The 72,089-nt window shown below is 36.4% G+C and overlaps 6 protein-coding genes across 7 annotated transcripts; 3 read left to right on the forward strand and 3 right to left on the reverse strand.

Moving 5' to 3' along the window:
• Window positions 1-813: 813 nt before the first annotated feature.
• LOC149923360 (uncharacterized) lies at window positions 814-3,047 on the reverse strand. 2 transcript variants are annotated; one of them, XM_090160522.1, is made up of 3 exons: window positions 2,917-3,047; window positions 2,669-2,847; window positions 814-2,576 (listed from the first exon to the last, which is right to left on the reverse strand). In XM_090160522.1, exon 3 carries the CDS (start codon window positions 2,028-2,030, stop codon window positions 1,410-1,412), a length of 621 nt encoding a protein of 206 aa, XP_090016648.1. In that variant the 5' UTR covers window positions 2,031-2,576; window positions 2,669-2,847; window positions 2,917-3,047; the 3' UTR covers window positions 814-1,409. The 2 variants fall into 2 exon arrangements, with proteins under 2 accessions (XP_090016648.1, XP_090016647.1); XM_090160521.1 differs by having other exon boundaries at window positions 814-2,838.
• Window positions 3,048-21,259: 18,212 nt separating this feature from the next.
• Window positions 21,260-24,013, forward strand: LOC149923361 (uncharacterized). Its single transcript, XM_090161595.1, has one exon. The coding sequence runs from the start codon at window positions 21,260-21,262 to the stop codon at window positions 23,783-23,785; it is 2,526 nt and encodes an 841-aa protein (XP_090017721.1). The 3' UTR covers window positions 23,786-24,013.
• Window positions 24,014-29,687: 5,674 nt separating this feature from the next.
• LOC149923362 (uncharacterized) lies at window positions 29,688-30,488 on the reverse strand. The gene has a single exon (XM_090161596.1). It carries the CDS (start codon window positions 30,486-30,488, stop codon window positions 29,688-29,690), a length of 801 nt encoding a protein of 266 aa, XP_090017722.1.
• A 9,404-nt stretch (window positions 30,489-39,892) lies between these two features.
• On the forward strand, window positions 39,893-41,212 carry LOC149923363 (uncharacterized). The gene is made up of 3 exons (XM_090161597.1): window positions 39,893-40,002; window positions 40,065-41,027; window positions 41,098-41,212. Exons 1-3 carry the CDS (start codon window positions 39,917-39,919, stop codon window positions 41,210-41,212), a joined length of 1,164 nt encoding a protein of 387 aa, XP_090017723.1. The 5' UTR covers window positions 39,893-39,916.
• Window positions 41,213-60,617: 19,405 nt separating this feature from the next.
• Window positions 60,618-63,031, reverse strand: LOC149923364 (zinc finger protein 862-like). Its single transcript, XM_090161598.1, has 3 exons — window positions 61,121-63,031; window positions 60,954-61,049; window positions 60,618-60,869 (listed from the first exon to the last, which is right to left on the reverse strand). The coding sequence occupies exons 1-3, from the start codon at window positions 63,029-63,031 to the stop codon at window positions 60,618-60,620; spliced, it is 2,259 nt and encodes a 752-aa protein (XP_090017724.1).
• A 3,679-nt stretch (window positions 63,032-66,710) lies between these two features.
• On the forward strand, window positions 66,711-67,478 carry LOC149923365 (uncharacterized protein F54H12.2-like). Its single transcript, XM_090161599.1, has one exon. The coding sequence runs from the start codon at window positions 66,711-66,713 to the stop codon at window positions 67,476-67,478; it is 768 nt and encodes a 255-aa protein (XP_090017725.1).
• The last annotated feature ends 4,611 nt before the right edge of the window (window positions 67,479-72,089 follow it).

The following is a 72,089-nucleotide window of genomic DNA, read 5'->3' on the forward strand; positions in this document are numbered from 1 at the left end:
CTGTCCGTCGCCATTCTATCCTCCCGACGTCAATAAAAGACTGGAACACTCTCCCGGACTTTCTCAAGTTTATCTCAAGCCCAAAACAGTTCCGGTAGGAGCTCTCTGTGTTCCTCGAGCTCTATATGTAACTGTATTAATTTATATATGTATGTATATTGTTTTAACCTTTCACTCTGTACATGCTTTGTTTCCGTTGTCTTGACGTTATAGGTCTCCGACCTTTTGTCAAGCTAATAAAGAACTAAAAAACTAACTAAAGAAATGGCACTAACAATTGCGAGTTACAATCCGGAACCACTCCTTCTGCAGGTTATCTCTCCACTTGTTAAAAGGGTTTTCCCTCGAGCTCTTCGGTTTCCCCTTAGAATAAAAACTTGCTTAGATTAAGGGTAATAGTAGTTGTAATAGTCGTGGGTTAGCTCGCGTGGCGTGAAGGGCTGGCTACCACCCTCCTACGCTGTAAACCCGGTCATTGGTTAGAAGTTCTTATACGTCTGACCGAAGCTCCCTACACCTACAAATACCATTAATCTCAGCAAGTTTTTAAGCGTAATAGAAACCGAAGAACTCGTAGGAAAACCCTTTTAACCGGTTTAAGTCGCCTAATGGTGACTGTAGCATTAGCCTGGCTGATAATTATTTAAAAAATATATTCTGCGCCGCCTTCTCAAGATCAAATGTCGTAGGTAATTTTCTACAGTACCAAGCTGATTTACAAATTTAAAATTGTATAATAAGAGCGACAAGATACATCATGTCTAAAAATTTAATAAAAATAATTTTTTTATTTAATTACCAAGTGAACAATGGCCCTGTTGTTGGAACAGATATAATTAACAGCGTAGTCGATCGTGCTCGGCGACTTCTATTTGGAAATCCCACGTTTAGCACGAGTTCTTAAAGCAATAACCTACTTTTAAGACATTGTACATCAGCTTCATTCATTTTGAAATTATTAAATGTAATAATGGCTTGAAAAGGACGATTTTAAATGGGTAATATTTTAATATTATAATTGTCATGACTTTTAATAAATTACAAAATTAATTAAACTGTTGTACACAGTCTTAAAGCAGGTTATGGACTAACGAACCCGTGCTGAATACGCCAGGCACGACCGACATGGCTTTATATTTGCTCCTGAATGTAGAGGTCACAGCCGAGCAAAATTGCGAGCTCCTTAAATGTGTCTGTTCCGGGTACAGACTTCTTACAAACTTGGAAATTAAACAAAATGGTATTACATTTTCTAGTAAATATTACGGCCAAGCTTTTTGAATAGTTTATTAGCAAGTGGTTTCTTCGTACCATATGTGGGTTCTGCGGAGGTTAGTTGAGGTTGAAGACTTCTGGAGATTTCAGAACACGTACAGGACGGGCTTTCATTTGTCGATTACTACCATTGCTTACAGATGTTTTGCTGTTGGAATTTTCCTTATTTTTTTCTTCAAATTGGATCTACCCCGGAACGTATTGGTTAGGGTGTTGGGTTCCGTGTGTTTTTCCGTGAGTGCAACGTCAGAGAAATGGCTAGTGGTGTCTTTGCGAAGTATAGAAAGAGATCGTGCCCGAAGTGACGGCTTATCTTGTAGGGTAGGTTGCAGTTGAACCTTTTCCCTTATAATGTGTTTTAACAGATGGTTCTCCCTTTTCAGCAAGTCAACATCGGATTGCATGGTTGCCATGGTTTTTAGAATGGCGCCCGTTGAGATCTTCATGGCTTCAAGAATTAAATCTTTTTCACTAGTAAGACTGTCAGTTTTTCTTAACTTCTTTAAAATATCTTCAAGGTTCGAAGGATTAAGAGATTCCGGTGATCCAGGCGGTAAAGGAACAAAATTTTGAGAAGCTGCATTTAGTTGTAAGTTCCCATTCGTCGGAGGTGCGAAACTACTTTGCCGGCAATTCCCACAAAAATAACTTTTGATACAATTTTTTACATTGGAACAGGAATTGCAATGCAAGTTTTTCTTTTTACCCGCAAAGGATTTCGAACATTTAGGGCATTTTATGGCTGAATCAGCCATTATTTCTTTAATTACTTGATCGGGGAAAGGAAAAGTAGTGTAGACTAAACTTTAGCTATTATTTTATAAAAACGTTCGTTCTACGAAACAATAAAACTAACAGTCTCTAGTAAGTAATATGATGAGCAGTAAAAATAAGTGCAAACTGATTAAACAATGAATTTGAGCAACAAAATCGGCAATATTTAACTACAAGTTTTTTTAAGTGTATTCAAACAAATAATTATACCTTAGAAATTCTTGGGGGGAAACAATAGAACAAATGACAATACGAAAAAAATACATAGAACAAATGCCAATACGAAAAATATACGAAGGAAATACGATTTGGCCAATATTATCACAGACAAAGAGAAATAAAACTAACCGTAAAAAACTATACAACATAAGAAAATGACAAATAAACTTGTGTTCAAAATAACTTAAAATTAAATGTAATTCAAAAAGAAAATTAATGGTGATTTAAAGTAAAAGTAAACTAACTCAATTTCAGTAAACCAAAAATACTAGTTTAGTCCATTAACACTAAGTTCTTCGTCAGGTGTCCTGTTACAAACAAGAAAATCAAAAAGAGCAGAGATGTGTCGCCTTTGTAGCAATAATAAGCTTCGCGAGATTATGAACCATATTGAAATTACCGCTGATGAACACTGCTAGAAGTGTTGCCCTAATGCTGTAACGCGGACCCGATATCAGTTGTAGAAAGTGTTATTACAATGGTATTGGTTTTACGATAGCTTCCCAAGAATAACAAAACAAGGAAACAGACGAACAGCCGTAACGCATTTACGCGTCGCGAAAATAACCACTACGATGCCTGCAAGAAAGACCACATTGATTAAACACAAAAATTTAAATATAAACCTATGTTGAGTAATTAACTTACGGAGATGCACGATTCCACACTATAATACCGGAAACTAGACGAAACCAAAAATCGCAGGAAAAAACTTAATGTGAACTATTGCTATTAACCTTGAGTAGCAGGAGCTCGTAACACGCGACACCGCACAGTAATAATCGACCGGAGTCAATCTGCCAGAATCTGGAATGTCTCGAAAAATATTTGAAACACATGCAGCAGGGTACGCGACGTATTAAAAAAACGAGAAACAACACTAATAAAACTCCACGTTCCAACTATAAGAAGCGGGAAAACGGTTAATCTGTAAACTATTTAATTATAATTTACTAAAAATAGACATCGCTTTCAAATTTACATCGTAATAATTAATTTAAACCTAACCCACGTTCCAACTTAAAGAAGCGGAAAATGGTTAACATGTAAACAATTTAATTATAATTTAATAACAATTGACACATGTCATCGCTTTCAAATTTACATAGTTTATACTATTCAAAGCGGCCGGTCGAATGGCGTTATAATTTCCGGGGTAGCCGTTATAAAAACGTTTATTTTACTATTTTCTGAAAAATGAGACGTCATAAAGGCCTATAGTATCGATGATTTTTTTAAGCGTATTAATACGATCTTCATAATTCATTAGAAAATATTTAAACCAATTAGTTTCTCTTTTATATCGATGAAATTTATAGTACAAAAACATATGAACGTTATATAGATTGTGCATTTATTTTCTCTCTCCCTCCTCCTGAGGTTTTATTTTTATATTTATACTTATTTTTACTGCTTTTTGTGTAATTTCTATTTTGTATTTTCTATTTTTCCCCTATGGAAGTGGGGCACAAATCGCTAGACGACTTAGCCCCAGAAACCCTGATTAATGTATCTACTTTATATATCCAGTAATAAATTGAATTGAATTGAATTGAATTTTTTCGTGTGCAAAAGATACTTATGGCACACGCCCCGTAAAGGCTTGGTTTTTTGTGGCCTGTAGGAATTTTGAGAAAAATATACGCAAAGATATAGGTTTTGCATTTTAATAAAATTTCCTACAGATATGTTATATTTGCTTTACCAAAAAGATATAACCTATCCCCCCCCCCTCCCACCAATTTTGATAGATGTCTTGAGATAGGCATATCGCCCCCTTTTGATGTCTTGAGAGGCATATCGCCTCTTGTTGCGCTTTTATCATAGATATTTTAATCATCATTGTGCAAATGCATCTTTAGCCCAAATTTAATCAAGTATAATTTTAAATTACTTTAATCTAAATTTAATTTTCTATTTTCTATTTATAATTTAGAGGTACTGCGACAAGTTTTAAAATCTCTAGGGCTATTTCCCGTTATCCATTTAGCATAAAGGCAGATCATTGGGCCACAATCGTATATATTGTTGTTAGGTGGGAAATTATCGGATGACGTGGTTACCCACGTTGGTTTTGGTTGATTAAACTTACTAGCTACGCGTTCAAAAAACCTAATGAGGTGATTTAATTGTGCAATCCTTTATAAGGACTTTGCTCTGTGGCATCGCTGTAATACGAATCGTAAACTGTTATTTTAAACTCTGACTTTTTGATCATTTTTACCGTAAACAGTGTAAAGTGATTTTTTAATTGTATCGGGATAAATGATAATGATCCGGTAGCAAATTCCATGTAGTTATTTAAATAAAAATCTAGTTCCCTTTCTTCAAACTCCTTTAAAGTCCCGATAAACCTAGCAACGCGATTGTAAAATGATGTGTAAATATATTGGTTATTTTTAAAATTTAATTCAAGAAGATAAAAATATTTGTCCACCATAGAGCAAGTAAAATGCCTTTTAGATTTAGAGATGATAGTCAATTCCCCTTTAGTTAATTTTAGTGGTTCTCGTTTATTTTTCGTGAAACTGGCTATATTGTACATGTGAGAGCGTAACTTTTCCAGTTCCTCCTCCCCGTTGTCCGAAACGTCATCTTCGATTCCAGAATTCACCTCTTCGAATTCGTTAGACGGAAATTCGGGTATGGAAATTAACTCCAGCAATTCGGAGGATGAAAATTCCGTTTCGAGGATTAACGATTCGGATTGTGAATCTAAATCTGGTATTTAAAAATCTGACAATTGGGGATGGATAATTGGTTGTTCAATATTCGAAATTAAGTCAGGTGTAAATAATGTTTTAGCTGAAATATGCCTGATTAATTTATTGGGAGTCGCTATTGTCTCGTCGTTTTTACCTCTCCGAGGGGACAAAGTCCCCTAGGAGGGGTTATACAACGACCGTGTCTGTCTGTGGGTCTGTGGGTGGGTCTGTCTGTCTGTCAGGACTGCGAACGCGTTCGCATTTTCGGTGCAAAGTGTAATCACTGCGTACGCAGTTTCTCAAAGGGTTGGCAAAACCACCGTGTGACGGTGAGCGTTAACGGATGCATTTGCGGTTTGGTTTGGATGGTGTTTTTTCGCTCACCGCCGTGACGGTTTGGTGTATTACGTTTTTGTAATGTTTATGCGTAGGTTGTGAGTGTTGAATTTGTGGTGTTTGTGTTCTGATGGTTGTGCATGTTGAGTCTGTTGTGTTTATATGGGCGTTTTCTCTCCAACTTCTTCTTAATGACTTTGGGACGGACCGAGTGCTGAGTGTAATGCTACCTCTCAACGTCCAATGGCAGGGTTTCCACCAGTTGTACACGGTATTCGTCTTAGTATCAATTTGCGATCGCATCGGGCGGGATTTGAACCCGAGACCTCCTGATTGACAGGCGGACGTTCTACCACAGAACCACCGACACTTGTTACGCCTTATTGAAAATTAGACCTTCAGCTTTATCGGAAGCGTATTTAATAGAGTAGGAAATTTTGGTTTCATTGAAATAGAATTGAAATTGAAATTATTGCATCGAAGAAATTCTAATTTAGCGTTTCTCTATTGATTAAAAACAAATGCGCCACCCAGGTTTCGAACCCAGACCATTCGGCTTGGCAGTCGAGCGCTCTACCACAGAACCACCGATAGCTGCTTAGATTCACTGAAATTAAGACAGGCATCGTAAGCATAATAGGTAATAAAGTCTTTTTTTATTAATGAATTTATGAAGGCCTAATCTGGTATTTTTTAAAGGTTAAATCTTGTTTTAGCGCAGTCAGCCGAGATTAGAGGGTTAAAGGGTAGACCCTGTGGGTGGTCCACTTTCTTAACGACCTATATATAGTTCTGTTAATTCAAAGGAGATAATTTAACGTTAATTGCTATAAGAGCTGGCGGTTAGTCAAGTGGCTCTCTGTGCTTTGTTGATGGTAAGGTTTTTGCTTCTTGTAAATACATTTGGTGTGGATATTTGGATATCTACGATTTCTAACGCAGTCAATGATTTCTTGGGTGTGCGAGTCATTATATGATATTGGAAATTGGACGGCATTGGTCTTTTTCATGTGGTATGCGTCACAACGTCAACAGGAAGTGAACAAGTCGTCCACTACCAGATATCTACGGTATCTTCATCAAGGGCGGGTGTTGAAATAAAATGAGCGTTAAAGATGCGGCAAGTATTTCGTAAGCGAGTAATTCAAAAAGCCTCTGTAGATATTTCTTTCATTAAAATTTGCTTCGTATTATATTTAACTGATAAACTTGTTCTGTAAAAGGGTTTAATTCAATTGTGCATTGTTATAGTACGTCTAACTTACTGTTGTAACTACTTAACTTATGATATTCTGAATAAATTAAAATTGGTCGTTTCGTCTCAATTATTTTAATTATAATTAAAATTTTATACCGGGCGGGATAGAAATGGGTTAATATTTTTAACAAATAACTCTAAATTGCGGAGATATATCTTTAAGGGTTATCTCGAGAAATTAATACCACTAGGGACAATTCTTCCGAGGAGAGGTATATTTTGGCTTGCCAACTTGTTTCTTTTACAACCGTTTTTTTTTCCACTACCTTTTTTGGAACACTTTTCCAAAATTTATCTTTATGGTTTACGGGGCTTATTTTGATATCCCCTTAATCTCTTAGCTGTTATACCCGATTCGTCCTTTTCCGGTTCTGGGGTATGTTTAAATGTCTTAACTAACTCGTGGTAAGGTTTCTTTCTGTTCTGGTTTGGAATAATAAGCTTGGAATTTTTAACGAATTCTAAAAACAAATCGTTGATAAACTTTTTAATACACTTAAAAGCGCGTCTACTCGAAATCGATTGTAGTTAAGTGCTTGTTCCTTTAAAACTTTATGGAAACCCTCTATGCGTGCTTGAGTGGTTGCTTCGTAGTCGATGTAATTAAATAAACCATTTTTAAAATTTTTTCTAGGATTGTACAATGACGGAACCTCTTCCTTAAAGTGTCTGCCCAAATCCCCCGTTAAGACCTTGGACCTTAAAACAAATGTAGGAAAATAATTTTTCCGCATGTCTTGGAAAAATCGTTTTCCGTAGCTAGGATTATCCACGCTATCACCTACTTGAAGATGGATTTGGATGTCAGCTTTCTCAATAATTTTGTCGCACATATGTTGAAAAATTTGGTTTTCTCCACCGGATAGCCAATAATCCTCTTCATTTTTCAGGTAACGAGGCATCGCGGTTTCACACGCTTCAATTTCGTTAACTTCAAATTATGTCGCTACTAAATCATCCTCTAATTGGTAATTATCTGTTAAAATGTCCGTTTGTGGAACCTGAGACCCGGTCTCGTTGCCTAACACGTTAACTAATAAGCAAATTTGTTCTAGATGATGCTCGTAAAACGCGTTTCTTTTTTCCGATAAAAATAATACAGCTAAATTAAATAATCTATCTTTAAATTGATACAAAGTAGCGCTATTCAGTAGCACGCTGAATGCGAAAAGTCCGAAGGAGCGTTTCTCCTTGTACAATTTTCCAGCTTTCACGCTGACTTCCTTCCTCATGTGGAAAGTACCACAATGGAAAATCGTTTTGTTCAGTTCGGCCCCGCTCGCTTCCCCCCTCAGTATCCTATTCGCCCGCGCCAAATATTCGTTAGGTCCTCGCTATTGAACTGCTTTAGCACGGAATAAATTAAAACTAAACTGCGATCGCGCGAAATAACAACCGGCGTTCTGACTTCCTTTGGGGCGCATTTCTGAGCCTTAATAAAGGCCGTGAGAAAGCTTGAAATTGTTATCTCCTGTTGATCGTTTGTCACGAGCTCAGTGAGAGGAAGTGGCGTTGAAGTTGTTTTACCAATTTTCGGATGCCTCATTACGATTGAGTAATACATAAAGGCTTTACCGTCAAGCTTTTGGGCTATAGAACCAGTCGCGTCGATAAAAAAATGTCTCTCCTACTATGTTCTCTAAAAACCCGAACCGAGGCTTCTTTCCATAAGTATATCGCGCAACAAGGTCTTGTTGTAACCGGTCGAATATATTGCGAAAGCTCCGAATCGTTGGCCATTTTGTTTAAGCTCAAAATTACGTCGTCGTCGAGCGGAAATTATCACGCGAAGCTTCGTACCTGGCCTGCTTTATTAACTTAGGGTAACTAGAGTGCGAATGTGGTTCTTGCACGATGGAGCGCCACCACATTTCAGCCGCGCAGTGCGAGATCATCTTGATGCAACATCTCCTTTAGGGTGGATAGGACGAGGAGGAACTATTTCGTGGCCGCCTCGATCCCCGATTTAAACGCTTGCGATTTTTTACTTTGGGGATATCTGAAGAACCTTGTTCATAAAACAAATGTCCGTGACATTAATGACCTTCGTCAACGCATTATTGATGGATGTGAGACTATTCGGAACAAGCCTGAAATCTTCGAAAAGATTCGTCAATCATTTGTACGGCGTTGTCATTTTTGTATAGCAGCCCAAGGTGGGCATTTTGAGCAGTTATTGTGATGTTTTACAATTTATTAAAAGACATAATAATTATTTGTAACTGGTTTTTGCGTATCACTTCCTAATAAGGTTTAGCTGGCGTTATTATTAATCTAAACGGATTACGGATTATTTACACTTTTAGGTTGGTGTATATGTAGAATAAACTTAAAATTTCCCCCATACCACCTACAACACGTACAAGCTTCAACAAGGCTGACTATCCTCGTAAAATTGACGTTTGTCAGTGCCCCAGAAAAACCAACCTCATCCCTCCGGCGTCCTATGGACAATACGCCGGGATATTGCATTTGTCCGTATGATGTCCCGAAAACCGGATGGAGATAGAGAAATTGACGTATTTCGGAGGTTAAAAGACGAGCAAATGTCTGATTTTCTCAGAGCAAAAGTACGTCCCGAGGACAAGTACTAAGACGTCCGTCGGGTTTTTGGTGAACATCCAGAAGATGAGTGTACGTTAAGCCTAAAGGCGTCCGAGAGTATTTAGTTAAATATCAGCTAAATCGGAACGTATCCAGGACGCTCATTTGATGTCTTGTATTTCTCTTAGCCGTCTATCTACAGACTCAAACGCCAGTCGATCTGACCCCAGTCTTTTAGGAATCTACTGCTGGTTGAATCTTTGAGCATGTAACCCATTTTTTAGAAGCCCGTCCGTGCAATAAGCGTTCCTGGACCAATGTGCCATATTAGCTACAGAACGAATTAGGCAATTTTAAAACCATTCCTTTAGAATTTTTATTTCTATCTTTAAATTTAATAATTAAAATCGTATCAATAAATTAAAATGGCTTCAAACTCATTTTACTTTTAATAGGACATTAATGAACTTTTGCCACTTGTTATTAAAGTTTATCGCTACAACGGATAAAAAACAATTGATAGTTTAATGAAAACAATTTGGTTCAAGGAAGGATATTGTTTGCCAGATTTAAGGCTGGGTCCGGTTTTTTGGTGTAGTTTTTTGGGAACCCATATCTCTAAAACGAAGCACTTTAGGACCCATGTTTGTTGGATATGTTTTACTCATAGAGACCCATTGAATGCATATAGAAAGTTTCGGTACAATTATCCGTAACACCCTGTATAATTTGTGTTAGTTATCATTTTAATAAATATATGTTAATTTTTTGAATGAAGTTGATCTAAGACAACCCTGGTCTTGTCCGTCTTAATTACGAAGTATAACGATATCGACCGATTTCATATAAAAATTTCTAAAATTTCTGAATTTTTTGGTTGAAAAAACGTAATAGGTAATTATAGACTAAGTTCCACCTGATTTCTTATTTAAAATCCGCGGGTTCGAACTATAGATCGCAAACCTGACGCCATCTATAGTTCAAACCAGGTACTTAGTTCAAAGTCTAAGAAGACCAATATCTCCTATCAACCCTCCCCTTTTTTTTCCTGTTAAGTTTCGAAGACAGTCTCGAGAGATGAACGGCCGGGCAGATTTAGTTGGAAGACGAAGTCGGAAATTATGGAGAGTTGAAGGTGATTTAAGTGAAGTGATCTTGTTCCGTGAAAACCTAGTGATTTGTGATTAATAAACTGAAATCAAAAGAGAAAAATTGGTGCAGTTCAACTAAACAGTAATGGAAATCTATATTTCATTGAACTTTGACTCTGTTCAATTTCACTCACTCTCTTAATTTCATGAGCACGGTTATCCTGAACAATATGAATTTCGATATTGACGGCGGACAAGTGAGTCTCGTTTAATTTATTTGCGCGGGAGCGGCGAATTTGAAAGAAATTGTAGATCCCACCTACAAAGTAGGCACGATTTTCCCTAAATTTTCACCCCAAAACTGAAACGTCGTTATACCGAGGCGCAGTCGGCAGGATAACCGATTTTAAGCTGTTGAATCACAGCGAGAGTGAAAAATTACAGTGTCAAGGTGTTAGAATTCTTAGTTCGTTTAGTACTCATAGTTAAGAGGTTAATGTTGCTTTTGCGTCGATGCTCACAGTATAAATGCCCTAGATGCACTTGAAAAATGACGCTAGTATTCAATGCGCAATGAACTTAAACAAATTGTGTAGACCCGCGATCTTTATTTACCCTCCCCTGAGCGTAACCAAGTCACTGTCGATTCCAGTGTGTTACGGACGTTCAGTACAAGGTTTTCTTTTGTGGTTAATATAATTAAAATCAACCAGTGCAAGTGTTTCTATGATTGAACTATAGTTAATCTAATAAGCATAGTCGAAAAAATAAATTTGATTAATCTAACAAATTGTGTAGCCCAGCGAGCTCTATTTACCCTACCCTGAAAACAGGGCTGCAATGTGTACTTAAATTTTTCATGTTTGTGTTATAGTACTATAATGTCAAGGGGTACATTCAAAAGTGTGCTTGTCCAGAGTGTCTGGGTCCGGCGCCTGTGCACATTTGGCCAAACCGTGCGACCCCATCTCCGCCTACGGGCAGGTTTGGACTGGTAACTGAGCTTCGGCTTGGGCTAACTCTGTAATAAAATAAATCCGATTAAATTTTTAACCTTGATAATTTCTGTACACTGTGAAGGAGTGAACTGCCCCTCCTTTTAACGGCACTAAATTGCGTGTCAAGCTCTTCATACCACGCGAACTAACCGTCAGCTCCCTACACCTCAGCAAGGGGAAACCGAAGATCTTGGGAGAAAGACTGATTAACCGGAAAGATTTTAATTAAAGACTAATGCAAACGTTGTTTTCGAGATATTTTTGAAATCTACATGTTTAAAAACATATATCGCGACACGTCATCATCGTTTTTACGTCAAAAAGGGGAATCAGCAAGCTGCCGCCATTTTAGGCACCATCTTTAATAAACCTTACCAATGTTTGTTTACAGTGTATTTTTGAATTCATCATGCTCAAAAACATATAGTTGCATATTTTGGCGGCGTTTCTGCGTAAAAGAGGGTCTTTATAGTTCCTATTTCAAATTTAGGTGCCATATTGGCCGCCATCTTAAATATCTCACTTCAGGTTAATTCAGATTTTTTAGATATATTGAAAAGTCCATCACAAAAGGGGGGGTGAAATAAAAAAAACCCTAACAGAAATTAAAAACAATATTGGAAAACAAAGGTAAACCATAAGTAATAAAAGTTAAAATTAGAAACAGAGGTGAAAGATCTTAAACTGGAACCCAATTCTATGGTAGGCTTTATAGATTAGCTAAGTTATATCTGGCCTCTCTAGCAAGCTCAGGGAGTGTAAAACCCTTTTTTCGTATCGCTGGATATTTAGAAAGAGGCAGAAGACAAAACAAATAATATTTTTTTTTGGTAACACAGATTTTAAGAACTAGGATACTAAAGTTCCTAAACATTGAATTCATAAAAAGGGATATTCATTTCATAAAAAGGGATATACATTTCATAAAAAGGGATATACATTTCATAAAAAGGGATATACATTTCATAAAAAGGGATATTCATTTCATAAAAAGGGATATTCATTTCATAAAAAGGGATATTCATTTCATAAAAATGGATATTCATTTCATAAAAATGGATATTCATTTCATAAAAATGGATATTCATTTCATAAAAAGGGATATTCATTTCATGAAAAGGGATATTCATTTCATAAATAATGATATTCATTTAATATCACTTTTTAAATTTATCTGAAATAGGCAGTAAAATCGTCAAGAAGCGTTTGTAACAAATGTGTGTATATTCAGTGACCACGTGACCTACGTCACTAATGCTTTATAGCATAGAGCAACCCGCACAAAATGACGTGTTCCATCTCTATCGTTCAGGGAAAGATTAGAATATGTGCCCTAGAGTTTGAGAGTTATTTTTTCCAGTGATTTTTATATTGCTAAGTTTATTTGATTATTCCGTGATCTGCAATTGTACCGTTACCCCGTTAAATATTTTATTTAATCTTTGGTCAGTGTATATTTTCCAAATGTCCCCGTTAACAAATCCATTTTTAAGCCTATTTCACATAATTCAATTAAAGGGACCACTTAATTGTATTCAAGTAATTGAAAACAAGAAAATAGTATAGTGTAAACGTAAAAATTGCAACGATGGTTTTCAATTTTTTCTGTTCAGACTATACAATTTACTTTGTTACAAAGTTATCAAACCGAGCATGACAAATGGGAGGCACACAGTAAAACTACAATGGAATTATGGGTAAATTTAAAATAATCTCGCTTTTAAAACCGCTTAAGACTGCGAAAGAACGTGCGTATTTTCAAATAATCATTTTATTGCGTAGTAAAATTACTTATTTGTCATAAAAAATAAAACTACCTGACTCAGCTAGTTTTAATAATAGAATACGTAAGAAATTGCCGATGGCCTAACCAAATACGATTTACTACATTTAGGACATTTTGGAAAAAAAGGGGGGTACGCGAAAAACAAAATTGCAATTTTAGATTAAGCGCATAAAGAAAACGACTTGCGAATAATGCCAGACTCTTTTTGGGGTCAAAAAGGGCAAAAAACGGGAGGTGGTAATTCTAGCTCTATTATTGGTCAACCCATGCAAGCTCTCCAAAGGTTTCAAGTTATGTTGTCTTTTTATTGGTAAGTTAAGAGAAAGTTTTTCAACTCATGGTAAAAGTATATAAACTTACTGAAAAACAAACCCACGTGTTTTTAACATTTTTTGGCGCGACTTTTGTGAAGTATGTCTGTCTGTTTTATTACTTATATTTAATATGAAGGAACTAAGAACTTACCACTATATATAATTAATTTAATAAAATTAGTAAATAATAATTTCTAACGCTAGAATATAAATGTTTCATACTTTTTTAAATAAATATGGAGGAAAAGAACTATTAATAGTTAATTCTTTAAAAAAACAATTTAGACCTTAATGTAATAATTTATAATGCTACAATATAAATGTTTTTTACCTTTTTAATTAAATATGGAAGAAAATAAGGAATTTAGTATAAAATGTAGGGAGTCTAATTGTACTGATTCCTTTAAAACCATAAATAAATTAAAAAAACATTTAACTAATGTTCATAAAATAATTTTTGAAGATAAGGAGCACTGTTTTATTAATTACGCAGGTAACTTAAAATACTTTTTTACAATTTAATTTAACAAACACTTAAAACCAACAAAACATAATTTCAGCATTTCTGTCATTTAAAGATGAGTTCGAGAAGAAATATAATATACAGTATTTGAAAAACAAAACTTGCAACAGGAAGACTGAAAAAGTTGAGTATTGGTATTGTAACAGAGCTGGACATTACAGGAAAACTACACTAGGGCAGCGACAATCAAAAGCTATGGGAACTTCTAAAATCAATGGGCAATGTGCTGCTACGCTAAAAGTGTATATTCCACTTGGAAATGGAAAAGTTATTATCTACTCTTGTAACACTCACTATGGTCATAATGTGGAACTATGTCATATTCGAATACCGAAATCAGATAGGCAAATGATTGCAGCTAAGCTGACTCAAGGTGTGAGAAAGAAAAGAGTACTGGATGACTTATATGAGAGTAATGTAGACCATTTGCAAAGGAAGCATCTTACAGTTACCAAAGATTTAAATAATATTGGAAAACCATTTGGTTTGAATACCACAGAACGCCACGCGGAAGACCATCTAAGCGTTGATGCGTATGTTTGCGAGAAAGTTGCCAGTAATAATAAAACCATACTACTTTACAAAAAGCAACATGAGGACAGAAATCAAATTCCTGAAAATACACATTATGTAGATTTTAAACCACAAGATTTTGCATTGGGAATAATGTCCCCATTTCAACGAAACATGCTAAAACAATTTGGAGAAAAAATTATTTGTTTTGACGCTACTCATGGTACAAATGCCTACAGTTTCAAATTGATAACTGTTTTGAAGAAGGAATACCAGTTGGTTGGTTGATCTCAAATAGAGAAGACGGAGAAGTTTTGAGGATATTTTTTCAAGAAATTAAGAACGTAGTTGGTGATATAAAAGCGAAACTAATAATGTCAGACAAAGCCCCACAATATTATTCAAGCTGGTGCAATGTGTTTGGAGAAGAAAGTAAAATCTTACTATGTAAATGGCATGTTTACCACGATATACAAAAGAAGTTACCAATAATACCTAAAAAAGAAGTTTCTTCACAAGTGTTTAAGGGAATAACAGTGTTGATGGATGAAAGAATTCCTGAAAAGTTTGAATTAATGTTGGAAACCTTCGTCTCGGAAATGCAAGAAAATGAAAGCACTGTAGAATTTGGAAATTATTTTGTAAAAGAGTGGGCCACTTGTAAGAAGCAATGGGCTGCATGCTACAGAGAAGATAGTGAAATAAATACAAATATGCACTTGGAAGCATTTCACAAAGTTTTCAAACATCAGTATCTTGAGGGAAAACAAAATAAAAGAGTTGATAAATGTTTGGCAACCCTGTTTAATTACGATCATACCCAGACACACCATCGAGTTATCAAACTTTTAAAGGGAAAAATAACTTGGAAATCATCAAAAAACTTCAAACGACACAAACATGCCATTGAAATGCCTATTTCTTTAGTTGAAAAAATTTCTGAAGTTTCATGGCAAGTATGTAGTGAAGAATCTTTGAAAGACGCAGAAACTGATGCGTATCATAACATTAAGTATATTGTCACCAAGAAGACTAATATTTGTAACAATTGTCACGCATCATGTGCAATATGTAAAGTATGCATACATAAATTTTCATGCACATGCCTAGACCGCTTTATTAATTCCAACTTATGTAAACACATTCATCTAGTCAATATCGTTGAAAGTGAAAAAAATTCAGTGAAGCAAATTGAATCAAATAATAACCCAACTAACATGGCACAACTAACCAGTTCTATCGAATGCCAAGAAACTCATGAAACAGCTACAAATGTGACCAACCAAACTGATGTTACTTTCTTACAAAAAGTGTTATCTGATTGTAACAGAAAGCAATCTCTAGAGAATGAGAAATAATCTTTTATTTCAAAAGAGGAAACATTAATTGGCGCAATTAGGAAATGCCAAAATATAGATATTTTAAATACAGTTGAAAAACAAGTAACAGCATCTAAATCTTTACTGGATATACAAATTTCTAAATCAACTCGCATTGAGAGTATTAAAACCAAAATGGATGGGTTGGACATAAATACTGCGGCAACAAATAGTCAAAATAATCCTACAGACATGCATATTCCAACAATGAAGATTCCACACAACAATCTCGTTGAAAAGCAGAAGATATTTTTTTCTACTGTAAAGAAGCGAAGCACAACTAATATTCGTTACGCAAAACCAGACCTAGCCGAGAAAGCTTCAATGGAATTTTATTTAACTAAGAAACGTTCTAATGGAAACCATGAACATTCAACCACTCCTGAACATTCTTATTGTACAACTATACCTGAAGATAATAAACCTACCCTTGGAAAATCAACTTTCAGTAAACTATCTAAAAGGTCGGTGTTAGAGCGCAAAAAAATTGTGCAGTTTCTCAAATATTTTGTTGAAAAAAGCATAGTAGATAAAGCTATAGATGGATGAGGGAAAATAGAAGAATCAAACATTGAAATAATACCTGAAAATGTACAAGACGAAGTTATTAATATTAGTGCAAAGATTAGAGATGCTGCCATAAAGTATTTTACTTCGGAAGCCATGCTAATAATAAACCAAATTTTAAATATAAAAACTGATCTTTGGAAATGTTATTCCTGTCCAAAGATTTCGACAACTATGGACATGGTCGCTTGTGATAAATGTGAAAAGTGGCAACATTGGAAATGTGTTGAGTATACTGGAAAAGAAGATATTTACATATGTGAAAATTGTAGAATTACAGGAGTAGATTAAAACTACTACTGTATTTCTAGAATTTTCACTACTACTATAGTAGATTTGTATTTAATTTTTTAATATAAAAATATTAAGCCTTTGCCAAAACTCACGTAAACAATAAAATGTTTTCAATATTTTCAGGAGTTCAATTTTTTTTAAATATTTACTACATAAATTTAAATCCGAATAGATGCTAAATATTATTTTCCAAAAAAAATGCAGTTAATACTTTTCATTTACTTTATGTTTCCTTGTAACTATGAAATCACAAGACACTACAATATTTCTATTCATTCATGATTCACCATGAATTAAAAGACAACATAACTTGAAACCTTTGGATAGCTAGCGTGGTTTGACCAATATTAGAGCTAGAATTACCACCTCCCATTCTTTGCCATTTTTGACCCACAAAAAGAGTCTGGCATTTAGTCGCAAGTGGAAAACGCATCCAGTATGGGAAATCAAAGATAATATAACTACGTACCCTAGATTCGAAATCACGGCGTTTCTCGATAGTTCGTTTTCTCGTGAGGCTTTTACTGTGTTCGCGCCGAAAGTCGGAAAAATCGGGCTCCATAGCAGGGTGAGAAATAAGGAATTTCAATAGATAACCCAAGATTATATTACTCACCTTTAGTTTTCTTTTGTTTAGAAACATTTTTAGAGCTACAGGCATGATCCATTTTTGTTTTAAAACAATATAACGCCAAAATATCTGGTATCTTGAAAACCGCAAGTCAAAAACCACGGCGCAATTTTCACTAAACCTTTACGTTTTAACTAGATGTCGGTAGCCCTGCCAGCTCCATGGAGGCAGTTTTTTTTTCGACTTCCGCCGGGAACTCAGTAAGAGCCTGCGTTTACGTGCAAGGAGCTTGATTTCGAAACTAGGGTACGGAGTTATATTATCTTTGGGGAAATATAGGAGACTGAAAACATTGGTTCATTAACTTCTGCAATTACTTGTATAAAATTAAGTGGCCAAATTAGATGTATAGTGGTAAAGGGACTTGAGAGTTTAGTCATTAAAAGTATCGATAATTTTATATCGCCCCCCCCCCGCGATGCATAGAGATGTAATCCCAGTACAGTTAATTTGGCCACTTAATTGTACCCAACTAATTGTAAACAACAAATTTGTCCAATGTCAACAGTAAACTTTTAGGAATGATTAAAAATAATTCTGTTCACACTATACATTTTTCTTGCTTATAAGTAGTTTGATCATTAAATTACAATTAAGTGATCCAATTAATTATATAGCGTGAAAGGGTTTTAGTGTGCCCACTTATATATATTTTTTCAAACGTATTAATATTTTCTGATTGTTACAAAGTTGTTTCCATTCTGAATTGGAATATCTCACCTTTTCTCTTTCCCTGTATGTAACTCCCTCGGATTTAAGTTCCCTTACTTGAAGTACACGACTATCATTTATCGCCATCTTCCCTCACCTTGGTGAATTCATTTCTTTGAGACGGGTTAGGAGATATGACTCCTAACGCTGGTAAAAAATTTGAAACTGTTAAGATATTGAACAAAAATATGAAAATAAAAGCCCTTGCAAATTCCTCTTAAACAATAAAAAAACTGATATTATATCGTCCAAAACACAATTTATATTTACGTCGTGTTTCTTACTTTATTAAAACATCAGCAAATGATTTTCCCACGTTTTTAAACTATCAATGTCAGTAAGTTTTTCACGAGCGGCTAATTCTCCGACTAGTTGGAAGAGTTTGTTGGTGGTCCTTATTCTCGGACACCCCGAAAGGCGGCCATTATACCTCCATTTGTGTAATGCTTCTTGGACGGACCACGGTCGTGGACGGACAGTTGTCGGTCGATGTTGTTGTTAAATTATCTACTTATTTGGAAATGGATTATCATTCCCTGTGCTAAAGCTTGGAAGAATGAATACCTATTCTTTTACGTGGTGTTTATCTGACCCTAATTACATGTAAACCTCCTGTAAAAATAATTCGATTTTTCAATTTTTGATTTAAAAGTAAGTCGAAACAAAATGCATCAAGTTTAATTTCCTACATTCCAGCAGAGGTAATAGGAAATGTGAAAAAAAAAAATTGGCAAGTAGAAAAACCGAGAAAAACATATTGAGTTAAAAACGCGGGAAAAATTATTCGCTAATGTTTTCGTAAAGTAGGATACACGATGTGAATAACAAATTGTGTTTGAACGATATAATATCAGTTTATTATTGTTTAAGAGGTATTTGCAAGGATTTTTATTTTCAAATCTTGGCTCACTATCTAAACAGTTCCAATGTTTTACCAGCGTTAGGAGTCACATTTCCCAACCCTTCTCAAAGAAATGAATTCACCAAGGTGATTGAAAGTTGCGACTAATGCAAGTAGTGGCCTTCAAGTAAGGGGACTTAAATCCAAGGGAGGGTGTTACAGGGCAAGAGAAAAGGGGAGATATTCCAATTCAGAATGGAATTTTTTTTGTCTGTTTCAATCAGGAAATATTAATACGCTTGAAAAAAATATATACGAGGGCACTCTAAAGCCCTTTCACGCTATTCAATTAATTGGATCACCTAATTCTATCAAACTACTTATAAGCAAGAAAAATGAATATTGTGAACATAAATCGTTTTTGAATCATTATTACAATGTTTCTCTTCACACTGGACAATTTTGTTGTTTACAATTAGCAGGGTACAATTAAGTGGCAAAATTAGCTGTACGGGGAAGTTCCATTCGACCTATGCAATTAATTTGGCCACTTAATTATAAACAAGTATTGGTTATAAAGAAAAATTGTATAGTGTGAACAGAAAAAAAAATGTAACCATTGAGGCAATTTTTACGCTCACACTATACAATTTTCTTCTGTTCAATTAGTTGAATCAGAAGTAAATGAACCAAAGTCATCAAACCGAGCATGAAAAATGGGAGGCATTTTAATAATGGATTTCTCTTAATCGTTTAGCTTATGTCCAGTGCTATCGTGTCACACAGAAAACCTAATATGGAATTATGGGTAAATTTAAAATAATCTCGCTTTTTTAAACCGCTTAAGGCTGCGAAAGAACGTGCGAATTTTCAAATAATCATTTTGTTCCGTAGTAAAATCACTTAATTGTCATAAATAATTAAACATTACCTGACTCAGCTAGTTTTAATAATAGAAAACGTAAGAATTTGCGGATAGGCTAACCAAATACGATTTACTACATTTTGGAGTAAAGTGGGGTACGCGAAACACAACTTTGCAATTTTCTAACCTTTCCCTAAACCCAGGAAGGTTTTGGGGAATTGGGTACTCACCATTTTATTTCTTCAGTTTTCCTGGTTTGTTTTGTTACTTTTTGCTTCTCAGAGGGGTCACACGGGACGGTTTTTTTTTGTTTTCGCGGTGACAGTTCTTCTCGTTTTACAGCGCGTATGCCTGATTGACATTATGGATATTACTATCATTTTATATGATATTAATATCGCTTTTTATGAAATTAATATCGCTTTTACTAAAATAATATCAATGTTTATGAAATTAATATAACTTTTTGTGAAATTATTATCTTTATTTTATGAAATTAATCTTTTTTATTAAATTAATATAACTTTTAACTAAGAATTGGATCCAAGTTTGTTATGTTTTTATTTATATATAGGAAGAAGGATTATGTCGCGACAATCGTCGGGCACGTTGAACGCCTTACCTCTCGTCGCGTGCAGGGGCGAAACAAACATCCCTTGTGTTTAATTCCATCGCGTTGAGTGACGTAATAATTACCGAGCCAATGAAATACCAGGATTTTGGGGTTTATTTTTAAGCGGCGGAGCGTACTGGGGGGACCAACGGGTGGATTGAGAGAAACGTCAAAAACGTCTCGACATAGACATTCTCCCTAGGTAAAAATAAAACATTCTTGATTCAATGTTTGTTTTCATAAATATGAAATGCATTTTTTCATATAAACGAAAATTTAAAATATTTCGAAAATAACGATCTTCGAATCGTAAGTTTGTATAAAAAGACGACGACCTAGTTGAAGTATTTTTCGCTGGAACAAGTTACTACCCACTAAAATGGCAGCGTACGTGGGCAACTTGACGATTTCGATTAATATTTATTCATGAATACAATAAGCTCGGGTATATTCAAGTAATATTTATTTAAATAACCAAAAGTTGAATTAAATGTTTAAATAATCTTCTTTAACTAAAATAATTAATAATAATAATAATAATAATTTGAATAAATGGCAATTTTTCCAAATAAATGCTTAAATTAAATAAGTTCAAATGATATTCTTTTGAGCAACTTTTGTTAAATAAATCGGAAAATTTGTGACTAATGAAAAAACAAATCCGAGCAGTACATTTGACCCGCTAACGTAGGCACATCCCACACCAGCGCCTCTTCAATGGCTTAGAAAGACTGATGATCAGATAGGAGCAGACAGTTTAAGATTTGCTGATCCATTTAGTAACTCAAACTATTTTCTTTATTAGTGTTGATAAGCAAACACTATTTTAAAAGATTGCACAAAATATTTCGTCAGGATTAATTAGGATTTTTTTCTCTTTAATTTAGGAAAGCTTCATTGGATTTCTACATCAACTAATCCCGGATAGTAAAGATGGCCACATTTTCACGGCAAAGGAACTAAATCAAAGTTGACAATAATAAAAACACAAAGTTAGAGTGGGATCACGCTAAAAAAATAAAATGTCGAAACTTAGTACTCAAAAGAAAGCGCAGTCTAAAAAGAAGTGCTTCGAATGCGATCAGTGCAATTACACCTGTCTTTACAAAAGCAACCTATTGGTACACAAAAGAAAACACACGGGCGAAAAACCCTACAAATGCGATCTGTGTAGTTTCACATGTACCTTGAAAAGCTACCTTAAAGTTCACAATAGAAAACACACGGGCGAAAAACCCTACATTTGCGATCAATGTAGTTACTCGTGTGTCGAAAAAAGCACACTTAAAGTGCACAAAAGAAAACACACGGGCGAAAAACCCTACAAATGCGATCTGTGTTGTTTCACATGTACCTTGAAAAGCTACCTTAAAGTTCACAATAGAAAACACACGGGCGAAAAACCCTACATTTGCGATCAATGTAGTTACTCGTGTGTCGAAAAAAGCACACTTAGAGTGCACAAAAGAACACACACCGGCGAAAAACCCTACACATGCGATCAATGTAGTTACTCAAGTACCCAAAGTAGCAACCTTAAACAACACAAAAGAACACACGCTAAAAAAGGCACGTTAAAGAAGCGCTTCAAATGCGACCAGTGCAATCACACAACATATTACAAATGCAACTTAGCTATACACAAAAGAATACACACGGGCGACAAACCCTACACATGCGATCAATGTAGTTACTCGTGTGTCGAAAAAAGCACACTTAAAGTGCACAAAAGAAAACACACGGGCGAAAAACCCTACAAATGCGATCTGTGTTGTTTCACATGTACCTTGAAAAGCTACCTTAAAGTTCACAATAGAAAACACACGGGCGAAAAACCCTACATTTGCGATCAATGTAGTTACTCGTGTGTCGAAAAAAGCACACTTAGAGTGCACAAAAGAACACACACCGGCGAAAAACCCTACACATGCGATCAATGTAGTTACTCAAGTACCCAAAGTAGCAACCTTAAACAACACAAAAGAACACACGCTAAAAAAGGCACGTTAAAGAAGCGCTTCAAATGCGACCAGTGCAATCACACAACATATTACAAATGCAACTTAGCTATACACAAAAGAATACACACGGGCGACAAACCCTACACATGCGATCAATGTTGTTACTCGTGTTTAGAAAAATTCACCCTTAAAGTGCACCAAAGAACACACACGGGCGAAAAACCCTACAAATGTGATCAATGTAGTTACACATGTACCCTAAATTACCGCCTTAACGTACACAAAAGAACACACACGGGTGAAAAACCCTACAAATGTGATCAATGTAGATACTCATTTTCCCAAAAACAACAACTAAATAAACACAAAAGAACACACACGGTCGAAAAACCCTATATGTGCGATCTGTGCAATTACAAGTGTGCCCAAATAACCGATTTAAAAATACACAACACAAAACACACCGGCGAAGGACTGTACAAATGCGACGAGTGTAAGTTCACTTCCGTGCGTAAAAGTCATGTAATGATCCATAAAAGGAAACATTCGGGTGAGAAATCGTACAAATGTGACCAGTGTAACTACGCAAGCGCATTGAAAGAGACGCTGATCAATCACCGAAGAAGGCACACCGGAGAAAAACCCTACAAATGTGGTCAGTGCACCTACACATCTGCAATAAAATATCGACTAACTCTACACCAATTAAAACACACGGGCGAAAAACGTTACATATGTGATCAGTGTACCTACTCAACCGCTTTAAATAGCTCCTTGATACGCCACAAAAGAAAACATTCGGGCGAGAAACCCTTCAAATGTGATCGGTGTAGCTACGCATGTTCGGAGAAAATAGGACTTAAGGGTCACGTACGCACTCATACTGGTGAAAAACCGTTCAAATGCGATCAGTGTAGCTACGCAACTGCATTTAGAGCAGGCTTGAAAACACACAAACTAAAGCACAGCAGCGACGAATTTCGATCATGTTTCATAAAACAAGCGAAGCCTTACTCGTGTTCAAAGTGCGGCTTCCGTTGCAAACAGATGCCCCAATTAAAACGTCACGAAATATTTCGTCATTCCCAAGACAAGGCGCACAGGTGCCGTGATTGCGAGAAGACATTCACGACGAAACAACATCTAAGAGTACACCGTCGGATCTGTCCTCGTGGCTTACCAGGCTGTCGACCCGATCGCAATGCATTCACCAGCGTCACCCGAGGTGCTTCAGGTCAGACAGCGTCACAATTTACTCGCTGTCTCGATACGAGCGTCAAGTCTTGCTCGGTGCGACTACGCCGTCTGACGACTGCACGAATTAATGTTCTCACCATTAAAACCAACGCTTGCCTCGTCATTAAACGCGAACCAGACACGGAACTCATTGAGTACCAGGATATTCATGGCGAAACGAAGTTCAATACGGATTGCCCCCAATTCGACGTCACCCGCATCAAACAGGAACCGATGGACTTCATCAACCAACTGTCCATTCCGTCAGTCGTTAATCGGGAATATTTTGAAGGTCGCGATCTGGCACTTTCCCCGGGCACCGCTAACCTTGAATTTAGTCACGGATTGTGAAATAGACGAAATGAAAATAATAAAATCATCCTCGTAGTCTTCTCAGTAGCGTAGCAGTAATGGTGTACTACAACAGGGTCCAGAGCTAGCGTTGAGGTCAGGAACTGTTTTTATTTGTACTGAATTTGTGTTTTTATGATGGTTCTGGTATTCTTAGCATTTTTTAGTTTTCGTTTTCTTATTTCTTAGAATTAGAATTTCCGTAACAAATTCAACTTGTCCGCCATTTCCGCTAATGTATGAAAATTAAATCCTAATATCGTAACATTTACATTTTTTTCTTTTAATGCATATCTGACGCATCACCAAAGTCCTGAAACAATAAAAAAAATTAATTGCTTTTAATGAAGAAAGTCGTGTTGCATTTAGTGTTCTGTAATGTATATTCATCTTTTATTCATTGAGCTGAGCAAGCGAAGCTTTCTTGGATGCACGCCAATGTCATCTTAACGGTCGCGAATACCACTGGATCTATTGATTTGAAATTATACACGGTGATCACTGTTACCACGGGGGATGCTTATAAAAATAATTTTGGTAATTGGTGGTGTATGAGAAACGTTGGGCAATGAGCTCCTTCGGCTCAACTTAAATTCACAGTTCCGAATTTCATCAAGTAGGCTTACAAAATATCGTCAATCGAAACGCATTTTATTATATTTACATCATATATAATAATGTATTTATTTTGCCACATCAATAATACTTTTTGCTATTATAATAATTTATCCCTAGATCGGAAACGAGTATAAAATAAGACAGTGCTAAGTAGTAGAAGAACATGAAAAAGAAAGTGAACAGACTGCGCACTCTGTAACTACGTGCAAGCCTACCTTTTCCTTTTTGCAGTGTTTTTCCTTTAACGAGCTTAACGAAGTCATAGTACGCGATCTTTTGCGTCTAACTTAAAATAACATAATTGTTTGTTTCTTCGTGTTAGATTTAGTTTTTTGAAGTTCCTAGAGTTAAGTTACTACATTTCAAAAAGGAAATCAACGACAATAAAAAAAAATCGGCCAATAGAGGGCTTAGTGGTGATCTCATCGGCAAATTTTCAGTGTGTTCGTAAAAAAACAACATTATACACAAAAATTTGTTATTAGATAAAAACGTTATTCCCCGGGTATTGTAGATAAAGCGTATAACCAATTTGTAAACTCAAATGACGTGGCTAAACGAACCCCCCTGCCGGGAGTGTAGTGAGCTCGGGTGCCCCTCCCTATTCCTTTGTGTCCCCCCGTTGGTGCGGCCCTAACACTTATCTCATCCCTGATTAATCACATGGCGAGTGGCTGTTGCCTAAGGGCCGACACCGTGATGTGTTTCACAAAAAACGGACCACCATTATTAATAAATAAAGCTTAAACCTTTTTAAATCCTAGCACCACCTCTGGCGCCAGTTTTTAGCAAACAAATTTATTTCGTTTAGCCACCATAATGGTGTAACTTTACACTGCCTTTATCTAAATCGATAATTATAAAAAAAAATTAAAACCAGCTTTAAGAGATAAAAAAAACTTTTTGGATATGGACTGAAACCATAATCAATAGATGCAATTGAAAATTGCGTTGCCTTTCTTTCGATTTTCTGCACAATCGCTAGCTTAAATAATTGCCACTTGAAAATTTATTAGGGTTATGACTGTAGTACTCAAATTTGTAGAAATATCGGAATTTCGCCCCTTTGCCACGCCAAGGGGGCCGGTTCTCCTAGAAATGTCTCTGCGTTTCTATAAAATAGAGAGGTTAAGCAAACGCTCTAGAAGTTCCAACGCAACAAATGTGAAAAATTGGGTCGCTTTTCTTTCAAGTTTTTCTCAGCGGATACTGAACTATACGCTAAAAATAAACGTGATCGATGAACGACAAAAAGTTTCATGGGGTTCTAGAAGTTGCATTGGAACTTCTAGAGCGTTACCTTAATCTCTCTATTGAAGATGATTGCACGTTCACGGTTAAATGAAGTATTCCATTCATTTAAAATTATAAAGCATTCGTTTGAAATGATGTCGCGTTCCTTTAAAGTGATGTCGCGTTCCATTAAAGTGATGTCGCGTTCTTTTAAAGTGATGTGGGGTTTGTTTAAATGATATCTCGTTCGTTTAAAAACTCGTCGCGTTTTTTTTTAAATGGCGATGCATTCATTTAAAAAGCCGTCGGATTCCTTTAAAAAGACGTCGCATTCGTTTAAAATGATGAGGCATTCATTTAAAAAGACGTCGCATTCTTTAACAAGTTGGGCAAGCCAAATTATACTTTAAAATCCAATTAAAACTAGGCCTATTATGACTTCGAAAATGAGAGAAGGGAAGGGAAATGTGAATAGGTGAATCTTTCCCACAAAAACTCTCCAGGGACCATATTCTGTAACTTTTATAAATATTAAAAGTTAAAAATCCAACTGCGCATGTCGGGAAGAGGCTGACTAAAAATAAAATAAAATATCGATAGTATCGATTCGGAAAAACTATTGTTACAACTACAGAAGTACGATTTTTTTAAGAGTAACTTATTTTAAGTAAAACTAAATAAGCAATCTTGATATATAAGGCAGATGGAAGCTTTGAGCTTCTAAATTTATTGTTTTGGGTACGCGAGCTAGCTTGTATTTTGTAAAATAAGCTAAATTAATAAAATGTAGTTGTGACATCGAAACATCAGAACGTTGCGGTTGATTATAGCCAATGAGGTAGAGTAATTCGTCATTCGTTGGAGTCCAAAATACAGCTCACGAGTCACAACTTCTTTCGATCTTGTCATGTGCGTGATGAGGTTTAAAAATATTATTTTCTCCGTTTTTTTATAATTTTCAGATCATATCCAATTGTGCTTAGTTTTTAATCAAACCTTTGAACTTAAACACGCTCCAATTAAACGAAACAAGATTTAATCGTTTTACTGGAATTAATTGTATTATTCAATTCAGCCGTGTGTAGTTCGGGTTACGCGTTTAAAGATATAGGCAACAAATAGCTTAATCTATCTAATGTAACTTACGACTCTGTAATTTTGGCCAAAATATTGGGCTTTTGGAGCACTGTGGACCTTCATCTACAGCAGCTGTGGGAAAACCACGTGTTTTGAAATCGGTCCGTAAAGTTGGTTGTCTCCTCTTGAGTATTATACTAGAATCTAGGTACTTCTTAGGTTGATTCTCACTACTACAACAATAAACCTTGGATGGTCCGTCAAAAAGGCTGCCGGTTGGGATTTCTCAGGTATCGTCTAAATACTAGGAGCCGTTCGCGGAGAGTTGTGAATAGGAAGTGTCATACTTACATTTATGTTACTTGTGGCTGTAGTGTGAGATTGCGTAAAGAATATTTCATTGTGCTTGTCACTGTCATAAATATGTAGTCCAGTATATACTGAGAGCACAGTTTTAGAGCTAGTTCCAAAATTGCGATGCTTGCCGGATTGCTATTCATTAGTAGATACTCTAGAGGCTCTTACGGGCGGTTCGCCCTTCACACGTTCCAAAAGCGAACAAGTTCACTAGAATCTAGTTTTCGATCGTTACATTAAATGTTAACAGAATTGGCGTCATGATTCGATCTTAGATATACGGAAAATGTGTCAATATGGCGTGTCTAGGCGTTCCTCCAAAAGGGTTCCACCAAGAACGAATTCATGTTCTTAAGAAGGATGGAGAGTTCTGGAACGCGTTCCCTCGGTTTGTACCGAAGGTTCGTCTTGTTGATCATCTATAGACAGACAGTGGCTACGTTCAGTGAAGCTTAACGGTCTTACGTTTGCGTTAATTCCGTTGAGACTTTTGCTGAACGCTTTTTAAGGATTGTTGTAATTGCAGCTAGCCTTCCCGTGTTCTGTGACGTCACGATTCCGTTTAACAGCGAAGAAACCTGCTCTTTCAATCGTTGAGTTTGTTGAGCTAACGTTGCCAACGTGACGTCAAAACCGGAAAATACAAAAACCGTTTAGTTAAAAAAAGTTGTCAACGTTGAGACCATTGAGCTTCACTGAACGTAGCCTATATACATCCATAAGACGAAATTATAAATGACAGACGAATTTTCGTTACAAACGTGGTACCAGAGCCTAATGCTACACTCCCATATTCTTGGTAAACTGGATAATTCTTAGTACCATCAATTTCAAATCGAGCGTTAGAAGGACATTGCGATAAATATATCCGTGGATGTTGATTTTAATACTATGCCGGGAATGAGCTCTTGGTAACTAATTGTAGAAAATTTGGATTTGGGTTTACACCGATTTTCTCTGGTTTAATTTTTTGGTTCAGGGAGAGCTATATTTTACTTTATATCGCCGACTGAAAAATGATATAAGGTTTTTTTTATCGTTTTGTTTTGGGAGGCTTCTAATTGCGCCTATATGATTTTGTTCTGGACTGACGTTTATCTAAGTAAAATGACAAGTTTTGTTTTTAAAGTTTAGTTTTATTTTTAGGAATGGTGGTTTTTTCCATCCTTGTCGACTTCGAGGCTAGGTCGAGAGTGGCAATACATTTTTCAAATACAATGAAAGGAAGCTGGGTTGTGAAATCAACGGACTCGATGCGGGAATCTTGGACGCCTGGGGAAAACGGGGGAAATTGGCTCAAAGTGGCGAAATTTTAGCGCCAAATCGGCGCTGTCCATTTCCCCGGTTCCAAGAATCCCACGTCGACAACCGAGCCTACGCGTTACAATATAATAGACATTTTTAGAGGATTAATTTTACATTTGGAAAGTTTTTAAGATATTATTTTTGCAATTGGAATTTATACATGTTTGGATTTTATTTTAAATTATACAATTTTAGTTCTGCAATTACATTTTATTATTTTTATTTATTACGACATTTGATTTAAACATTTTAATTAAATTACGAGGCGGTTTTTTAACACTCCCCCCGGTGATAATGCTAATTATCACCAGAAGAAATGTTTTAATCAGTAATTTCTAAATTCGCTAAGTGATGCACAGAACGTTTAATGTCATATCCTTTAGAATTTTTTACAATGCAGGCACGGATTTTATTGCCTTCACCTAAAATTATTTATTTGACAATTCCTAACTTCCACATAGGACGTGGTATTTTATCGTCATAGACGATTACAACATCCAATACTTTAAACAATGTAGATTTTCTTTTATTCGGGTCAGCATGATGAGCTGATCTCAATTCCATCAAGTAATCATGCCGCCATTTTTTCCAAATTCGTTGCATAATTTGTTCGCGATGTTTTTGTCTAATTTTTAATTGATCTCTTTTAATTGTAAGATTTTCTTTAAATTGGAGAGGTGGCAACGAAGTTAATCTTCGGCCAATTACTAGATCAGCTGGACAGAGAGGTTATGGTTCATTTGGGTCATTATAAGTGTACGCAATGGGACGCGAATTTATAATAGCTTCCGTTTCGGAGAGTACAGTTTCCATCTCTGTATAGTTTAGCAAGGCGGTACCTAGCGTTTTCTTTAGGGATGTTTTTATTGAGCGAATTAAACGCTCCCAAAATCCCCCTATCCAAGCTGATCGTTCTATTATATAACTCCATTTTATACCGTGATTTCCAAAAAATTCTTTTATTTCCGCATCATTGAGTTTCTCCCATATTTTTTGTAATTCTTTATCAGCTTTCTTAAAAGTTAGGGCATTGTCTGAAAAAATTACACTGGGTAGACCCCTTCGGGAAATCACGCGTCTTAATGCTAATAAAAACTCTCGAGTGCTGAGTGATGGATGGAGTTCAATATGAACTGCTCGCGTAACGGCGCATGTGGCTAACAAGACGTACGCCTTTTGTTTATTGTTTTCAATTTTGATCATTGTAGGACCGAAAAAATCTACGCCTATAATGGAGAAAGCTGGATTTTCGCTGATACGTTCTTTGGGTAACGGAGCGGTAGGCACTTCGCCTAGTTTGGCTTTAAACCGTTTACATTTTGGGCAATCTTTTACAATTGTTCTGGCCAACTGCCTCCCGGCCGCCAACCAATTGGGCGATGGTGTCTCCGATTCCCCCGTGATTAACTTGAGTATGACTTCTTATCATTAATAATTTTGAAAATCGAAAAAGTTTGTTTAAAATGATGGGGTGCTTCTCGTTGTAAGTCGGGTCTTCGGATTCCCCTAAACGACCCCCCAAACAAATAATACCCCCCTCGTTTAGGATGGGGCTTAAAGAAGCGATGTTGGACGAAGGGTGCACTTTTTCACCCTTTTCGAGTGATTTTAATTCTGGGCGATATTCTTCGGCCTGAATGTCTTTTACGAATTTTAATTCCGCGTATTTCATTTCTCCCGCGGTTATAGGGCCTGTAGTTTTGCCTAATTTCCTAGCCGCTTTTACAAATCTTAACGCGTAAGCTGTTACGCGCAACATTTTATCTAGGGAGTTACTTCGATCTAAATCGACTATTTTATGCACCCATACTGTTTTGACAACGTTCACCGACATGACTAGTTTTCGCCTCTCCTCGGCTACTATTTTTAAATTGGGTTCTGGCATTGTTTTTGGCCAGTGCTCTTTTGTTTTTCCCAACCATGGTGGACCATTAAACCACAGTTTATTTTTTGGTAAGTTAGAGGCTTTAATTCCTCGGGTTGGTAAATCCGCGGGATTATCTACCCCTGGGCAGTGCGCCCACTCGCTGTTTCTAGTTAAAGTTTGAATCTCACTAGTTCGATTGTGTATGAAGGGTTTCCATATTTTTGGAGAGTCGGTTACCCACGACATATAGCTATTGTCGAGTCGGTCCAAAAATAAAATTTTGTTATTTCTTCCCCGAAAGTCCCCTTTACACTATTGGTCAATCTAGCGCCTAAAAGGCATCCCATTAATTCGAGCCTTGGGAGCGTAAGTACTTTTTCTTTTAGGGGAGCTACCCTCGATTTTGCCGTTATTAGGGAAACTCCAATTTGGTTTGTTTTTGTTACGTACCTTACATAAATAGCAGTGGCGTAAGCTTTTGCGCTAGCGTCGCAAAAACAATGCAATTCTATTTGGACTACATCTTGGTTTGCATCGTGAAAATAATGTCTGTTTATTTTAATTTCATGCAGTAGGTGTAACTCTGCGCACCAAGATTCGAATTGCGTACCGATTTCTTCCGATAATTCCGAATGCCAGTTTATTTTTTCTAGCTTCCATATCTCCTGAAAGAGGATTTTAGCGCGAATCGTGAATGGAGCTAATAAGCCTATCGGATCAAAGATTTGTGATACGAGGCTTAAAACTTGTCGTTTAGTTCGTTTAAGCGCACTTACGACCGCTATTAGTTTGCTTAGGTCAAAGGTAAAAATGTCTGAATTTGGATCCCAATTTAATCCTAATATTTTGGTTTGTTTTTCCTCTTCTGCTTTTTCGAATATTTCGATTTCCCCCGGAATGGAATGATTGTTCCAGAGTTCCCTAAGTTTTGGAGAATTTGTTGCCCACTTACGTAATTTCATCCCCGCTCCATTTAAGACTCGAGCTGACCCAACCGAGATACGTCTTTTCCCCCCGATAAAAAATCGTCAACGTAAAGGTATTTAATTAAATATAAGATTAATAATTTATAAATATTTAATTAAATATAAGATTAATATAATTTAAAAATATTTAATTAAATATAAAATTAATATAATTTATAAATATGTAATTACATATAAGAATAATATAATTTATAAATATTTAATTACATATAAGATTAATATAATTTATAAATATTTAATTAAATATAAGATTAATATAATTTATAAATATTTAATTAAAAATAAGATGAATATAATTTATAAATATTTAATTAAATATAGACTAATATAATTTATAAATATTTAATTAAATATAAGATTAATATAATTTATAAATATTTAATTAAATATTGATTAATATAATTTATAAATATTTAATTAAATATAGACTAATATAATTTATAAATATTTAAATAAATGTAAGATTAATATAATTTATAAAAAATTAATTAAATATAGATTAATAAAATTTATAAATATTTAATTAAATATCAGATTAATATAATAAAAACACCGTAGCGTCGGTGGCTCAGTGGCTAGAGTAAATCTCTTGCACGCAGCAGACTTGGGTTCGATTCCCGGCCGACGCCAATAAATCGTTAATCGCAAATTGCTACTAAGACGAATACCATGGGCAAATTACTACAGGACTCGCAATTTCATACTAAGCTCCTATAGAGTATTTCTCTTCGAACTTTCGCGCTACCGTGCGTAATTCGCGAGAGTTAAAAATCTGGTACGAAATGGCGAGTATCTCCATAGCCTGATTTACGAGTTAATAAATATTTTTTTAACTATGGCCCCGAAAAAATGTTATTTGAAGATAATGATTTTGAAGAATAATGCCCATTTTCATGGAAAATTTAGCTTTACCAGTAATTAATGAAGTTAATATAACGTCTTGAGCTGTACTCTTTCTATTGAATATCCATTCGATATTATGTAAGCCTTTTAGAAGATTCATTACGAGGGCTATTTTGTGCCTCCTAGTTTAATTTTTCAACCGTTTCGCAAAGATTAGATTGAAATATATTCTCATGAATATCTGATATTCAAACATTCTTACCATATTAGTTAATAAAATAGATTAGTATAACTTAACATGAAAATTCGGCGTTAATTTTACCTTTCAATAATCTAATCTCCAACTCCATGGACGCTGCCATCTGGTCCCAAATTTTTAATTTCAAAGAACTTCACTAGATGGCGCTGCCCATCACGTAAAATTTCAAAGCGACATTTGGAAGTTTTATAGGCTTACATTACGAGTCCTGTAGTAGTTTGCCCATGCGAATACCGTGAACAGTTGGTGGAAAGGACGTTGAGAAGTTGCATAACAGTCAGGACTCGGTCCGTCCCAAAAATCAATAAGAAGTAGAAGAGATGACACCCGTATAACACAACAAATACAAACACAAACACAGCAGACTCAACAAACTCAACGCCCACAACCCTCATAACATAAACTCAACATTCACACCATTCACATTAACATTACAATAACGAAATACCCAATCAAACTGAATTAAAACCGTCACGACGGTGAGCGTTAACGAAAAAACACCATCCAAACCAAACCCAACCGCAAATTAATCCGTTAATGCTCACCGTCGCACGGTGGTTTTGCCAACCCTTCGACAGTCCTAACCTTTTCACGGAAAATGCGAACGCGTTCGCAGGACAGACACACAGACACACAGACACGGTGATTGTATAACCCCTCCTAGGGGACTTTGTCCCCTCGGAGAGGTAAAAATTATTTAAAATTAATCACTTTATACAATAGCCGTCTCAATAAAAGCAGATTAGCGAGTCCCCAAGGAGTAATAGCACTGAGAGCGTAGAATGGAAAGCCAGGTTTTATTTACTCCTAGTCTCTTGGTTTTGAAGCGGTGCCGAAAATAAGACCACATTTTAGGCGGTAAAAGTTATATAAAAGTTTGAAAAATATAAAATTTTACCTTTATATCATATAAAATTTATTATTTACTTTGACCTGATTATTGTATCTACTTTATATATCCAGTAATAAATTGAATTGAATTGAATTGAACACGTGTGCAAAGGCTTGTCTCTTTTGTGAAAGCATGGTGAAAGTGAAAATCTATTTAACAAGTCGGATTAAATTTGGCTTAGTTGTTTGGTTACCGGTTGTATTGGCAACCCTGTAACCGCCCGACCGAAAATATTTCAGATCAGTGACAACGTCATGGGAGAAGCGAAAGGAGAGCGGCGTTTATTGAGACGACTATTGACCACAAATAACCGTAAATTTGGTGGATAGCGGTTTGATAATGACGAACCCTAGGAGAACGTTTTAGATAACCGTTAAAAATATGCGGGGATAATTGTTTTCTTTTGAGGGTCCTTACCCCCTGATTAGCGGTAGAAGTTGAGGCTTGCAGTTGGGGATTAGCCACATTGTCTGGAGGGTCTTCTAACACTATCGGATTATGGTAGACCTTAAGTTTCGTTACATGATATCAACCAATGATGCTGAGGTCATCGGGGTTTTATATTTCAAATGTTAAGTCGTTTAGTCTCTGCCGTATCCTAAAGGGTACGTCGAATTTTGGTGCTAATTTGTGATAAATATGAGCGGACGCTTTGGATTGTATGTTAGTTCGTACCCAAACAAATTGACCGATCATGAAGTAGAGTTCCCTTCTATGTTAACATAATAATGCTTGTTTTTTTCGTTTGCTAAACGAATGTTAGTCCTTACTCTTTCATAGTCTTTTTGTAACTGGTCGACGAACTCATTGCTGGGTTCTGATAGCGTTAGGGTAGCCTCTTCATAAGGCATATCGGCCGATAATCTAAGTTATCACCCATAATTTAAATAATAGGGGGAGTAGCCGGTGCGGTCACTCGGTGCGGTGTTTAAAGTTAATCTTATGAGGTGGAGGTTCATATCCCATTTCCTATGATCTAACTCAAAATATATTCCTAAAAGTCGGGCAATGTTCTGGATAAATCGTTCTGTTAAGTTTGTTAGCAGGTATACGTTACCATCTCCTGAAGGAGGGAATGGACCCATTAAATCGATACCAACGAGTTCCCAAGGTCCTCGGACTTTAGCTGGCATCATGTATCCTGGTGGTTTCCGTCTTTCAGTCTTTGTACGCTGACAGACGTTGCACCCTTTAACGTACTTGGAAATGTGTTTCCGCATTCCTTTCCAAAAATAACGCGAGTTGATGTGTTGGGGAATTGGGTACTCACCATTTTATTTCTTCGATGATAAAATACGCGAAAAAGTAGATTAGTTCTGAATTAAAAGGGATAATATAGCTAAACCCTAAACAAATTTGAAAAAATTAAAAAACTTGAAGAAATTAAAAAAACTTACTAATAACTCGTACCGATAGGTCTTCGAGCAAACAAAAAACGCGAATCTCGGATCAAATAGATAAAATAGCCAGAAATTCCAACGGTAGACCGGTTTCGTTCTATTTGGAACTCATCAGTACCGTGCGGGAAATCTGGCTGGCGACTGTTATATCGAAAAGAGAAACTAAGCCTAAACATTAAATATTTCAAAACGCGTTGCATAGCAACGGAAAGCCGAAAAGGGGGAGTGTGGTATTCTCCACCACACTCCCCCTTTTCGTACTGGGGGGACCAACGGGTGGATTGAGAGAAACGTCAAAAATGTCTCGACATAGACCCTCTCCCTAGGTAAAAATAAAAACATTCTTGATTCAACAACTGAAGGCTCAAATTAGCTTTAGCAACACTTTATTCAATACATTTATTCCAATATGTTTAATTTTTTTATTCAATTGTAAATTAAAGGAATGTCCGATAGTAAATTTATCTTGAATCTTGATCTCTTTAGGGACACCATAGCCGTGATAGTTTCCGCTTGTAAATTTCTTCTTTTCGGTGTAATTAAATCTATACCAGCAGAAAAAACTGGTATAGCGAGATAGTCTCTGGCCATTTTTTCAACTGACGGGTAATTTATTTCGTTTGCCTAGAATTAATATAATATATAATTACAGATTTCTTTCTTAATTTCATGGCATTTAAGATTTGAAACGGAATGGCGTCACGATTCGGGATGATCAATTAGTTACCAAGAGCTCATTCCCGGCATAGTATTAAAATCAACATCCAAGGATATATTTATCGCAATGTCCTTCTAACACTCGATTTGAAATTGATGGTACTAAGAATTATACAGTTTGCCAAAAATATGGGAGTGTGGCATTGGGCTCTGATACAACGTTTGTAACGGAAATTCGTCTGCCATTTATAATTTCGTCTTATGGATATACCAAATACAGTATATAGGCTACGTTCAGTGAAGCTCAACGGTCTCAACGTTGACAACTTTTTTCACTGAACGGTTTTTGAAATTTCCCGTTTCGACTTCACGTTGGCAACGTTAGCTCAACAAACTCAACGATTGAAAAAGCAGGTTTCTTTGTTTTTAAACGGAATCGTGACGTCACGGCACACGGGAAGGCTAGCTGCGGACGGAACAGCAGACGATATTTTATAAAAATTACAACAATCCTTAAAAGCGTTCAGAAAAAGTTTCAACGGAATTAACGCAAACGTAAGACCGTTAAGCTTCACTGAACGTAGCCACTGTCTGTCTATAGACGAACAACAAGACAAACCTTCGCTACAAACCGAGGGAACGCGCTCCAGAACTCTCCATCCTTCTTATGTACCTGAATTCGTTCTTGGTGGAACCCTTTTGGAGGAACGCCTAGCCACGCCATATTGACACAATTTCCGTATATCTAAGATCGAATCATGACGCCAATTCTGGTAACATTTAATGTAAGTTTTCGATCGAAAACTAGATTCCAGTGAACTTGTTCGCTTTTAGAACGTGTTAAGGGCGAACCGCCCGTAAGAGCCTCTAGAGTATCTACAAATGAATAGCAATCCGGCTAGCATCGCAATTTTGGAACTGGCTCTAAATCTGTGCTCTCAGTATATACTGGACTACATATTTATGACAATGACAAGCACAATGAAATATTCTTATCGCAATCTCACACTTATATAATCTCATATATGTACATAAATGTTAGTATGACACTTCCTATTGACAATTCTCCGCGAACGGCTCCTAGTATTTAGACGATACCTGAGAAATCCCAACCGGCAGCCTTTTTGACGGACCATCCCAGGTTTATTGAAAATTACAATTCTTTCAAAAGTGTAAATAACGCTCAATTTCGATAAATCAATCAACAAAAAGAGTAGGAAGTTAATAGTTGTCTAGTTTCATCTTTAGAAACTTCTGATTTCGTAATCACTCCATGACATACTATCTTTAACCGAAAATGTTTAGTGTCATAGTTATGTTTAAGTTACTTCTGCTAATATAAGTATACGTACCTTCCACCATTCTAATATTTTAGTTTTAGGTGGTTGTAAATCGTCTTTGAAGAACTTAAGAAGTTCAGAACCACGGGCTAGCTGATCGCTTTGTTTAAAAAGTGAGTATTCCATCAGTGTCTTCAACTACAGCAGTTGGTATTGGACTTGTTTCATAAAAACTATTGAAAACGTTCAACACCATGGATTTAATAGATTTCACGGTAGATTTTCCATAGTGCCTTTCCACAAAATCCATTTTCAAAGTTGGCTCCAGGGCTGCGTAGAGATATATAAGTATTTAGTTTTTCCGAGCGCTTTTTTGTGCAGGAGGAATTTTGGGTTGCTCTAAAGCGACTGTAGTGAGAACGAGAGTGAGAAGTACCTAGATTCGAGTTTAATACTTGAGAGAAAACAACCAACTTAACGGACCGAATTCAAAACACGTGCTTTTCCCACAGCTGCTTTAAGTTCAAAGGTTGGATTAAAATTTAAGCACAATTAGATATGATCTGAAAATTAAAAAAACGGATATAATATTTTTAAACCTCACCACGCACATGACAAGATCGAAAGAAGTTGCGACGTCTTTTTAAATGAATGCGACAATTTAAATGAAACGAATATCAAGTTTTAAATGAATGCCACATCATTTTAAACGAATGCGACGTCTTTTTAAAGGAATGAATCCGGTGCCTTTTTAAATGAATGTATCGCCATTTAAAAAAAAACGCGGCGACTTTTTAAACGAACGATATATCATTTAAACAAACCCCACATCACTTTAAAGGAACGCGACATCACTTTAAAGGAACGCGACATCATTTCAAACGAATGCTATATAATTTTAAATAAATGGAATACTTCATTTAACCGTGAACGTGCAATCATCTTCAATAGAGAGATTAAGGAAACGCTCTAGAAGTTCCAATGCAACTTCTAGAACCCCATGAAACTTTTTGTCGTTCATCGATCACGTTTTTTTTAGCGTATAGTTCAGTTTCCGCTGAGAAAAACTTGAAAGAAAAGCGACCCAAATTTTTCACATAGCTCTAGAAGTTGCGTTGGAACTTCTAGAGCGTTTGCTTAACCTCTCTATTTTATAGAAACGCAGAGACATTTCTAGGAGATCCGGCCCCCTTGGCGTGGCAAAGGGGCGAAATTCAGACATTTCTACAAATTTGAGTACTACAGTCATAACCCTAATAAATTTTCAAGTGGCAATTATTTAAGCTAGCGATTGTGCAGAAAATCGAAAGAAAGGCAACGCAAATTTTAATTGCATCTATTGATTATGGTTTCTGTCCATATCCAAAAACTTTTTTTCTCTCTTAAAGCTGGTTTTATTTTTTTTATAATTAGCGATTTAGTTAAAGGCAGTGTAAAGTTACACCATTATGGTGGCTAAACGAAATAAATTTGTTTGCCAAAAACTGGCACCAGAGGTGGTGCTAGGATTTAAAAAGGTTTAGGCTTTATTTATTAATAAGGGTGGTTCGTTTTTTTGAGAAACACATCACGGTGTCGGCCCTTAAAGCCTTAGAGAACAGCAACTCGCCATGTGATTAATCAGGGATGAGATAAGTGTTAGGGCCGCACCAACGGGGGGACACAAAAGAATAGGGAGGGGCACCCGAGTTCACCACACTCCCGGCCGGGGGGTTCGTTTAGCCACGTCATTTGAGTTTACAATTTTGTTATATGCTTTATCTACAATACCCGGGGAATAACTTTGGTCAATGGCTACTAGTTTTAAAAAAAAAAAAATTTGTGTATAATGTTGTTTTTCACGAGCACACTGAAAATTTGCCGATGAGATCACCACTAAGCCCTCTATTGGCCTTTTTTTATTGTCGTTGATTTCCTTTTTGAAATTTAGTAACTTAACTCTAGGAACTTCAATTAACTAAATCTAACACAAAGAAACAAACAATTATGTTATTTTAAGTTAGACGCAAAAGATAGCTACCTTGATCACATTGGTAAGGTCTTTCGCCCGTGTGTGATCTTTTGTGGACTTTAATGGTGCTTTTTTGGCTACATGAGTAGCTACATTGATCACATTTGTAAGGTCTTTCGCCCGTGTGTGATCTTTTGTGTACCAATAGGTTGCATTTTTAAAGACAGGTGTAATTGCACTGATCACATTCGAAGCACTTCTTTTTAGACTGCGCTTTCTTTTGAGTACTCAGTTTCGACATTTTATTTCTTAGCGTGATCCCACTCTGTAACTTTGTTTTTTTTATTGTCAATTTTGATTTAGTTAATTTGCCGTGAAAATGTGGCCATCTTTCCTATCCGGGATAAATTGCTGTAGAAACCCAATGAAGATTTCCTAAATTAAAGAGAAAAAATCCTAATTAATCCTGACGAAATATTTTGAACAATCAGAAGAATGTTGGCTGACGAAATATTTTGTGAAATCTTTTAAAAGAGTGTGTAAACCCGTTCTTCGTCTTTGCTTCAAGTCCCGCGAATATTAAAGTGTGGAAAATAAATAATAATTCGGACACAGCGCCGTTGTGCGGTGGAGAGGGGCCACATCTACCAAATTCGCCAGTACAAGTGGTACTTGTCAGCAACTGATTCACGCGAGGCAGATTTCGCCACCAGCTAGGTTTCTAGTTCCATGATGTTCTATAGATTTTTTTCTGTTCGACTAATATGTCGCCATATGAAGGGCAGAATTGAAAGTATTAACGACGTGCAAACTTTAAATAACACCGAATGTTTCTATCGGTTTCGAAATATCTTTTTTACGATAACGTTATTTTCAAAATATTTTATATTTTAGTTTATATAAAAAAATGCATTTGAAAAATATGAAAACAAACAATACACCAGTTCAGTAATATTTTCTGCGCATGCGCAGCGCGTGCCGGCGCCATGTAGCGAAAGAAAATCGAAGCTGCAACACGGGAACTAGCTATTTTTTTTCTTATTTGCTCGTGTATGTTTTCGGCGTGAGTTCAAAGTTAAAAGTTTTCCGCGTGGCCAAGGTGTTATAGTTTGCCGATTTAGTTTTTTAAGTTCCTAACTGCCCTAATTATGTCACATTGTGTGATTGATACTTTTAAATGGAGGACTTTAGACTTTAATTTTAAAAACAATAAATCGTGGGTGAAGAGCTTGGGTGGTTTTCCTGGAACGTCTGAAGAATCATTTGCGAAACTATTTGACGTCAATAGGAAAGCTAAAGGTTTAAGGTTCTTCAGTGAAGGATACGTTCAAAAATTATTTTATTATGACAAACCTTTTGAAGAATCAAACATTGTATGCGTGATTCGTGCAAACTAATTCCCTTCAATGAAAAAAGGGAACTACGGTATCGTCTTAGGATTGGCAAAACCAGGAGGTGAAGTACTATACAGCTACTGCCAATGCCCTGCAGGGTGAGTACAAACTAAAGTTTAAGAATTTCAGTTTGTGAAATTAATTTTAGTTATCTTTGCAGTATTACTGGAAAATGTCATCATGCAGCTGCCACCTTCTACGCATTATTAGAGTATAATGAGTTGAAAGAGTTACCGGAAGACGTTACTTGCACTGGACGGCTTTGCAAATGGATTAACCCCGGTGGAAATAGCGTGTCATATCCTAGATCAATAAAAGACTTGATAATAACAAAACGGGTACCAGGAAAACCAACGAAAGAAAAGAATAACTTGAAAATTCGATATGACCCTAGAGCATTAAGCCAACGATCTCTTGACGAGACCAAAAGAATTAAGTTGTTTGAAACTTTAGGAGTGCATAATGCAACTTGCGCGTATTATACAACATTTGAAAGTCCGCTTTTAAATCCCCCTTGTGATAATGATAAAGCTTCTATTAATAGTACTACGACTAGAGTATCCACCCTCACAAAGAAATTAACGCCTCCAACGACTGAAGTATCCACACCTACAAAGAAACCACCGCCTCCAAACGGCAGTATTTTGAATCCATCTAAATTTAAAAATATACCTAGAAATGAACTTGCCAGTAATCATAATGCGATTTCGTCATTGAGATCAACCTCATTTCGAGAAAGAGTTTATTTATTTGTTAGAGAAAACTATCCCTTACTTTCGAACGCTGAAATTCAAAATATTGAAGAAAACACCAAAGAGCAATCGTCAAATGAAGAGTGGATTAACGAAAGGGTCTTCAGGCTTACCTCTTCAAATTTTGGTGTAATTTTCAAATGTTCAACAGCTCCAGACAAGAAACTTCAAGCACTACTGTATAGTCACGAAGGACAAGGGAAAAAAAAATTTGACAACATTCCAGCCATACGTTACGGTAGACAAATGGAAACTGTGGCGTTATTAAAGTACGTTAACTTCAAAAGTGAAGAAGGAAACCCTGTTACGGTTGCAAAAAGTGGCCTGGTAGTGTACAAAACACTACCTTTTCTAGCCGCATCTCCCGATGGGTTGGTCCATGAAATTCTGACAAACCAAAAAGGTCTCCTGGAAATAAAAAATCCATTCTCTAAAAAAAAGAGACGATAGAGAAGTGTCTCAACTTCAAGGGTTTTTACTTGAAAAAAAGAAAATAATCAAATCAAACTTAAAGAAAGCCACAACTATTATTGTCAAGTTCAAGGCCAAATGCTAGTCACTGGTTGTATGTGGTGTGATTTTTTGTATATACGGGTAGCAAGAAAGACCAACAGATATGTATTAGAGTACTGAAAGATGATGTATTTTGTGACCGAATGGTCCAAAGTTTAGTTAATTTTTTCTTGTATGCATTTGTACCTGAGCGTATTTTGAAACGGATAAAAAACAACAAATCCCTGTACGGCACTGAAAGTTTTATTCCGTTTAAGAAATCTGGAAAGACCAACTACTTAAATGAATTTAACCAAATTTATGATTGTTGAATTAAGTATCCAAATGTCTATTTTAAATGCAATAAGATTTATTTTAAATGGCTGTAGATTTCGTCACCTTAAAACCAATACCATGTAACTTTGTGCATAAATCTTAAAAATATACGTGGTTTTGGTTTTAAAGCGACTATTTATTTTTAAAACCAAAACCACGTAACTTTAGATTTGTTTGAATGACATTGCAAAACGTTTAGTTTAGACTATAGCTTTAGTACAATATTTTAAAAATCTTCTTCAAGGAGAGATAGATCAGTCCCTCTAATTAACGCCGGAGAGAAATTTGTTAATAAAGCGCAAACCATTATGATTTTCTCAGCTTCGTCCAGGGTTGGCATAGTGGATACAAGTCCGGTTTAATCCACCCGGATAAATCTGGCTTAAACCACTTAAAAAAATCCACAGAAAAATCCGGATTTTACTAAAATTTCAAAAATACAAGAAATCGACCACTGAACCGAACTTTTATTTATTTTTCTGAACTCATATTCAAGAATCTGTTTCTTTTAACCAGATTTTCAGCTTTTTCGAACCCTAACCAGTTTCTTAAATTCGTCCACATTAGTCCATATGTAGAAAATAACATTTCAATTCCCGCTGAACTTGCAGGACAAGACATTAGTGATGAAACGAAGTTACAAAATTCCACCATTTCGTTTAATTTTCATTTGCCTCATTTACTAGCTTGTTTTTGATGTCACTGGCATAAAAATAAAATACTGGTAACTTAAATCTCTGAAAGAGAAGTAGTGAGCTATGTCTAATTTCCACTAAGTCTAAAACGAGCGCGAAAATTCCCGAAACGTTCTCTCAGCCGGTCTAGAGATAGGAACTATAAGAAGACGACGCTTCACTAGTTTTACGTGCTTAAAAGGGCTAGAAATAAGTTAAAAAACGCATATATAATTATTTTTTGAAAAATCCGGTTTAATCCTATAAAACCCGGATTTATCCAGCAAAAAACCATACCAGAGGATTTTTCTAGAAAAATCCGGTTTTTTGCCAACCCTGGCTTCGTCCCCCATAGATAATGGAATAGGGCTATCAAAAATGTGAAATGTTTTTATACGTCTAATGGCCCTTTCAACATGAACCCTAACTGATGCTATATTTTTGGTCTTAACAACATCTTCTGAAGGCATTTGGGGTACTTTGCTGGCACGAAACTGTGGTGGAATATTTAAAGTAACTCCTTCTGGAAGCAAAGATTCAATTTTGAATCCCTTATCCGCCTTAACATCGATACCACTTTCCAGCAGCTCTAGCACTTTACAGTCTTCAACAATGTATCTGTCCGATGTTGCACCTCCGTAAAGTTTCGAGACGAACGTTACCATTCCATTGGGAGAAACTCCTATCAAACATTTGAAGGTATTATAGTTTTTATAAGAGCTAAATGTTGCTCTTTGGGCTGATATTGATGAAGGTCGTTCAAGCCTGAACTCCGTCGCATCCAAAATCAGGCGCGTATTTGGGTAGCTATGAAATGACTGAGGACGAGTTTTATTTATAGCAGCTGTTGATGGGAAGGGGCATAGTAACTGTAGCTCGTAATAGAGCAAGTGAATTCACGTTGTTATGATTGTAGATATTGAAGCCTCGGACATCGAGTATACCCTAGAACGTTCTTTCAGGGGCATTCCTAGCCGCAACCGCAACAAAACTAAAATCCTCGTCCAAAGACAACTGCCTCTTCCAACCAGGTTTCTTCTTTTTACGATCATAATCTTCTTTTGTTTTGCTTCCATTCCAATACTGCATGTTGGCAGCTTTGTTTTCCAAATAATCCAATAAACCCTTGAATGTACCATAGTGTGGCAACCTGTGTAAAACATACCGTTCTCGTCATTTCCCATTATTATCGTAACATTCAAAAGGCGGCTCTTTGTTTTCTGAGCTTTATTCTTCCACATTTCAAGGCCTTCGGTAAGGGCATCAACCTTCGCATCACGCTGCTTAATTTGATTTTTCAGTGAAACTATCTGTCGTTCTAAATCAACCACTTTCAGTCGCAGAGTTGACTCTTCAGCCGAGGAAAAGCTTTGAACGTTGCTCTCAGTATTATTAGGACTCTTCACAGAAGTGTTTATAGTCGATATGTTTGGTACGTTAAATGTAAGAAATTCTGATATTGATTCCTAAAAGGAAAAGTAAAGTAAATATTTAAAACCATTGTGTCCACAAAAGTTTAACATACTCGTAAAATTAGAAATTATTACAATGACAAATACTTCATGGATAGTTTTATATAAAAATAAAATAATGCTAAAGCTTGCTTAAGATTATTTTTATTTGAAAATCATAACCATTAAATCTTAAAAGTAGATAAACGACAGGTTATATGAGGAGGGATCGGGTACGAAGCTGCGGAGAATACCAACAACTAAATCGTCCTAGTTCCTCGTTAAGCTACAGAAATTAACATACCTCTAAGATAGCCGCGCTGTTTAGAATGTTTGTTGTATCAGTCATTTCTGTACACTGAACAATGTCCAATAACTCCTCCTATTCATCCATAACGTCATCCTAAGTTACGTAAATAGTTATTGTTAAGTATTAATACATACATTTTTAATATGTTTACCAAAACGTGTTGATGATGTTGGTTTGAACTGACAGCATTCACATTTTCAAATCCTTCCAAATAGATTGGATGCTACAAAAAATTACAGTTTAAGCAGAGATCCTGGCAGTTATAGAGATGCGAAACTCCACCGAAAACTTGACAAAAAATGTAAGCATCAGCGCCGCCCTTCGGCCGGAAGGAAGCGCCCGTTTCAAGCCGAGAGACGCAAAAATTGTAAACAACGGTAAGAATCCTAGGATCTCTGCGATTACTCCCCACGTACAGGCGTCGCTGCGATCGGCAAAAATTTGAAAAAAAAAAACTGGTTTGCTTAGGGTATAGGGAGTTTCGCATCTCTATAACTGCCAGGATCTCTGGTTTAAGCTTTGTTTATGTGATATGTAAAAAATCTATCACTTACATTAGAATTCCAAGGAAACACACAAGGTACAGAGCCTGGTTTAAGCAGCTTTTTCTTCACTTTCATGAAAGGCCTATATTGGTTTACGTGGAAGTGTTCAGAACATACCGTTATATGTTTGGATATTTTGATATTTACATTGAACTTTCCCTTAACTTTCATTAACCAAATCTTACTTAACGAAAAGTCGTTTGGGAAGGAATGCCAAGGTATATCTTTATTTATTTTCGATCGATTTGTACAAGTTGGCACACGTATTATTAATTATTAATAAACACGAAAACAGTTTGTTTTGTTTTGCTAAGCCTAGTTTTTCTTTCGCGCTTCGCCTGCAATTGAAGCTTCCCGCAATACTCTTTACTGTATATGAGCTTCACATTATTTCCGCCGCGAGCGCTGCTTGTAAAGCCTAACTGGTGTATTGAATTAAGAATGTTTTTATTTTTACCTAGGGATAATGTCTATGTCGAGACGTTTTTTGCGTGTCTCTCAATCCACCCGTTGGTCCCCCAAGAACGCTCCGCCGCTTAAAAATAAACCCCAAAATCCTGCTATTTCATTGGCTCGGTAATTATTAAGTCACTCAAGGCGATGGAATTAAACACAAGTGATGTTTGTTTCGCCGCCTGCACGCGACGAGAGGTAAGGCGTTCAACGTGCCCGCCGATTGTCGCGACATGATCATTCTTCCTAAATATAAATAAATACATTCTCGATTAAATATATTACACGCGAAACGGTACCAACTTTCAGAAACGTATTTATATGACCAAATGCTTTAATAGTGATTAAAGCCATAATGTTGTTTCGTATTCCCTTCCAAGAGATGGCGCTTTGTTTTAAGGAGTGGCAATATTTGTTTCACCAAAATATTATAGTCTAAAATATTACAAACATTTTTCTTTATTTAGCTGATATGGTTAAATCTCTAACTGGTACGTAATCCAAAAGTGTAGCTATAAAAGTATTAAAATATTAAAAAACGCTTTAGATTCTGTGGATGGCCTTTTAAATGAACAATCTCATTTGGCCACTACACTCTCTCAAGTTTAGTGAAGAGTTAAGAATCATGTAAGTGAGAATAGTTTGGGAGCCGCAAATAAACATATTTTGCTGCTGCTGCAATCCAACCACAGTCAATGTCAATCGATTTCCCTTTTGAAAATGGCTTGATCCAATTTCTTCAGTTTTCCTGGAAAACTGAAGAAATAAAATGGTTAGTACCCAATTCCCCAACACCTTCCTTACTCCACTTTACTCCAAAATGTAGTAAATCGTATTTGATTAGGTCATCCGCAATTTCTTACGTATTCTATTATGAAAACTAGCTGAGTCAGGTAATGTTTTATTATTTATGACAATTAAGTGATTTTACTACGGAACAAAATGATTATTTAAAAATTCGCACGTTCTTTCGCAGCCTTAAGCGGTTTTGAAAAGCGAGATTATTTTAATTTACCAGGGTTGGCTGGTTTAAACCACACTGGTTTATATCATGGGTTAAACCAAGTGATTTAAAAAAAACCAATGGTTTTTATAATAATTTGTTTTTTTTTTAATTAGCTATAAATTAATCCAAAATGTGTGTACATTTTCTTACCAAAATGATTGATTACATTTCTAAACAAGTTGGCAAGCCAAAATATACCTCTCCTCGGTAGAATTGTCCCTAGTGGTATTAATTTCTCGAGATAACCCTTAAAGATATATCTCCGCAATTTAGAGTTATTTGTTAAAAATATTAACCCATTTCTATCCCGCCCGGTATAAAATTTTAATTATAATTAAAATAATTGAGACGAACGACCAATTTTAATTTATTCAGAATATCATAAGTTAAGTAGTTACAACAGTAAGTTAGACGTACTATAACAATGCACAATTGAATTAAACCCTTTTACAGAACAAGTTTATCAGTTAAATATAATACGAAGCAAATTTTAATGAAAGAAATATCTACAGAGGCTTTTTGGAATTACTCGCTTACGAAATACTTGCCGCATCTTTAACGCTCATTTTATTTCAACACTCGCCCTTGATGAAGATACCGTAGATATCTGGTAGTGGACGACTCGTTCACTTCCTGTTGACGTTGTGACGCATACCACATGAAAAAGACCAATGCCGTCCAATTTCCAATATCATATAATGACTCGCACACCCAGGAAATCATTGACTGCGTTAGAAATCGTAGATATCCAAATATCCACACCAAATGTATTTACAAGAAGCAAAAACCTTACCATCAACAAAGCACAGAGAGCCACTTGACTAACCGCCACCTCTTAAAGCAATTAACGTTAAATTATCTCCTTTGAATTAACAGAACTATATATAGGTCGTTAAGAAAGTGGACCACCCACAGGGTCTACCCTTTAACCCTCTAATCTCGGCTGACTGCGCTAAAACAAGATTTAACCTTTAAAAAATACCAGATTAGGCCTTCATAAATTCATTAATAAAAAAAGACTTTATTACCTATTATGCTTACGATGCCTGTCTTAATTTCAGTGAATCTAAGCCGCTATCGGTGGTTCTGTGGTAGAGCGCTCGACTGCCAAGCCGAATGGTCTGGGTTCGAAACCTGGGTGGCGCATTTGTTTTTAATCAATAGAGAAACGCTAAATTAGAATTTCTTCGATGCAATAATTTCAATTTCAATTCTATTTCAATGAAACCAAAATTTCGTACTCTATTAAATACGCTTCCGATAAAGCTGAAGGTCTAATTTTCAATAAGGCGTAACAAGTGTCGGTGGTTCTGTGGTAGAACGTCCGCCTGTCAATCAGGAGGTCTCGGGTTCAAATCCCGCCCGATGCGATCGCAAATTGATACTAAGACGAATACCGTGTACAACTGGTGGAAACCCTGCCATTGGACGTTGAGAGGTAGCATTACACTCAGCACTCGGTCCGTCCCAAAGTCATTAAGAAGAAGTTGGAGAGAAAACGCCCATATAAACACAACAGACTCAACATGCACAACCATCAGAACACATACACAGCAAATTCAACACTCACAACCTACGCATACACATTACAAAAACGTAATACACCAAACCGTCACGACGGTGAGCGAAAAAACACCATCCAAACCAAACCGCAAATGCATCCGTTAACGCTCACCGTCACACGGTGGTTTTGCCAACCCTTTGAGAAACTGCGTACGCAGTGATTACACTTTGCACCGAAAATGCGAACGCGTTCGCAGTCCTGACAGACAGACACACCCACAGACCCACAGACAGACACGGTCGTTGTATAACCCCTCCTAGGGGACTTTGTCCCCTCGGAGAGGTAAAAATGTACAAGGTGACCACATTTCCCGTATTTTCAATGCCTTCCTATACACCCCTTAGGTTTTCTCATGTAGTATATAATATAGTCGTGTACCCTTCTTCATCCTATATTTTACTTAATTTTATCTACGGTTTTTCGATAAGAATCCTTATTTTTGCTTATGGTTTTTCCTATATTTTCCTTTAATTCACTTGAAAATTAACTATTTACCCTGCATTTAAACAAAATCAAAAATGAAACTATAACTATAACTTCGCTCTGGTGAGACTTGTAAGAAACGAAACTAAAACTAAAACTTTGTTCTGGTCAAGTGAGACTTGTAATAATACTCTTATTATTTTTTAATGGATTTGTAATATGAATGCACGGTGAAACACTACAAAAAAAATAGATTAAGAGTAAAATAAAGCAGTTTTTAATAAAAACCTGATTTAAACCCAAAAAACCTGGCTTAAACCAAATAAACCAGTTTTTATGAAAAAAAAACGGGTTTTTCCAACACTGAAATTTACCCATAATTCCATATTAGGTTTTCTGTGTGACACGATAGCACTGGACATAAGCTAAACGATTAAGATAAATCTATTATTAAAATGCCTCCCATTTTTTATTCTCGGTTTGATAACTTCGGTTCATTTACTTCAGATACAACTAATTGAACACAAGAAAATTGGATAGTGTGAGCGTAAATATTGCAACAATGGTTACCTTTTTTTTTGTTTACACTATTTGTTACAACTACTTGTTTATAATTATGTGGCCAAATTAATTGCATAGTGTGAACGGAACTTCCCCGTACAGCTAATTTGGCCACTTAATTGTACCCCGCTAATTATAAACAACAAAATTGTCCAGTGTGAAGAGAAACATTGTAAGAATGATTCAAAAAAGATTTATTTTCACATAATTAATTTTTCTTGCTTATAAGTAGTTTGATAGAATTAAGTGATCCAATTAATTGAATAGCGTGAAAGGGCTTTAGTGTGCCCTCGTATATATTTTTTTCAAGCGTATTAAAATTTTCTGATTGAAATAGACAAAAATTTTCCATTCTGAATTGGAATATCTCCCCTTTTCTCTTACCCTGTAACATCCACCCTCAGATTTAAGTCCCCCTACTTGAATGCCATGACTTGCATAAGTCGCAACTTTCCTCACCTTGGTGAATTCATTTCATTGAGACGGGTTAGGAAATATGACTCCTAACGCTGGTAAAACATTTGAAACCATTAAGATATTGAATAAAGATTTGAAAATAAAAATCCTTGCAAATACCTCTTAAACAATAAGAAACTAATATTATATCGTTCAAACACAATTTATTAATCACATCGTGTATCCTACTTTACGAAAACATTAGCGAATGATTTTTCCCGCGTTTATAAACTCAATAATTTTTTCTACTTGCCAATTTCTTTTTCACATTTCCAATTACCTCTGCTGGAATATAGGAAATTAAACTTGATGCATTTTGATTCGACTTGCTTTTAAATCAAAAATTGAAAAATCGAATTGTTTTTACAGGAAGTTTACATGTAATCAGGGCCAGATCAAAGAGTATAAAAACTACGTAACCTAGAGATATAATGCCGGCCGAAAGCAGTAAAGGAAGTTATAGCAACCGGGGGGAAGGCACTCAGTGAATTTGCACTTCAAATTTCGGTACCGCAGCGCCACTACGGCAGTTTTAAGTGGCAATCATTTTGATTTAGTTCAACATTCTTGAAAATTCCTTAAGGACTTGGCTACCTTTAGGACTTGGCAACGTTAGAGAACAAACGCCTTATTCTTCACTTTTTGAAAATAAACACCGAAACAACGAATCCACAAATTCTAACTAAAAAAATCACGAAACAGTAACCAATTACTGTCACTTTTTTGAATTGACAGATATTAGACAATTAAATATCCAAAATGCCAAATTTAGCACCTCCGCAACACCGTAACTGCCATTTTTCTCCGGTATTATTATTTATTGTACTAAAAACTGCCGTAGTGGCGCTGCGGTACCGAAATTGGAAGTGCAAATTCACTGAGTGCCTTCTCCCCCCGGTTGCTACAACTTCCTTTACTGCTTTCGACCGTCATTATATCTCTAGGTTACAGCGTTGCCAGACGTATGATAATTATCGCACAGTGCGATAATTTAATCAAAATTTTTAGGGCGTACTATAATTTTCATGGCGTACGATATCGTACCATTATTTCGATAATTCTGCCTCAGCGTACTATAATGAACGATAATCTTTAGATTTTTTTAAAAACCTACGAACGATTTATATTTTATTATTAATTTATATAACTTTTCTACTTAAAAAGAATGATATACATTTTCTGTACGCGTAGTCCAGAGTGTGAGTTTATTACTCCTAGCTATTACCGCATTTTTTAAAACATTTTTAAACATATTAAATTCAGTTAATAATGATAATAGACATTTTGTTTATTTCCCTGAAATAAAACTCCTGTAGTGCATTAAAAAATCATCTAAATTCAACGCATTTATGTATGAATTAAAATTTTTCGCCAAAAATAAATTTACGATAATTTTCCAGGAAAATCGATAATTTTTTGGCCTAGCTACGATAATTTCAGATTTTCGATCTGGCAACGCTGCTAGGTTACGTAGTTTTTATACTCTTTGGCCAGATAAGGACTACTCTGGGACCCAAGCCTATTCCGATTTCTCAAACCAAGCACTGAAGCCTTAGAGTAACCAGCGTCAATCTGCCAGAACGAAAATTTGAAAAGAACATTTTTGGCTACAGTGGGGAACGCGACGAAAGAAGAGGAATGTTGGTCTACACTAAAGAAATACGAATTTAACAGTTTTATTGAATTTCTACGTCCCTGGGACCCTCAAAAATAATCTGAGAGTGCCTCGTGGTGCCCCCTCAAAACGTCTCGGTGCCCCCTTAAAAATATCATTATGCCCCTAGAAAAATTTCAAAGTAAGTAAACAAAATCAATAAAATATGTCCTATTTACAGTTTGGTCTAAGCTACAGAAAATCGAATTAGGGAGATACTGCTAAGGTTATAATTTCTCAAAAATTGACGAGGGAGAGATTAATGAAATTAACGACATTTGTATACCTTTAAATGCTTTATCGTTTCAAATTAAATTTATTCTGGGAGCTCCATAATTGACCGAAATACCAATGACATTAGCTAACCTTAAAACGCGCCGTTTTAGAAATCATGACCGGCATAGGGTAGTATTCTATTTGAATTTTAGACAAATTGACGCGGGAGAGGTTAATGAAATTAACGTCATTTGTATACCTTTAAATGCTTTATCGTTTCAAATTAAATTTATTCTGGGAGCTCCATAATTGACCGAAATATCAATGACGTTAGCTAACCTTAAAACGCGCCGTTTTAGAAATCATGACCGGCATAGGGTAGTATTCTATTTGAATTTTAAAAAAATTGACGCGGGAGCGGTTAATGACATTAACGTCATTTAAACTTATTAAATAGAAAGCATTATACCTCTTATTTTTCAAATATTTTATATTTTTTTATTTCGTTTTACATTTTTACTATTTTCTTCTATTTGTATCTAAAACATACATTTTATTTAAAAATTTAATTTTTACAAAAGTTACCGTATGTTACCTCGATTGTGTTTATCAATATCCCGCATAGTTTTAGAATTTGACTGGATTGTTATCTCGAACTCCTTTATCTGTTAGTGAAGACTTACTATTTGAAAAAAATAATGTTTAAAATACTTTAACGTAACTGGTTTTGCTCATTTTAAACCAATTAGTTTCACTTTTATATAAATTTGAATTATAAAGATAGTTACGGTATTATTGTAATTTTATTTTATTATAAAAGTTAGTTATGTCACACGCCACGTAAAGGCTTGGTTTATTGTGGCCTGCAGAAATTCTGAGTAAAATAAAATGGCAAACAAATATTTGCTATTGAATGTTAATCAGTATTTCTACAGATATGTTATGTTTTGCTTTTTGAAACAAAATAAAACATATCCCCTACCGACCCACGATATTGTAAGATGTTTCCAAAGAAGCATGTCCCTTCTGTGGATGCTGTAGAAGACGCATATCGCCTCTGTGGAGGGTGTATACAAGAAGCATATCGCCTCTGTGGATGGTGTATAGGAGAAGCATATCGCATCTGTGGATGGTGTAGGAGAAGCATATCGCCTCTGTGGATGGTGTAGGAGAAGCATATCGGTCTTTTAGCTAAGAAAGATATATCCCGTTCTAATAACATTCGCGATTTTAACTACTACCCATATATTTAAAAGGTTCCGTCGTTATAGTCGAAAACTAGTGATTTCTCGGTGCTTTCGCGAAGAAACCGTCATTTTCTCGTGACAGTTTGACAAAGAACTCGTTTTCGTTTTCGGGGGTCGTAAAGCGGAAACGAGAGATCGTTGTCAAACTTTCACGCGAAGGAGACTGTTTCCACGCGAAAGCACCGAGAAAAAACTGAAACCAGTGAAATTGATCAAAATTATTTCATTTGTATATTTTCTATTTCTGAAATTCTGATTGAAAGTTTGCGCGAAATTTCGAAATGTCGTTACTAGTTTTGTTAATTTGGCCTGATAAATTTTCAGATAAGCATCTAGCGTATAGGCAAATAGCTGGTCCGCAGTTGTATAAAAAAGATTGACAGGATAGGTTTATGTTCGACGCCGTTATCCACGTGGCTGGCGTGAGTTTGAAATGTTTTTGAACGCGAGTGAAATAACGAACCAATTGATCTACCTCATTTCGATGTTTTCCTTTATAAGGACTTCTTTCTTCGTCGATGAAGTCGTCGTATTCGCAATAAGAGTTGTAAACTGTAATTTTGAACACGTCTTTTTTGATCAATTTCACGATTGCCAGAAAGAAATGATTTTTTTAACCATAATAGGAATAAAGGTTACTTCTCTGGTCTTAAATCTGTTAATTTTCTTTAAAAAATACTTCAAATAAAAGTTTAACTGATATTCTGAAAGTCGGTTTAAATCGTCTATAAATTTTGCAATGATAGTGTAAAAATTTGTTTTTAAATATTGATTCTTTGAAAAGCGCGCTCTAAGAGTTTGAAAATAACCGTTTACCATAAATACGGTAAAGCATTTCTGAGATGCGATTTTTTCTAATTGTTTTTTGCCTAAGCGGAATTGTTTTTTACCACTAGTTTCGTCGTCGGTGTCGTCAGAGTCAGAATCTATATCCATATGTTCCGCGTTGTCAACCACCACCAGCGTAGAGGAATTACATCCGGATTTGGAAATCTCCTCTCTCGATTCGCAAATTTTCTTTTCAGTTATTTCTGAATCAGGAAAGTCATCTACCCTTTCGGGTAATTCCTTTCCGGATTCAAAAATTTTCTCTGATTCGGAAATTTCCTCCACCGTAAACAAAGTTTTCTTTAGAATTGTTTTTTTTTGAAGGAGTTGTTAAACTATTATCATTTACCCTTTTAGAACCCTTTCTCGCACCCCTTTCTAAAATTTCGCCCAATGGTTTTCCCGGCTTACTTTGATATCCCCTTAAATTCTTTCCGACGATGTCCGATTCCCCCCTTTCGTGTTGCGGCGTATGCTTAAATTTTTTCTCTAATTGTTTGAATGGTCTCTTTCTGTTTTGATTTGGAATTACTTTCCTAGAAAGTTTAACATATTCTAAATATAAATTATGGTTAAATTCGTTTAATTTTCAAACAAGCGCGTCTACGCGTAACCGATTGTAACACAGTGCCTGACTTTTTAAAACTTTGTTGTAGCCCTCGATGTGCCCCTGGGTGGTTGCTTCCTGGTCTATGTAATTAACTTGCCCTTTTATAAAATCATTTCGAGGATTGTATGACGACGGAACCTCAAGTGTCTACTTAAATCCCCCGTTAAAACCCTGTTAAAAAACGTGTTTCTGTATGTCAGCGCGTACCGTTTCTACAATTTTGTCGCAAATAACTTTAAAAATTTTGTTACTTCCTCCCCGCAACCAAAACTCCTCTTCGTTTTTCGGATAACGCGGCTTAGCGGTGTCACCAGCTTCAGCTAAAACCTCTTCAGATACTACAATTAAATCGCTGTCTACGTAATCGGTTATCAAAAGATCATTACGCGGAACTTGGGATCCAATTTCGTCACCTAATACGTTATCTAAAACCAACATTTTCGCAAGATGTTCTTCGTAAAACGCGTTTCGTTTTCCTGATAGTAATAAAACAGCTAAACTATACAACCTGTCTTTAAATTCAGCTAAAGTTGCGCTATTAAGTAGCGCACTAAAAAGGCCGAAGGAACGTTTGTCCTTGTAAAATTTTGTCGCCTTCACGCTGACATCCGTAATCATGTGACATGTACCACAATGCATTATGGTTTTGTTTAAATCCTCGCCTGTTGCCACCCCCGTTAATATCCTATTAGCCCTTAGCAAATACTCGCTAAGATTTTCCCTGTTAAATGCCTTTAGTACAGAATTAATTAAAACTAAACTTCTATCACACGAAATTACCGCGGGGGTTTTCACGTTATTAGGCGCGCAATTTTGAGCTTTCATAAAAGTCGCGAGAAAGTTGGAGATTGTGATTTCGTGTTGGTCGTTAGTCACGAGTTCGGCTAGTGGAATTGGTGTGGAAGTTGTTTTTCCTAAGACGGGGTGTCGCATTACGAGGACGTAATACATAAAAGCCTTACCGTCTAATTTATGCGCTACAGACCCAGTAGCGTTGATAAAGAAAATATCCCTTTTACAGTGCTCCTTAAAAGTGTTAACCGATTATTTTTTCCACAAATAAATTACGCAACAAGGCTGGATCGCAATGTGCTGAACGTATCGCTTAAGGATTGGATCGTCGGTCATTTTACTCAAGCTGGAAATGACATCTTTGTCCAAACGCAATTCGCACAACGCTTCGTACTTTGCCTGTTTTAACACGTTAGGGTTAACTACGCTTTTCCTTAAATAACCCATTGCAAAATCTTTATCCGTACAGTTTCCATTAAAATCATGTAATTTTTGTTTAGGTCTTAAAGCTAAATTATTCGAAAACTCTTTCTTAACTAACCGTCTTCTTTCGCCACATAGTTGAGGAGAGCCAATTGTCCCGGCTTCGTGAAGAGGTTTCCCTTCGTGCAAAATTTTACCCCGTAAATCATTAAAAATCTCAATTCTACATTTCATGTTAAACGTTTTAAGCCTACAGTACAAGTTGCATGAAAAAATTAAATGCGCGGGTGAATTTTTGTGTTTGTATAATACGCACCAATGACAAATAGGACTGTAGTTCTCGAGAATATCGTCTATCTCTCTTTTATAAACCTCCGAATTGGACAATATTTCCCACGCCCCCTCGGATATTTGAAAATTCACAACTTGTGGTCGGACCGCGTTTAACTCGCTTTCGCTATATTCGTCGCGTCCCAGGACGAGTTTATAAGTTTCGGGTGAAAGTGGAGAAGTGAAAGAGCTGTAAGAATTGGGATTTGGCGTAGAAGATAATACACGCGAACAATCTTCTCCTTCGGGGTCATAACTTAAATCATGCAAACTATTTTCCCCTTCTTGAAGCGAAGTTAAACCACCCAAATTAACTACCCCTACTGGATTTGAAATTAAACCAACTAAATTATCTTCCCTTTCTGGATTTGAAGTTAAATCAAGCAAATTAATTACCCCTTTTTTATCTGAAGTTAAACCACCCAAATTAACTGTCAGTTCGGTATTTGAAGCTAAACCACCCAAATTGACTTCCCCTTCTGGCTTTGAAGTTAAACCACCCAAATTAACTGTCAGTTCGGTATTTGAAGCTTAACTACCCAAATTATTTATCCCCTCTTGAAGCGGCCTAGTAAAGTTATCGCTGTTAGACGCGTGAGCATTAAATTCGGAATCTGTTTCTAAAACGCCTTCTCGTTCGAAAAATGCAATAACCCAATTTCGAGAAATAGGAGGATTATTAACAGTGTATTTTACGGCGTCATCGTAGCAACCCCAATTTGCGGAATCTAGTTTTACGTACGCTTTATAATGGCTACTCGTAGATTCGTCACCGGCGTGAACTACGCAACTTTTTAAATTGTACTTCAAACCATAGAATTTTAAAACTCCTGGTAATTCGCACTCCTCTTTCGTATGTTCCCCCCTGTCGTTTCTCCTCTGTAAACTAAATATCAATAAGGGGTTTTTGGGAGGGGTGGACTCACGGTGTCTCGTTACGCGTCTGCAATTGTGACAAGAACGATTTTCTCCTACTTCTAACCGATCCGAGTAATCGATAATTGATTTTAAATTAGGATAATTTTGTAAATTGCCTCAAAAGATAAAAATTGTTTATTGTCGCATACGTGACAACAGTGGATTGCCTCGAGATTATCGATACTAAAGAGTGGCCAAAATTTTGAAATTATTAAATCGAAGAACTCGACTCGGTCTTCAGTTCTACCTGACATTAATTTGTTTTCCGATACACTTTGAATATAATTTAAAAAAACTTTAACTTCTGAGGATGAAACGGGACTTTCGGAACTACAATTAATCGCGTCAACGCATTGATTTAATTCATTTAGAATACTTGAACTATTGGAAAAAGCTGTAGTTTCTATTAAGCATTGAAATAGGGATGAAAACCAACAATTTTGATAGGCGTTCTCAACACCTCGTCGCCTGACGTTTTTAACGCATAAGGGGAATTTTAAATTTTTATCACTTTTAACTCGAGAAAGGGTATTTGGACTTTCTCTAAGAAATACACATCTAAAATGAAACCAGTCTTCACATTGACAACATTGAAAATATCGCGTTCCATCATTCGGTTGCTTGCAAATGCAGTACAACTTTTTTGATTTAACTAAGGGTGAATAATTAAAGTTAGGATCGATTTTAGGTTTTCGAACGCGGCCAGTTTTCCTAGTAAGTAATTCGTTTTCAAAAAGTGTGTTTTAATAATTAGCAGTTGATAGACAAACAACCTCCTCGTTCCCTTCTGCTTTATTTTGAACTGCATCCTCATACGTCGAACTGTCAATTAAATTAATATTTTCAGTGGGGTCGGAAGGCTCTATTATGGGCCGAGAAAAGGAAATTTTATCTGGGCAATGAATAGAATTATTAACCTTGTTTATTAAATCGGGTGTAACCTCGATTTCTGTAGGTATAGCATACTCATGATCGAGAAATAAGCTATTAAAAACGGGAGTAGGAATATTTGTACGCGAAGAAGATACAGAATTGTTATCATCGGTAAAATCGTTAATTGTAGGTTGGCTTAATGGAAGTCTCTCTTTGGAGTTTTCAAGATTTTGAATCTCCACTATAGGCTGGGAAAAATTTATTTTAGATGGGCATTGAATAGAGTTAGTGACATGGTTTATTGAATCGGATGTAACCTCGACGTCTGTAGGTATAGCATACTCATGATCGAAAAATATGCTTTTAGAAACGGGTGTAGGAATATTTGGATCTGAGGGAGAAACAGAATTATCACAATTGGTACAAACGTTAATTGCTGAAGACGGTTTTATCGATATGCTTAGTGGTGATCTCTCTTTTTGTTTCTCATGGTTCTGAATGGATGAAGTTATCCCTATATCTTAAAAACAAAGTGCGTCGTGCGTTCCTAATATTTTTCTTACTTAACTGTAAATCAGAACCAACACTTAACCAGAGACTTCCACAGGTGTTAAATTCCTCTAATCTAGAGAAGTCGTAAGTAGTAGTCAAAATGGGAGTTCTGGGACCGAGGGTGTCACTTCCGATGGGGTGTAATGGGGTGCAACCTTTTTTTTAACCCGTGTGAGAGAATAAGGACCGGGTGGCACCGAATGGGTGTCGGGTGGTGCCGGGAGAAGTCGATTTTTTTTGAGAATCGTCTCTCCGTGGGTTTTTATGAATTATGGATTTCCGTATGCGGTATTATGGTGTGCCAGTAGACTCGACTTTTCGATATTGAGGTGGTGCTGATAGACTCGAATCCTTGTGGTAGGTACTATGGGTGTACTTTTACACAAAATGTTACTAAGTTTAGACATAGTGATAAGTGGAATCAGCGATTTGATATCAAGTTCGAGATAAGGGATCGTGTAAAGTTCAAAGTTAAGTATAAAAGGGCTTACAGCAAATGAAATCCATCGTTTAATTTAGTTAAACACCCAGTCTCATTAAATAGAAGAAATGTAAGTAACTCTTTCTCCTCTATAATCGATTCTAAAAAAAGATTTTTAAGCATTAAAAATTGTAGGAATACGGACAAGGTTTTTCGATTTTATCTGCGAAAGGTATTACAGTAACCCCAGAATGTTGCATCCGTATCGGGCAATTAGACGGGAATTCAGGCATCACTCTTACGGAGGACGAATTCATGCAACTGAAGAGGGAAAGCAATCAAATATCGTCGTTCCTGAACAACGAATCTTTGGAAACCGCTGTTTGGCCCTTCGATGGGTCTGAGACAAAACAAGTAGAGCTACGCGTTTTTCAAAATAGGAAGGTCGTTGACGTGAGATAAGTTAAATATGAATCTGGAACAAACTACGCGAAAGTTTACACGAAAAATGGATTTACTATTACCGCGCAACCCTGGAAAGTTTTGTTGGAGAGATATGACGAAGTTATGGCATACCATAACGAAGTAAAACGTGTTTACAATAAAATAAGGGAAAGTGTAATTGAGGTACTTTCTAATGAAATAAAGAAAAAGTGTTACGGATGCGAGGTTGAACATCCTTCGCAAACCCAACACGAGTGTTTATATCTTGATTGGAATTCCAGAGTAGATATGCACTTTTTTTATTGCGATGGATAAATTCAAATACTCGGAAATTATATCAAAAATCGATACTTTTTTAAGCGAAGATTTTCTAGATCACCTTATGTCTCACATTGTATGTAACGCCAAGAAATTTTTGTACATTAATGACGTTGAATTCTTAAAAAAATAATATAACCTGATGTTATTTATTTCGCTTATCATATTTTACGATGGACCCCACCATGAAACACCCCTTTACTGGGCTCGTATCGGGTCCAACGCAATCAGGTAAATCACACTTTATCGCCAACCTGATTAAACATCGAGAATCCTGCATATCTCCGCCGCCAGAGCGAATAGTTTGGTGCTATACTGAGTATCAACCCGTATTGTTTAATTCCGTTTTGGAGAATAATCCGAAAGTAGAATTTCACGAAGGATTGTTAGATCCTAGCAATTTGAATCCTGGAATTAGAAATTTCACAATTTTTGACGACTTGCTATGTGAAATAGCAAACAATAAAGATGTTACCAATTTATTTATACGAGGTTCACATCATCGTAATACTTCGGTACTGATTTTAATGCAAAATTTGTTCTATCACGGAAAAGAGGTCAGAACTCTCAATCTAAATTCGCAATATCTCGTAATCTTTCGTTCCGCCAGAGACGTCTCCAGTGTGCTACATATAGCTAAACAAATTTCACCGTCAAATACGAAATTTGTTACTGACGCATTTCGTCAAGCTGTTGAGAGACCTTACGGTTATTTATTTATTGACTTAAAACCTAATACTTCAGATGAATATCGACTGCGAACGGGAATCATACCAGGGGAAGAAGCTGCCGTTTTTGTACCAAAAGGAAAATGAAAATACCTATATCGAATAGAGTTTCAAAGAACCTAAATTTTTTGAAATATTTATGTACCTGTAATCCAAAACAACGAAAAGCAGCAATTGCGCTTGCGGATCACGAGGACATTTTGGCGCTGGCGGAATGTTGCATAAATGTACTTTGTGGAAATGTTAAATTATCAGATGGTCAAAGGAAACGGTTGAAGAAACATCGTGCCGTTTTACACCGTATTTGCGACAAAATACCTATTTCTAAAAGAAGAAATATACTAGTTCAGAAAGGGGGGTTTCTTCCTTTCTTATTAGCCCCATTACTTTCTATAGTTAGTTCCGTAGCCGGGGCTGCAATAAATCGCGCCATTAACAAGTAAATGGCCCGCAAAATGATATTAGTGTCCGAAGACGCATTTCAAAGACTAAAAAGTGGAATTACGGAAGAACAAAAAACCTCGGAAGTGCCCACTTTAGATAAAGATATGAATTCAATCCTCACTAACCCTAACATAAGTCAGTCTGAAAAACTGAATTTGTATAACCAAACGTTACAAAGACATATACATGCAAATCGCCAACCAATTGAAAAAACTCTTACCAAAAAATCGTGGTATGAAGAAATAGCATCAGGAATTCCACCAAGTTTTTATAGTGACGCGTTTGCCTTATACACATGGACCCAGCAAAATACAAATATATCATGGTCCGAACTTGGAGAATTGGAAATTGGGGTCGAGTCGTCTCGGGAACTAATGTAGTAGATTTGATTTATGATGCCGTTAGAAGAACAAATCCGGCTACCAGCCCGGGAGGGTGTAATATATTTTATAAAACTCTTCAAAATAACAATGTTCCTAAAAAATATATCAAGAATGCCACGAGATTGAAAGTTCTAAATTCTTTATCGTATCGTACACCACCATCTAGTCCACAGCAATGGTCAACGGTTTAATTGTATTCAGCTGAATAAAATTACTACTCTTTTACCCTTGGTCAGCGTTGCCAACCTGTACGATAATTATCGTTTTGTACGATAATTTCACCTTCCGTACGATGTACGATATCACAACGTACGATATCGGCAATTGTACGATAATTCAGCAGGATGTACGATATTCCGATATTAAAACGTACGATATTGAAAATTGTCCGATAATTCAGTCGGAATGAGTTTTTGTAATGTACGTTATTGAAACATTCCCGTTTTGACGCTTATGTTTGGTATCAAAGTTTATTCTTTGAAATATGTTTACAATTAAAATAGGCGAAATCAATCTATTGACTTATGGTCAAGAAACACTATTTCGTCGAAAAGTTCAGAGGCCGAGCTATCGTCGACATTGAGCTCGTCTCCTTTCCCTTGTCGACCTAGCGCTTCTTTCGCAGGATAAAGGTTGTCCTTAGTCATAAGGGAAAGCATAGACGGTTTTATTTCGAAACGACTACTTCCACCACCACTGACTATATTTTGGGAGGTTAACAAAAGGCCGTTAATGGTATCAGTTTGTAACTTGTTCCTGACCTAAACATAGAACCAAAAATAATTTAATTGGAACGTGCAAGCACGACAAAATGAGATAATGATGTAATTGGGGTGACCTTTTACCTTTGTTTTCATTAAATTTATTTTTGAGAAAATGCGCTCACAACACGCGCTTGAATGTGGTAGCGCTAGGACGTCCAACGCAAAGTCAGCAAGTTCCTGTAACACCCATGTACGTTGATACGATTTGTCGAGGAAAAACAGACATGTAATTAATGACGGGAACTCACCTTGAACTCTTGAAGCCCATTTAAATTCGTCAGATCCCCCACTGCACTCCAGAACTCATCAGCGGCCATCGTCGAAATGTTATCGGGAAACGTTATCTGAAGCATTATCCGCCATTGGTCGTCGACCTTTTGGAGTTTAACTTTGTCAGAAATTATTTCCGATACACGGGGAACAGTGGTTGCGAGATCAACAAGAGAATTCGGCCTTCGTGGGTCGCTCAACGACATTGCAATACAGGGGTGGAGACAGCTCATTTTAGCATAGGGTGAGTGGTTGCTAAAATCGAATCTGGCTCGCATTTCTTGGCAACCTATGATTAAAAAATTTCGGCAACGAGTGCGGAAATGATTTAGCATGTTCGCTAAATCATGGTGGGACCTGAGCTCCGGTTCATTTTCCATGTTTACCAATGAAGCCCCAAGGTATAGTTGACGCAGGGATACAAATTTCTGGGCATTGCTTGGATCAATTTTTTCGAGATCTGTTTGATTCACATGACGCTGGTCTAAGTAACAGGACAAAATCTCCTTATACTTTTTGCACATCTGCTCGTGGACTGTTGCAATTAAAGCACCATCTCCTTGAAACAATTTATTCAGATCAACAAATTTTTGTAGCACCCACTCTAAAAACAAATAATAAAGTTTCGTTGTTGGATCCGCCATAGCGGTTATTATGTTGTCCACTGATAAAAGTTTTAATTCAAATCCCTTCAGAGTGAAAAAGTTTTTCAAGGGGACCCACTGTTCGAGAATTCTGTCCACAACTTGTTTGAGAGAAAGCCATCTAGTTTGAGATGGTCGTAAAATTTTGTGTACGTCCACATCGAAAAATCTTTGAAATTGTGCAAATTCCGCTTGACGCTTATTGCTAGTTTTAAAAATACCATAAATGTTGCGAGCTAAATCTTCTACGGCACGGGGTAGTTCTTTGCACGCTTCGCTGGCACACAAATGGAGCGAGTGACAAATGCATTTGGTCAGCGTCATGCCAGGGTATTGCACACTCATACGTTGAGCAACTGAATTGTTAGACCCAAACATAGTATTACAGCCATCACTGGCGAAACCAATAAGGTTTTGTTTTGGAATGTTAGCCTCTTGAAAGGTATTCTCTAACTCCTCAAATAAGCGCCTAGCGGTTGCACCCTCTATTGCAGAATCAGGATCCTCGGAACTGAAGATTTGGACAAGTTTCCAGAATTTTGTTACCACTCTGCCTCTGTCGGCGAACCTCACGCAAACACACATGTTTTTCACAGTTCCTATGTCGGTAGATTCATCAATTATAACACTGTATTTTCTAAACTTCAATTTCTGTGCCAGTTCCTCGGACTCGAATTTTCCAATAACAAACTTAGTAATATTTGTAGCCTTCGTTCGTCCAAGTTTAATGGCCTTGGCAATCTTAGAATCTGGAAAACAGGCTTTATCTCTGGCCACGATGGATTTCACAGAATTAAAAGAGAAATGTTTCTCTGCTAGAAGCGCGCAAGTCCTTATTTCAGCAATTTTGATGTAATTTTCAAAGGCGAGCTTATCTTTGTCCACCGCTATGCATTGTACAATACTGCGTTGTCCAGAGAAGCTCTTACCTAAATTCATGTGAGGTTTAGATTTGGCATGATTTTTTATCACGGTCAACTCTGCAGTGAAATATATATTACACGCCGTGCAAGATGCCTTGTAAGGATCGTTCTTTACTGAGCGAAGCCAGGCTTTAAATTCTGTCATCTTTTCCCATTCATAACGATAGCGCTGTTTTCGGTGTTTTTCCTTCTTAGTCGACTCCCCACGCTTCCGTTTGACTTTCTCCGGTGTCCCTGGTTCTGCTCGACGCCTCTTGGTGGAAGTTGATGGCGTTGAAGAATCAACTATCTCTAAATCTCCGTCACTTTCTTCCCTGTTCATAGTGAAGGCTTGTGAAGCGATATGTAGTATCGTTTATGTTTTAAGTTTCAATAACACAAATGTCGAGAAATGTAAAACGTCACCCGGTCGCCGAGATAATAGGTTGTAGCTAGTGAGAAATATTTTCGCGCCTTCACACTCCTCCTAGGCCTAACTCCTTTACTCCTACAGACTATATAGGCTATCGCGCCTAGGAATATGAAAACTCAGTACCCTGGAATAGAAAAGTGTATTCTCCGACTACCGGCTCGTCTCTCTCTCTCTACGGCAACGCAGAATCGTGGACATAAGAGTTTAGCGCCACCTTTTCAACATATTTTTAAAAAGATTTGTCTGCAAGTTTTCCAATATGAAAATGCCGTTGCTTAATTTATTGGCTCATTGCTTGAATAGGACGAATACTTCTCTACATGACTTCACTTTAGGAAATTAGTTATTGTACATATTCATAGAATTTAATGAAGTTTTTACTAGTTCAATAATTTTAGTAATGGGAAGATTCCGTTGCTATGTTAAATGTCGTAGTGACTCTAGGTGCCATAAAGATTTAGTGTTTTCATCCCATACCTAAACCTGGTAAGAATGGTATAAACATACGCATAACCCAAAAATGGATCGAGTCGATTAACCGTCAAAGCATTACTGTTGAAACTTTAAAACAACATCACCACGTTTGTAATTTACACCCAAAAAATGTTACAACGTTTAATATAACGAAATAATGATATATTTATTAGACATCTGTTGCATTATGTTTTTGTAATATATAATTCCTACTGTAAACACAAGTCTTGAAATACGCGAACAGAAAAACTAGCAGGCGAAAAGCCGATTAAAAGTGTAAAAGTTCTACGGTAGATGGCGATATTTGTTATGTTCGGGAATTTTTTACTGCCCTGACTAAAACGGGAGACGACCAGTCCATAGGTTAGCTTGAATCCTCCTAGCTTTGGCTAAGAATATAGTCTTTGACTCCTACGAGCCGGTGAATCTCAGCGTTGCCAGATTTTTCTGACCGAATTATTGTAAAAAGGGTAAAAAAAGTATAGTACAAGAATAGAAATTATGGTACCAATATAATATAGTATTAATTTGTTTTAATTTAAAGTGTTTGTTGCAAAACATGCAGATAACTGTCCTCGTGTGTCGTTTCTTTATAGGGAGTGGATGTAGTCTGTATCGACTATAGAATTCGGAATAACAAACTAGAACGATTTTCGAAATTTTGCCGCGCACCAAATAGAAATTCCGATTTCTGAGTGATCTGGCAACAATTGAACGTGGGCTTAATATTTCGTCGCCTGAAAACAAAAACTACGTAACTTTAACTATACTTTAAATTAGTATTTTATGTCTAGTTAATAAGATATTCTTATTATTTTTGTAATAGAAATAGTGTAAATATAAAAATAGTACCATTATAGTACAATAGGTTGGAAATATGGTACATTTTGGAGCTATATAGTACGCTCTCAAAAAATAGTACCATAATTATAGTACGTATGGCAACACTGCCAGTGGAATATCGTGCCATCAGTGCTCTAAAGAGAGATAAAAACACTCCCCCTTTTAATTTCGCCCCCTTTTCAACTCGCTAGTCAGACCTCTAGATATTTTTGAAGCGTACGATAAATAGGACCGAAATACGATAATTTTCAGGTGTTGGTACGATAATTCTATTCAATCAGGTTGGCAACGCTGCCCTTGGTGTTTATTTCCTTTTCTTATCTCAGGATGGAAGGTTGCGAGTCAATCGTAGCTGCGGGAATTTTGTCAAGATTAACCTTATCATTTTCCAAAAATCCTAAAATCACCACTGCTTTCTTAGTAGTATTACAATTTCTAATATTCGAATTGTTTGATATTGCTGTTTGGACATGTATTGCAAGCAATCACGGAAATACTACAAATTATGGATAAGCTGGAAGCTATTTATTACGACATAGCAGACTCCAGCAGGTACGTTGCCGTTCGAGGATTGTATAAGTCGGCCCGGGGGAAGGGTATCAAAGTTTCACTAAAAAAAGTTCAAGAATTTTTACAACGGCAAGATACATACACTTTACATTTGTTTACGGTATCGATGAACAGTGGCAGGCAGATTTAATGGACCTTCCAAAACTTTCGAGACATTTTTAGTAAATTAGCTTTTGTTGAACCGGTAAAAGATAAAAAGGGAAACACTGTAGTGAATGCACTGAAAAATATATTAGATGGTCAAAGGAAATGTCAAAGGTTACAATCTGACCATGGAAATGAACTCGTTTGTAAAGTCGTCCAATCCGAATTGAAATCACGTGGAATAGAGTTTTTCGCAACCAATTCCGAAGTGAAAGCTAGCGTCGTAGAACGTTTCATACGTACTTTTAAATCACGATTATTTCGATATTTCACGGCGAAAAATACACTGGTCTACCTCGACGTGCTCCAAGATTTGGTTAGTTAAAGGAGAAACTATGGACGCGTTGTTCACCCAACCCCACTATTTACCTGTCGCAGGTTCAAGCATTCAAATTATCGAAATTAATATAATGGATGATTTGGGAGACCCTGTTCGTTTTGAGCGTGGTAAGGTACACGTAACCTTACATTTTAGACCGCGACCAGACTGGATTCCTCTATAATATCGGGTGTAGTTAAAATTTACACGCCACTTTAATTTAGTTCAACGAATGATCAACATCATGAGACAAATGCACTATAACCCAGTAGTCAATGATTACGAAAAGTACTATTTGAATCAAGCTGGGTATGGAGGTATTCCAGTATATCGCGGAGTAGGTGTAATGAGAGGTTACGGGTTGGGAAATATTTTAGCTTCCGCCTTTCGAAGTGCTATGCCCATGTTAAAACGCGGCGCGGAATATTTGGGTAAAAAAGCACTCGTTACTGGAGCGAAAGTTGTTACCGATGTTGCCAGTGGAATTCCAATCACAACCACCCTGAAAAATAGAGCCATAAGTGCCTGTAAAGAATCACTGTTATCAGCCAGGAACGAGGTCAAAGAAATGACAGGCTTAGGACTTAAAAAGAAGCGCCGTGCAACCCGTCGCATCACTCCCGTTAAATCCAAGAAGAAGAAAACAACGTTTCCTTCACGTTCTGATATATTCACATAAACGTTATGGCTCTTTTACACCCACACTCGAGCGGGTGCGTCAATTCGGAATTGGACCTTTTTCAAGTTCCGTTGACTCAGACTGGTATCGTCAGCGGGGAATGGGGGGAATACAATCCTATTTCAAGCATTACCAACAATTCCGCTTTGACGTTTTGCATTAGTGGAAATTCCGAAGCCTACGTCGACTTGTCGCAAACACTTCTACACGTGCAGGTGGATGTGACAAAGCAAGATGGATCATTTCCTGCTGCCGCCGTAATCGCTCCTGATGGTACAGTTACCACACCCGCGGATAACATTGCACCCGTAAATTTATTTCTACAAAGCCTCTTTCCGGAAGTTCATTTATTTTTAAATGAAAAATCCGTTACTCCCAACGCTAATAACTATCCCTACAAAAGTATGATTCAAACAATGCTAACTTTGGGAGATTCGGCGAAAACTAGTTATTAGACTAGCTCCTTATTATATCGGGACACGGCAGGACAATTTGATAATTTTACAAAAAACAAAGGTTACCTAAAAAGAGGCGAATTTGCTCAAAAGGGAACTATAGACATGATCGGTGTCGTTCATTTGGATATGTGCCAACAACCTCGTTATCTTTTGAACCTAGTCGATTTGAAATTCGTTTTCGGAAAACCAAACGTAGATTTCTGTTTACATAGTGATGCCAAATGTAAGGTCGAAATTAAGTCAGCTTCTCTGTACTTGAGAAAAGTAAAATTAATCCCCGAAATTCCTCTATCACACGCAAAAGTGTTACAAGTGGCCCGGGCGAAATACCCTATTACCCGCACCGAATGCACTTCCTTTTCGATTCCTAACGGAAATATGGGTGCGGTGCAGGATCATCTATTTACTGGTCAAATTCCAAAGAAGGTCGTTATAGGGCTAGTTTCTCAGACTGCTTTTCTGGGTGACTCAAAACTGTCTCCATTTAACTTCAAACATTTTAATCTGAATCACATTGGGTTGCACGTGGACGGAAGTAGCGTACCTCATAAAACTCTTACCCCAAATTTCGCCGAGAACAGTTACATACAGGCTTACGTTAATTTATTTCTTCAAACTGGTAAATGGAATATAGACGAGGGCAATCAAATCAGTAGAGAAGATTACGTGGGAGGCAATTGCCTTTTTGTCTATGATTTAACGGCTGATTTAATTAACAACGCCAACCATTTTCATTTGGTGAAGAACGGAAATCTAAGACTGGAAATTAAATTCGCTTCTCCTTTAACAGAAACTATCGCCGTAATTGTGTATGCCGAGTTTCAAAGTTTGATTGAGATTGATAAAAACAGAAACGTAGTCCTCGACTAAAAAAATGGACACCTTACAACTAACGAACATTATGGGGCAAGATAAGTTCACCAAAGGATTATTTCGGGGTGTGTTTCCCGCGGACAAGTTGCCCAAATTCGTTACCAAATTTCCATCTTTATATATCGTCAACACTGCAACGTCACAGAGTTCTGGAGAACATTGGGTGGTGTTATATTTATCGGCCAAGCAAAACACAGGTATTGACCGAAACTTTGGTAGAAACAAATGTGGGAGGGTAAAAAAAATGTATTTTCCAGAGTTCTTTGACAGTTTCGGAAACGCACCCGATAGCTTCCGGTTCAATGACTTTGTCGAAAGAAATAGCAAAACTGTTACCTTTAATTCATTGCAATTACAAGGAAATATGAGTATGACGTGTGGGGGCTTTTGCGTTTATTTTGCCATTAACCGCTGTAGGGGAATAAAAATGTTTAATATTGTTGCGAGATTTTTAAAAAATAAAAGTGTTAACGATAAAATGATCAAAGAGTTAATGTATACCAAATATTCAATAAATATGTAGAGAAATTTGTATTTTATTATTTGCACTACAACAATATTTTAGTAATCTACTACGCCTTTTCATTACACCAATTTTAGTATAGGAACAATCTTCTAGTATTTTTTTACTCCGTACATAGTTTCTTAATCCAATAGTGACCGTATGCTAAAGTGCGGATACCATCCCCCAGAATATACTTTTTATTGTCACATGGGTTAAGAGCCATTTTATTTTGAGATATGGTAAATAGATTATGTTTAACACTAACAATTCGCTTCATCGAATTCGATGACAAATTTCTCTTAAACAAAAATTTACGATAATGAGAATGTCAAATTTTGTTTTTTACAACTTTCCTACAAATACCCTTGAGAGTTTTTTTCTCCCCCTTCTTAGAAAGAATACTGTACATTTTTGGTCGAAGTCCACAAAATTCCTGAATTGGTTCTCCATTAATTTCGTCTTTCATCTTCCCGATGACCTTCATATTAGTGTCATTGTAAAGGGCGTGGTCGACGGGGTATCCGGAGAAATCAAAAAAGGACGAGTCTTTTTTCAAATCTGCGTATACGTCATCTGTTCTGATGTCGTACGTGAGACTGTCTGTGTCCGTAAAAAGTAGACGAACATTTCCCGGGTATTTTTTCATCATATATTCGTAGTGAAACTGGTACATGCTCAACTTAGACAACTCTAAAATGGAAAAACCTGTGTCCTTAAGACGAGATACATCATGACTCAGTGGTTTTATTAAAAACAAAATACAAGGGAAGTTCTTTTTCGACCCACTACGTTACTAACCTGTGTAAATTGGACGGTTTAGCGTTAGAGTTCTCTTCTTCTTATGAATACCCACAAGCTCGTTATGGAAAATAGTGAATTTTTCGAAACAGTGGGAAGATGCTTTTTTAATCGCTCGTTCGGGTGTTTGAACTAAATGGAATTCTATTCTGTTGCGGAGATTCTCCATTGTTTTTCCTAGTAAATAAAAGGTAAAATAAAAAAAATGAAATCGACTTATTAACTTATTAAGTGAATTACCGAATACACTGTTGTTCTGGAGTTTGAACAGATCTCGCTCAAAATCGTTTCTTGCCTCTTTTCTTTTGGTCGTATTAAATTCGATAAAGGGTCGAAGCCAAGGCCCTTGGTTGAATGACAAAATTTTGTGAACTTTTGTGATTTCCAGACCTTGGGAGACGTAGTATTGAAGGTTCCTGTAGTGTACTACATACTTGATTTTATTCATTAGATTGGGAACTAATTTGGGTAGTGTGTCTTTTTGTGTGAGATTTAAATCTCGTAACATTAACTTGTAATATGGTGAAAACATATCCTTAGTTATTATTTTCGATTCGGGGGCGAGTGGATAACAGTTATGATCGTGGTGCAATTTTCCGGATATTTCAAATCGACTTCCAGTATGTAACCGAAAGTAGAATCTTTGGGTAAATTTAACACGTGATTTTCTGTAAATGTTCCTAAGTTATCGTCGGACACCCAAGAAAACCCACTCATTGGGAGGTAATCTATCATTGAAAAACCATATAAATTGTTCATATCTAAATACATGATATAATTACTAGGTTTTGTTGGGTCAAACGTTTCTGGGATATATTTATTATTTGCTTTGGCAAATCTATGGCTAATTAGAGAGACGCCCCCACGTACCCCACGCTCGATAAATAAATGAACGTCAATATCTAGTATGAGTTCAAGCCTGACATTTGTCATGTAAAGGGCGGCTTCCCAGGCTAGGCCTGGACCGGTGTAAGCGTGGGCACAATCAATTTTATAGAATTCTATGCACATTTTTCGGAAGTTTTCGAAAACATCCGCTAGCTGCAACGTATCCACCTGCACGTATAAGTCGTGCAGCTGTCCTAAAACGTAAATTTATAGTTGTATTTCCATACTTAAATTATCAATATTCGATTTTTATATACCTAAGTTTTTTATGTTAAAAACTTTCCACACCCGACGAATATTTTCATAATTTTCGTCCCTTAAAATATCGTCAGTTAGAGTATTGAAAAAGGATTCTTTCGGAGGTAATTCGGTTTCGTTGAATTTGCGCATATCACTCATATAATCGTAAGGGTAAGATAATTTTTTTAAGTAGGTGAATAACTTGGTGAGGTGGGTAGATTGAATTAAGGATGGGAAACTTGTCAGGACCTCCCTTGGCTAAATTGGAGACTAGTGTTTCGAGAGATGCTGGCATAAATCGAATCGAATCGATGAAACGTAGCCGCCCAAAAGTAAAGCTTATGTAGGTTTCGGCGTTCGAGTTAATACACGTAATAATTTCTTCCTTTATCAGCCCAATCCTCTGCATTATTAAATGGGCATCATATCTTTTTAAAAAATAAAAAAATAAAGATTTACAAAAAAAATGAAATCATACATTAGTTTAGTTTATAACAGTCTGGTACGTACCTTGACAAATTATGCATAATAACGGGTATGAACTTTCCCACGCGCAGTTTCAAATTACATGAGTTGTGGGCGATCCCCCGAAATCGTCCTGATTAAAAATTAAACGTTATTTTACATGTCGTTGAAATAATAACAGTATGTTTTTTTTAAAAAATTACCCGAGTAATGGCAATGATCTCTGACCGGTGGGTCATCCTTTGTAAGAACTTCGGAGCAGACGTAGCAATGGGTGGTCTTCGAACACATTTCCAATTCGGAAGGTGTGAGATCCATCGGAAAATTGGCTTTCAGTAAATCAGTTATGATCTCCTGCTCCAATAGAAGGCTCTCCAGAAATACATCTATGGCATACGCCCCTCTGTACGTAACTGGGGCGTTCGGTTTTCCTATAATGTAAATAGGCATTGTAGATGTAGTTGAAAATATTAAAATTTGCAAAGAAATATTTATTTATATATATTACCATCCGGTCCAATGACTACGTAGCTAAAACCACAAGCTTCGTGTTCCGCCAGTTTTGAAGTTAAAGATAACCTTTCGTCTGGGAAACTTGTGTTTATCTTCACAATAATTGATTCGAAATCGGCCATTATAACATATGGCACCTAAAATATTATCAGAACGTGATATAATTTTTATAATAATAAAATGAAACTTACCTTTTGCAACCAACCGAATTTCTTAAATTTCAAAATTGGTTCTTTCGACGACATTTTCACCCGTTGGGGGTCATGGATTTTGCAGTTGTCAAAATGTTCGTGATGGTTTCGTTCAGAATTTTTTCCGTAAAAGCGATGTAGACAATATCTACATACGTGTATCTTCCCATTATGTCCAGTAAATTTGCTTAACAATCTGCTGATATCTTTTATGAGACAAAAATGATGCACTTTTTCCGAGGTAACAAATAGGAGGTCAATTTGTCTATTTTCGGGTACTTTATTCTCGCTGATGTGTCGCGGAAATACCTCACTTTTTTCCCAACCAAAGATATTGATTGAGAGATTGTTTTTGGTTTCAAATTTTCTTAGAGTAGCCGCGTTAAATTGAAATGGGAAAGAAATGGTGGAGCAGTCTATCTCGCTTTCAAATTGTCTATACTGATTGACCCGTTCCGCGGGAAAATCGGCGGGGTGCAACTTGGCGAGAATACACCAGAGAAAACATTTTTGATCACTAGATTTGATGTTGACGATTCCATGGCATAATCGTATTGGGGTGTGGAGAACGAAATGCACACCGCCTACAAGTGGTATGTAAGTTATTATGTCTACTTGAAAAAAAAAGGATGCGTTGAATTATCCATCCACTTCCGACATCTTCAAAATCCTCCATGGCCTTTGTTATCTGCTGCAGACATGTGTCAAGTTGTTCGTAGATTTGATCGGGTGTTAGTGTCGTTTGATTTCTGCTCCTAAAATATGGTAACGCTTCCACTTCTTCGCCATTGCATAACTGCCGAGAATAACTCACTCGAATAAAAATGCTCCATTTTATTCCGTTCTTGATAGATAAATGGTTTTGTAGGTATTTTATCAACCCCGATCTGATTCCCGCGAATAGCGTATCGAAGTCGGTGTAAGTTAACTTCGGGTTATGCCGTGAGCTTGGTACAGCGTTTTCAAGAACCGAAAGTTCCTCGATATTGTTTAGAAAATTATCAGGGG

This window comes from Leiobunum rupestre, chromosome 10, assembly GCF_980474605.1.
Source record: "Leiobunum rupestre chromosome 10, qqLeiRupe1.1.hap1, whole genome shotgun sequence".
Lineage (NCBI taxonomy): Eukaryota > Metazoa > Arthropoda > Arachnida > Opiliones > Sclerosomatidae > Leiobunum > Leiobunum rupestre.

Bases quoted from the DNA above. Each gene is read 5' to 3' on its own strand.
- LOC149923360 (XM_090160521.1), bottom strand. From the start codon at position 2,030: ATGGCTGATTCAGCCATAAAATGCCCTAAATGTTCGAAATCCTTTGCG.
- LOC149923365 (XM_090161599.1), top strand. From the start codon at position 66,711: ATGATCGGTGTCGTTCATTTGGATATGTGCCAACAACCTCGTTATCTT.
- LOC149923363 (XM_090161597.1), top strand. From the start codon at position 39,917: ATGAAAAAAGGGAACTACGGTATCGTCTTAGGATTGGCAAAACCAGGA. The intron at 40,003-40,064 runs GTGAGTACAAAC...TTATCTTTGCAG, and splicing joins TACTGCCAATGCCCTGCAGG to TATTACTGGAAAATGTCATC. The intron at 41,028-41,097 runs GTTGGTCCATGA...TCTAAAAAAAAG, and splicing joins CTAGCCGCATCTCCCGATGG to AGACGATAGAGAAGTGTCTC.
- LOC149923362 (XM_090161596.1), bottom strand. From the start codon at position 30,488: ATGTCGTGGGTAACCGACTCTCCAAAAATATGGAAACCCTTCATACAC.
- LOC149923364 (XM_090161598.1), bottom strand. From the start codon at position 63,031: ATGAACAGGGAAGAAAGTGACGGAGATTTAGAGATAGTTGATTCTTCA. The intron at 61,050-61,120 runs GTGAGTTCCCGT...TGGGTGTTACAG, and splicing joins ATGGGCTTCAAGAGTTCAAG to GAACTTGCTGACTTTGCGTT. The intron at 60,870-60,953 runs GTAAAAGGTCAC...TTCTATGTTTAG, and splicing joins TAAATTTAATGAAAACAAAG to GTCAGGAACAAGTTACAAAC.
- LOC149923361 (XM_090161595.1), top strand. From the start codon at position 21,260: ATGTCGAAACTTAGTACTCAAAAGAAAGCGCAGTCTAAAAAGAAGTGC.